The sequence below is a fragment of the Aotus nancymaae genome, unplaced genomic scaffold (genome assembly GCF_030222135.1).
Source record: "Aotus nancymaae isolate 86718 unplaced genomic scaffold, 86718_ANA_hifiasm-v0.15.2.pri h1tg000131l, whole genome shotgun sequence".
Taxonomy (NCBI): Eukaryota; Metazoa; Chordata; class Mammalia; order Primates; family Aotidae; genus Aotus; species Aotus nancymaae.
Window position 1 is genome coordinate 811,843 of NW_026988546.1, and position 72,089 is coordinate 883,931.

Below are 72,089 nucleotides of genomic sequence, written 5' to 3' on the forward strand. Positions count from 1 at the left end.
GATAACATTCTTTTGTGTGGATATACTGTAATTTATTTACCCATTTGCCTACTGAAGGGAACCTTGGCTATTTCCAAGTTTTGGCAGTTATGCATAAAGCTGCTATAAACATCCCTGTGCACATTTTCATGTGGACATGAGTTTTCAACAACTCTGGGAAAATATTGAGGTCATAATTGCTGTGTGTTTAGTTTTGTAAGAAACTGCTAAACTAACTTTCAAAGTGGCTGTTCCATTTTATATTCTTACCAGCAAGGGATGAGAATTTTTGTGGTTCCTTATCCCTGCCAGCATTAGACATTATCTGTCTTCCAAATTTTGCCCATCCTAATAGATATGAATATCTTATTATTGTTTAAATTTGTATTTCTTAGATGTACATTTTTCACTTTTGATATTGAGTCTTTTATGCACGTTCAGGAACAGAACAACAAATTCCCAGAACCAATTATGAGTGCCAGCGTTTGGGACTTGAGGAAGGTACAAGGAAGTTACAAGGAAGTAATAACAAAAACCACCCTTCAAAAATCTTGTGTTGTCTTTTGTTATCTCGGGGAAAAAAAATGCCTTTTTTTTTTGGCCTTGTTCATGGTTGAGTAGTATAGCACACTTCTCTCTTATATAGGAGCTATTTTGATTTTTAAACTGACAGAATTATAATTAAGATCATTAAGAAAACTTCTATCATACAGAAAAGGTGTTGGCTTTTTAATATTTGATAAAAAGCTTTAGCAGCAGATGACATAATGGAGTCTGAAGACTGAATACATCATGAAAAAGTACAGACTCATATACAACTTTAAGAAAAGCAAGCCTTCTGATCTCCCAAAAGATAAATTCCAGTGAAAGACATTGCACAGTGGAATTTACCCTCTGGTCATAATTCTTTCAGTGATTCAATAATCATTTATGGGACACATGCTGTGAAAAGTACTCTGTTAATTGGTGGGAATAGATAATTAAGCTGTGATTCTTGCCTTCAGAGATCTCATGGTTGAGTAGACCGTGCAAGCTAAGTGCAGTATAGTATAGTGATTGTTATTTTAGTGATCACCTTTACATATAAATTGCATATAAAGCAAATTTTCAGAAGTCATCAAATTAGAGATTCTGAGGCCAGATTCCATCTGAAGTATTTCTTGTAGTAGTACTGAAAAATTTAGATATGCTGAAAATATGGGTAATTATGTCTGTTTTCACTAACATGAAAAACAGACCTAAATCACATATGAAAAAGGTTATAGATTTTGAATCATACATTTAAAACTTTAATTGCAAGCCATGTATGTTGCATAAAAAAATGCTTACTCTGATGTTTTCTCATCTTTACTGAATTTAAAAGATTATCCATTCCAGCTTGTACTTCTAGGGATGAACAGTAGAAAGTTCCATTGTTCTGTAAGGTGTGGTAAACTAAATATGCTTATTTCTACAGGAGGATAAGCTGCTTTGCATTATAAACTTTGCCATAAACAAGCACATCTGCTGACAAATGGCATTTTCTACAAAAATAAAACTGAAGGTAGTGTCTGCCCCAGATATGTGAAGAAAAGAATTATTCTCTGGAAATTAACTGAAATTTATATTGTTAGAAGCATTTTTTCAAGGTATTCTCTTTCCCATGGTTTAAAAAAATACTAAATTTTTTGTTTAATGGAAACATGCAGTCTAATAAAATCAATAGTCACTAGTTTAACAAATAGCAAACAGAGAAAGTTGATAAAATGTTATTAGAAAACAGAAAAGTGTTTATAGAATTTTATTTTTGTATTATAAACATAATACATGTACATTGTACAAAAATATGAAAAGAAATAGCAATCAAATGATTCAATTATTTAAATATAATGAATTTCAAAATTTTTTTAGTAAAATTTTTAATAAAATTAAAAGCTAATGCTTGTTATCAAATATTTAGAAATTTAGCAGCAAATGTGAAATTTTGGAATAAACATAATTATAAACTACTAGTGGCATTGTAGTTCTAAAAAATTTTTTGAGAAACCATATGGAAATATTATAAAGCATGTATTTATGCCTATTAAATCAGTTATGCTTCCCCTAATAATTTACCATAAATAAGTTTCTTATGTTAAATTATTAGGGGATGCATAACTTGGTCAATGGGTATGAATATTTGTACATCATGGTGATTGCTGTTGATAACAATATAATCTCTACTTAAAATCTATTAGCAATTTTTAAGCATTCACATACAAAAAATAGGTATGCAAGGAAATGTTTAGTGTGATTTAGCCATTCCTCAGTGTATTCATATATGAAAACTTTGTTATATACCATAAATATACACAATATTTACTGATCAATTAAATGAATTTTTAAAAACCATTCATAATTTTAAAAAGATATTTAGATATTCTTTAATTTTTTTAGTATACATTCTGGGGTACATGTGCAGATAGTGCAGGTTTGTTACACAAGTATACACATGCCATGGTGGTTTGCTGCATCCATCACCCTGTCATCTACATTAGGTCTTTCTCCTAATGCTCTCTCTCCCCTACCCCCTACTCCCTAACAGGCCCCAGTTTATGATGTTCCCCTCACTGTGTCCATGTGTTCTCATTGTTCAACATTCACTTATGAGAACATGTGGTCTTTGGTTTTCTGTTCTTGTGTCAGTTTGCTGAGAATGCTGGTTTCCAGATTCATCCATGTCCCTGCAAAGGACATGAACTCATCCTTTTTTATGACTGCATAGTATTTCATAGTGCATGTGTGCTGTATTTTCTTTATCCAGTCTATCAGTGATGGGCATTTGGGTTGGTTCCAAGTCTTTGCTATTGTGAACAGTGCTGCAATGAACATATGTGTGCATGTGTCTTTATAACAGAATGATTTCTAATCCTTTGGGTATATACACAGTAATAGATTGCTGGGTCAAATGATATTTCTAGGTCCTTGAGGAATCATCACACTGTCTTCCACAATGGTTGAACTAATTTACACTCCCACCAACAATGTAAAAGCATTCCTATTTCTCCACATCCTCTTCAGCATCTGTTGTGTCCTGATTTGTTAATGATCGCCATTCTGACTGGCATGAGATGGTATTTCAATGTGGTTTTGATTTGCATTTCTCTAATGACCAGTGATGATGGATGAGCTTTTATTCATGTTTGTTGGCTGCATAATGTCTCTTTTGAGAAGCCTCTTTTTCAAATTAAATGTAAGAACCACAATGTGAAAATTCTAATGTTAATATATATGCTATGGGTACTGAGAATAAAGTTATTAGGTTGTATCAAAACAGTAACTTTGAAAAACAAAATACATGGGCTTTGCACAGTGGCTCACACCTTTAATCCTTGGGAGGAGGAGATGGGAAGATTACTTGAGCCCAAGAGTCTGAGACCAGCCTGGGCAAAAATAATGAGAGACCTTGGTTCTACAAAAAGTAAACAATTTATCTGGACGTGGTAGCAGGCACTCTAATCCTAGCTACTTGGGAGGCTGAAGCTGCAGGATGGTTTGAGTCTGGGAACTTGAGACTGCACTCAGCTATCATTGCTCTATTGCACTCCAGTCTGTGTGAGAGTGAGACCCTGTCTCTAAAAATGAGACATGTCTTCAAGATATTTGCCCATTTCATAATGTGGTAATTTGCTATTGTTTGATATCCTTAAACATTTTTGGATATTAACCCCTTATCATATATCTGATTTGCAAATATTTTTTGCAGTTCTAACTTTCAGCATCACTAATCACTGGGAAAATTTAAATTAAAACCTCAATAAAATCACCTCACTCCTGTTAGAATGACTACTACCAAAAAGACAAATCATAAGTGGTGAAAAGGATGTGGAGAAAAAGGGATATAAGACCTTTGTAAAATTCCTAGTTTGCAAAATTTTTCTCCTATTCTGTAGATTGTCCCTTTACTCTGTTGATAGTTTCTTTTGCTGTGTAGAACTTTAATTAGATCTCATTTGTCAATTCTTTTTGTTGCAGTTGCTTCTCGCATCTTCATTGTTAAATATTTGTCCATGCCTATGTCCAGAATGGTATTGTCTATGTTGTCTTCCATGATTTTACAGTTTTCGCTTTTATATTTAAGTCTTTAATTCATCCTGAGTTAATTTTTGTGTATGTGTAAGAAATGAATCCTGTTTTCGTGAAATGTGTACAATGAAGAGCCTCCCCCACTGCCCCAAACAGGCTTTGTGTGAGCAACATGGCTGTTTATTCACCTGTGTGTGGGTGGGCTGAGTCTAAAAAGAGAGTCAGCACAGGGCAGTGGGATTGGAGTTGTTTTTATATGTTTGGGATAGGCAGTGGAAAGTTACAATTCTGGCTGGTTTTTGCAAGCTTGGAGGGGGTTGTAGGGTCTGGAGTCAGGAGGTTGACTAAGGTCAGTTACAAAGTCCAGTTGCAGAGGGAATAAGGAACAAGAGAAGAATGTCTCAAAGTTAATTAGGCACCATAGGGGTTGGTAATTCTTCCCCTTTTTGTGGTTTTCCAGTTACTTCAGATTTTATAGTTTCAGGAACTCATCTGGAATGTATGTGCAGGTCACAGAGGTTACCATACCATCCATGGCGCAGTCAGTCAGCCTAAAAGACCCGACAGTTTTAGTCTTCATCATATGGCTAGCCAACTATCCCAACACTATTAATGAATAGGAAATTCTTTTTCCACTGCTTGTTTTTGTCAGGTTTGTCAAAGATCAAATAATTAGATAGATGTAGATGTGTTGTCTTATTTCTGGGTTATCAACTCTGTTTCATTGTGTGTGTCGTTTTTTTTGAACCAGTACCATGCTACTTTGGTTAATGTATTCCTGTACTATAGTTTTAAGTCAGGTAACATGGCAATTCAGGCTGTCACTGAACTAGGTATTTAAAGAACATACCTCAAAATAATATGAGTTATCTATGACAAACCCACAGACAACATTATACTAAATGGGCAAAAGATGGAAGCATTCACCTTGATAACTGGCACAAGACAAGAATGCTCTCTCTCACCCCTTCTATTCAACATAGCATTAGAAGTCTGGTCAGAGCAATTAAGAAAGAGAAAGAAATAAAGGACATTTAAAGGAATAGAGAGAAAGTCAAATTGTACCTATTCACAGATGCCATGATCCTGTATCGGGAAAACCCCATCGTCTCAGCCAAAAATCTACTTAAGCAACTTTAGCAAAGTCTTGGCATACAAAATCAAAGTGCAAAAGTTGCTAGCATTCCTGTACACCAATGACAGTCAAGCTGAGAGCCAAATCACAAATGAACTCCCATTCACAATTGTCACAAAAAGAAGAAAATACCTAAGAATACAGCTAACAAAGGAAGGACCACTACAAAGAGAACTATAAACTACTGCTCAAAAAAATTGGGGATGAGGTAAACAAATGGAAAAACTTTCCATGCACATGGTTAGGAAGAATCAATATTATTAAAATGGCCATACTGTCCAAAGCAATTTATAGATTCAATGCTGTTCCCATTAAACAACCATTGACATTTTTCACGAACTAGAAAAAACTATTTTAAAATTTATATAAAACTGAAAAAGAGCTCAAATAACCAAGACGATTCTAAGCAAAAAGAATAGAGCAGGAGGCATCATGCTACCCAACTTCAAAGTATGCTACAGGACTACAGTTATCAAGAACAGGCAAAGACAAATGGAACAGCATAGAGAAATAAGACTGCACACCAATGACTGTCTGATCTTTGACAACCCTGACAAAAACAAGCACGTGGTAAATGTTTCTCTATTTAATAAATGGTGCTGAGGTAACTGGCAAGCCATATGCAGAAAATTGCAACTGGAACCCTTCCTTACACCATATGCAAAAATCAACTCAAGATGGATTGCAGACTTAAATATGAAACATTAAATTATAAAAACCCTAGAAGAAAACCTAGGCAATATTATTCAGGACATAAGTACTGGCAAAGATTTCAGGAAAAAGATGCCAAAAACAGTTGAAACAAAAGCAGAACATGACAGATAGAATCTAACTGAACTAAAGAGCTTCAACACAGCAAAAGAAACTATCAACATTTTTAAGATGGCAGATAGGAGCCAGGACTACATTGCAGCTCCTGCTTGAACAGACACAGCAGTGTGTGGAGATGCAGATCATGAAATTTTGCCTCAAGAACTACCACAGGAACATACTAGGAAAGCTGAGAGAATCCACAGCCTCTTTGAAGGAACTTGATCACGCCAGCAGGCTTCCTGAGGCACCAAAAATCTGTGAGTCTGCTTGCTTTCTCAACAAGGAGGCTTGTGGTCTGCAGCAAGTTCTCAGTCTTGGTCACTGCTGACTGGAAATACACTTGGTGCTGTTGGGATGGGGAAAGGTAAGGTTGAGACCAGACTTTAGAACTGCTGGTGGGGTGGGAGTGGGGTGAGGCATGTGACTGCCACCTTTCCCCTACTTTGCTGGCAACTTGTATGACTCAGTAGAGGCAAGCTTAATCCCCAGGGGAATAAAACTCCATTGGACTGGAAACCACATCCCCATTTTCACAGCAGCCACAGCAAGCCCCACCCAAGGAGAAGCTGAGCTCAGACATACCTATCCCTGCTCCCACAAGGTGGTCTGCATTAGTCCTGGAAGCCAAGACAAAGGTGATAATCTCTTGGGAGCTCTATTGCCCTTCCCACTGCCTGAGAAACTTGAAAACTTAACCAAGTGTCCATAAGGCAAGTGTGCATCCTCCATATAAGACCACAGCTGATGCATTTTTGAAAGTGCCACCTCTTGGATAGAGGCCAACCAACACAAAACCAGCTCATTAAACAAAAATGCAACCAAGGACCCTCACAGAGTCCACTTGACTCCCTTGCTACCTCAACTGAATTAGGGGCTGGTATCCATGTCTGCAAGACTTGTAGATGGATCACATCACAGGACTCTGCGGAGACACTCCCCAGTACCACCCTGAAGCCTGGTAGCTCTGCTGGATGGCTACACCCAGTAGAGAAAAACCAATCGCTACAGTTTGGCTCTCAGAAAGCCCAAATCATAGGGGAAGGGGGGAACACCACGTATCAAGGGAGCATGCTGTGAGACAAAAGGTGAAAAGCATCTCTTGAATCCCAGATCTTCCCTCTGTCATTGTCTACCTCAATGAGAAGGAACCAGAAAAACAATTCGGGTAATATGACTAAATAAGGTTTTTAACAACCCCAAAAGATTATACCAGCTAACCAGCAGAGGAGGCAAACCCATATGAAATTTCTGAATTGCCAGAAAAATAATTCAGATGGTCTATTATTAAGCTAATCAGGTAGGCACCAGAGAAGGATAAAGTCCAACTTAAAGAAATCAAAAACATCATACAGAATATGAAAGGAAAATACCTCAGTGAAATAGCCTAAATAAGAAACAATCACAACTTCCAGATATCAAGGACACACTTAGAGAAATGCAAAACTCACTGGAAAGTCTCAGCAATGGAATCAAACAAGAAGAACTTCAGAGCTCAAAGACAAGACTTTTTAATTAACCCAATATATCAAAGACAAAATATATATATTTTTTAAATGAACAAAGCTTCTAAGAAGTTTGGGACTATGTTAAATATCCAAACCTAAGAATAATGGTAGTTCCCAAAAAAGAAAAGAAATATAAACATTTGAAAACCATATCTGAGGGATAATCAAGGAAAACTTCCCTGGCCTTGCTAGAAATCTAGACATACACATACATAAAGTTCAAACAACACCTGGGAAATTCTTTGAAAAAAGATCATCACCTGGGCACACAGTCATTAGATTATCTAAAGTCAAGACAAAGGAGAGAATCTTTTTTTGGTTCCATATGAAGTTTAAGGTGTTTTTTTCAAATTCTATGAAGAACGTCATTGGTAGCTTGAAGGAGATAGCACTGAATCTATAAATTACTTTGGGCAGTATGGCCATTTTCTCGATATTGATTCTTCCTAACCATGAACATTGAATGATTTTCCATCTGTTTGTGTCCTCTCTTATTTCCTTGAGCAATGGTTTGTAGTTCTCCTTGAAAAGGTCCCTCACATCCCTTGTTAGTTGTATTCCTAGGTATTTTCTTTGTAGCAATTGTGAATAGAAGTTCACTCAAGATTTGTCTATTATTGATGTGTAGGAATGCTTGAAATTTCTGCACATTGATTCTGTATCCTAAGATTTGCTGAAGTTGCTTATCATCTTTAGGAGCTTTTGGGCTGAGACAATGAAGTTTTCTAAATATACAATCATATCATCTGCAAACAGGGACAATTTGACATCCTCTCTTCCTATTTGGATACGCTTTATTCCTTTCTCTTGAGAGAGGGCATACTTGTCTTGTGCCAGTTTTCAAAGGGAATGCTTCCACTTTTTGTCCATTCAATATGATATTGGCTGTGGGTTTGTCATAAATAGCTCTTATTATTTTGAAATACAATCCATCGATACCCAGTTTATTGAGAGATTTAGCATAAAAGGCTGTCGGATTTTGTCAAAGGCCTTCTCTGCATCTATTGAGATAATCACGTGGTTATTGTCTGTGGTTCTGTTTCTGTTATGGATTACACTTACAGATTTGCAGATGTTGAACCAGCTTTGCATCCCAGGGATGAAGGCAACTTGATCATAATGGATAAGCTTTTTAATGTGCTGTTAGATTTGGTTTACCAATATTTTATTGAAAATTTTTCATCAATGTTCATCATGAATATTGCATAGCCAAGACAATCCTAAGCAAAAAAACAAAGTTGGAGGCATCACACTACCTGACCTCAAACTATATTATAAGGCTACTGTATGCAAAACAACATGGTACTGGTTCCAAAACAGAAACTGGACCACTTCTTGACACCTTACACTAAAATTAACTCCAGATGGATTAAGACTTAAACATAAGACCTAACACCATAAAAACCCTAGAAGAAAACCTAGGCAAAACCATTCAGGACATAGGTATAGGCAAGGACTTCATGACTAAAACACAAAAAGCATTAGCAACAAAAGCCAAAATAGACAAATGGGACCTAATCAAACTGCACAGCTTCAGCACAGCAAAAGAAACAATCATTAGAGTGAATCAGCAGCCAAGAGAATGGGAAAAAATTTTTGCAATCTACCCATCTGACAAAGGGCTAATATCCAGAATCTACAAAGAACTAAAACAGATCTCAAGAAAAAAACAAGCCCATTCAAAAGTGGGCAAAGGATATGGACAGACAGACACTTTACAAAAGAAGAAATATATGAGGCCAACAAACATATGAAAAAGTGCCCATCATCACTTGTCATTAGAGAAATGCAAATCAAAACTACACTGAGATACTATCTCACACCAGTTAGAATGGTGATCATTAAAACATCTGGAGACAGATGCTGGAGAGGATGTGGAGAAATAGGAACACTTTTACACTGTTGGTGGGAGTGTAAATTAGTTCAACTGTTGTGGAAAACAGTGTGGTGGTTCCTCGAGGATCCAGAAAAAGAAATTCCATTTGACCCAGCAATCCCATTACTGGGTTTATACCCAAAGGATTATAAATCGTTCTATTATAAGGACATATGCACACAAATGTTCATTGCAGCACTGTTTACAATACCAAAGACTTGGAACCAACCCAAATGCCCATTGATGATAGACTGGACAGGGAAAATGTGGCACATATACACCATGGAATACTATTCAGCCATAAAAAATGATGAGTTCATGTCCTTTGAAGGGACATGGATGAACCTGGAAACCATGATTCTCAGCAAACTGACACAAGAACAGAAAATCAAACACTGCATGTTCTCACTCATAGGCAGGTGTTGAACAATGAGAACACATGGACACAGGGAGGAGAGCATCACACACTGGGGTCTGTAGCGGGGATCTAGTGGAGGGATAACATGGAGAGAAATGCCAGATATAGGTGATGGGGATGGAGGCAGCAAGCCACATTGTCATGTATGTACCTATGCAACAATCTTGCATGTTCTTCACATGTACCCCAAAATCTAAAATGCAATAAAATACATATAAAAAATAAATAATGGCCTTGACATTCTGCAAAGCCAATAAAAAAAAAAGAAAGAAATGCTAGGAGAGTGGATGTTAAGTTTTCTCACCACAAAGAAATAGAGCTGTGTGAGATAATGCATAATGAATTAGCAAGATTTAGTCACTCCACAATGTATATGTACCTCAAAACAATATGTAGTATACAATCTAGTAAAGTAATACAATTTTATCTTTCAATTTAACAGAACAAAAGAGATAAAAATTTAATGCTCTCAGAGGAAAATAGAGTAAATCTTTGTGATTCTCAGTTAAGCAAAGCTTTCCCAGCTATGACAACAAATTTTGAAATGACATCCAAGAAATATGGGACTATGTGAAAAGACCTAATCTATGTTTGATAGGTGTACCTGAATGTTATGAAGAAAATGAATCCAAACTGGAAAATATTCTTCATGATACTATTCAGAAAAACTTTCCTAACTTAGCAACGCAGGACAATACTCAACTCCAGGTAATACAGAGAACACCAAAAATATATTCCTCAAGTAGAGCAACCCCAAGACACATAATATTTAGATTCACCAGGGTTGAAATAAAGGAGAAAATTCTAAGGGCAGCTAGAGAGAAAGGTCAGGTTACCCATAAAGGGAAGCCTATCAGACTCACAGCAGATCTCTCAGCAGAAACCCTACGAACTGGAAGAGAGTGGGGTCAATATTCAATATCCTCAAAGAAAAGAATTTTCAACCCAGAATCTCATATCCAGCCAAACTAAGCTTCATAAATGAAGGAAAAATAAAATTTTTCATGAACAAGCAAGCACTCAGAGATTTCTTCACCACGAGGCCTGCTTTACAAGAGCTTCTGAAAGAAGCATTACACACAGAAAGGAACAACCAGTATCATTCATACCAAAAACTTACCAAAAGGTAAAGAGTATCTCCATAATGAAGAATCTATATTAACTAATGGGCAAAATAGCCAGATAGCATCAAATGACAATATTAAACTCACAAATATCAATATTAATCCTAAATTTAAATGGATTAAATGCCCCAATCAAAGACACAGACAGTCAAATTGAATAAAAAGTCAAAACCTATCGGTACGCTGTATCCAGATCCATCTCATAAGCAAGGACACACAAAGGCTCAAAACAAAGGATTGGAGGAAGACTCACCAATCAAATGGAGAGAAAAAACCAAAACAAAACAGGAGTTGTAACTTTTGTCTCTGACAAAATAGACTTTAATAGTAACAAAGACTAAAAGAAACAAAGAAGGACATTACATAATGGTGAAAGGATCAATGCAACAGCAGGAGTCAATGATCATAAATATATATGCACCCAATACAGGAACACCCAGATACATAAGACAAGTTCTTAATGACTTATAAAGAGACTTGGACTCCCACACAATAATAGCAGGAGACTTTGACACCACATTGTTAACATTCGATGGATCAACGAGGTAGAAAATTAACAGGGACATCTATGATTAGAACTCAGACCTGGAACAAGTAAACTCAGTGAATATTTATAGAATTCTTCACCCCAGGTCAACAGAACATACATTTTTCTCAGTATCACATTACACCTATTTTGAAGGTGACCACATAATTGGAAGTAAATCACTCTTCAGCATTTGCATAGCATTTCACAGACTTAAATGAAATATTGGTTGGCTGTTTGTTATTTTCTTCCCTTATTCCTTCCTGTCTCCACTGTTAAGCACAAGTATCGGCATAAAAGAGGTTTTTAATACCTATTTTTAGATTGCATTCCAGCTTGGGCAATAGAGCAAGACTCCTATTCTCTCTCCCCCTTTCTCTTTCTCTTTTTTTCTTTCTTTCAAAAAAAAAAAAAAAAAGGAAATGACAAAAGAAAAAGAGGTAGATTGAAAGTAATAAAAAATTAAACATATTTATGTTTTAAAGGATACCATCAAGATATATAAAACCATTTCACAGCTTGAGATAAAATATTTATAAATTATCTGCCTGATAAGAACTCATATCTAGAATACATGCAGAATTTTTACAACTCAATAATAAAAAGACAAATCTACAACTAAAGCATAGGCAAAGGATATTAATAGATCCTTTTCCTAGGAAGGATTACAAGTGATCAATAAGAACATCAAAATATGCTCAACATCATTATCTAGCAAATAAAAATAAGAATGAGACATCACTGTATACCCACTATGATGACTATAATAAAAGAGAAAGATGATTTCAAGAGTTTGTAAAGATGTGGAGAAACTGAACACTTCCTACATATACTGCTGGCATGGGTGTGAAATAGTGAAGATATTTTGAAAAATAGTCTGGACTTCCTCAAAAGCCTAAAAATAGAGCAATTCAACTTCTAGATGAATACCCAAGAGAAATAAATAAAAACCCATATCCACATTGTATATGTGAATATCAGAACATCACACTGTTCCCCATAAATGTATACAGCTATAAATTGTCAATTTAAAATAATATTAATAAAAAATAAAATGAATAAAATTTAACTCCCCAACCCCAAGGAGATTATCAATGACAAAAAACCACATATCCACACAAAAACTTGTATATCAATGTTCATATTAGAATTATTCATAATAGTTTATAGTAAAAATAACCAATTGTCACTATATTAGTCCTTTGTTTTATCTCTGTAAGAAAACACTTGAGGCTGGGTAATTTATAAATAAAAGACTTTTGAATGGCTCATGGTTCTGCAGGCAGTACAAGCATAACACTGTTATCTGCTAGGCTTCTAGTGAGGCCTCAGGGAGCTTTGACTCATGGCAGAAGGGGAAGCGGGACTAGGCATATTACATTGAGAAGCTGGTTACCACCTGCGGAAATCTGACCTGTAGACCCTGACTTAAGGATGGGTGAATGAATGCACTATTACACCACTGCAGTGTTTTAAGTGGGATATGGATGGGGGGATGGCCTTGGCTGCTTTTAGAGAGTGAAATGCAACCAATTGACCAAGACCCTTTGTCCATTACACATTTATTCCCTTAAGATTTTACAAGATAGGTTTTAAGTTAACACAATTCTGGATAATTAACATAGTTAAGAGAATGGTTTTACAACTGGTAAAAGCTTTAGGTTAGGGGCCCAGAGTAAATGCTATTAACAGGTAATTCCCCTTTGCTCTTTCAGGGAGAGGGTCAGCCAGCACAAAATTAACATGAGTAAACAAAGTGAAGACAAATAGGTATGGGGTAAGGCCTTTGATCAGTGTCTATCTTTTTCCTATGCTAATGTTAATGAGGTGGCTGCCTTCAACCTGCCTCAATAAAACCTTTGGGCCTTCCAAAAGGTTTGAGACTATAATCTAAAACCTTCCCTAAGTATTTTCTGTAATATTTTGCCAACCACCCCAAGTGAATAGCAACATTATATAGAGAAGGAGTAAGAGAGATACGCACAGTAGCCAGGCTCCTTTAAAAAAATCAGCTCTCTGGTGAACTCAGAGCAAGAACTCACTCAGTACTATGAGGAGGGCACCACCTCCATGACTCAAACATTTCCCACTGGACCTCACCCTCAACATTAATGATTACATTTTTTTTTTCTTTTTTTGAGACAGAGTCTCACTCTGTTGCCTGGGCTGGAGTATAGTGGCATGATCTCAGCTCACTGCAGCCTACACCTCCTGGGTTCAACAGTTCTCCTGCCTCAGCCTCCCAAGTAGCTGGGATTAGAGGTGTCTGCTACCATGCCTGGCTAATTTTTTTATTTTCAGTAGAGACAGTGTCTTATCATGTTGGCCAGGCTGGCCTTTAACTCCTTACCTCAAGTGATCCCCCCACCTCGGCCTCTCAAAGTGCTTGGATTAGAGGCATGAGGCATCAGGCATGAGCCACTGTGTCCAGCTGGGAATTACATTTCAACATGCGATTTGGAGGGAGAAAGCATTAAAACCATATTAAGTCTCCAAACTGATGCAGTGGGTAAATAAAATATGTTATATACAATGGGACATTAGTCACTCATAAAATGAAATGTAGTATAGGTACATGCTATTATGCAGATAAACCTTGAAAACACTGTGCTGAAGAATATGGAAGTGGGCTTTATAGTTATTTCTGTTGTCGAAAAACCCAATGCTTTGACAGTCTCATCAGCTTGCCCAAAGTACACAATTAGCAAGCAGCCAAGCTGCCTTCGGATTCACATCCCTTGTACTTTCCTACATATCTCATTGTGAAATCACACCTACATTTTAAAATTTTTTTAAAAAAAAATTCACTGAGTGTCCTGATTGCAGAATGTCTTACCTAAAGTTGGTGAATATAGTAGACAGTATATTAAACGAGTAAGCTGTAGATCACTGGTAAAAGTTTGCTCTAGGTGTAATCGTTCAGAAAGAAATAGAATACATACATATTCCTTTGATGCTACAAGATACAGACTTTAGAGCATTGATTAGACTTGATGACTGATACAGGATCTCTCATAGCCTAAGGCTGCAAAAGGCAGCAAACTTACATTTCTAAGTCTCTTTAATATGTATAGATACTAACTTTGCAAGGGCTAAAACAATCATCAGATTTGTGGTCTACCTCCATGAGAAAAAGAGTCAGTCAGTAGCTATGTCCACTCTCCTATGTCTTTTATATATCTGATATTTATCTTTCTGATAATAAGCCAAGATAAAAACAGCTTTGAAAGTAGGCCAAGTTCTCCTATTTACAAATCTGAAAATGGTTGATCACTTGGAGTTTAGTCAGTTTTATTTCAAGTCAGAAATCAGATGTGTTTACAATTCTGACCACAGAACATCTTTCAGACTAAATAACTATTCAGGTGAGATTGATTATGAATTAGAACCCTAGTATTTGTATGTCTGCTGTAGTGAATGACAGGAGCAAAGGATAAGTGAAACATATCTTTTTCCACTGTGTTCAAAAGCAGGAAAACTGTCAAAAATAAATGGAAACAAGTACTTCTTCCAATTTTGCTTGGAGGAAATTGGACAATGAATATTTATTGACAATAAAAATTGAGCTGTTTGCCCAGATCCAAGATAAATATTGGTTCTCCACTCTGAAGTAAAAAGTATTAATACTGTTTTAACCCTTCTGAATGAAAACATCAGGAAAAAAAAAAAAAAGCCTGTCTGGATTCTGGAAACAGCAGTATAATCAGTGCTTGATGTGGTCTCCTTTATGTCTAGTGGCATAAACTAAACATTTTCCATTTATGTCTCTTACAGAAGTTTAGAATGTTGCTGTCTAGAATACCAATTTCTAACAAGTTAGAAATGTAGACCTGACAATGCTACCAAATGCTCACAGTCTGAATGTGTGCTCAGGCATCTATTCTGTTAATAATCTTAATGAAATTCATACAAAGCAAAGAAGAATAGGTAAAATTCAACACTCTTACTTTCCTGGCTCAAAAATAATTTAAAATTTCTCAAATTGGATCCCACTATTGGAAAATACAAGTATAAGAAAAAATTGAGATTTTTGTGTTAAGCAGTAATTCATCTGCTTACTATTGCTAAAAAGTCACAGCTGTGTAAAGTCTTAACATTTTCACTACTTTTTTCCTCCAAAGGAGGCTAGTGATGTTGAGTGCTTGCCCTGAAAATTCAAGAATATGAACATTTTACTGCACTTGGATCAAAGTGGCAGATCTGAATTAAGGTAAGTAATCAAAGGGGCAAGGGAGATGTTTTTATTTCCACCTTGCTGTTACTGCATTTTCACCACCTTCCTATCCTCCATGCTAGTCTCAATTCATGAAACTTAATCCCATCCTTTTGATAGATGGTTTGCCTTTTTTGTTACTGTTATTATTTATAATAATCATTTGAAACTATTAAAAGGGAATTCATTGTATATGTCAGATATAAACAGGCACTAATTGATTCAATAGTTCATTAGCCTTACTCTTATCATGTATCAGGCAGAGTGCTTGGTAAATGAACACTTTATTGAGGAAAATAGACCCTTTCTTGACTGCCTTTGTTCATGAATTATATCAATAACGTTTTGGTTTCATTTTTTGAAATATTTTTATTTTTAAGAGCTATGGAAAAAAAGGAAAAGAGATTCATTCATTCCATGCATCCATCTGCAGAAGCAATAAATAACAATATTCTAAATCTTGCTCTGCCAATTAATGGGTAATATAAACCTTTGGCAAATTACAAACTCTCTTGGTCTCACTTTTCTCACTGTAAAACTGGTATAAAATTAGGAGTAATTTCAGCCTCCTTGAATTGTAGTGACACACACACACACATACAGACTTGGAAAAAAATAATAGTGACATCTAGGCTTTTCTATAAGGATTGAATAAGTCAGTGCATGTAAAGTGCCTAGATTTGTATCTAGCATGTAGTAAGTACTACTATTTTAGCTAATATTAGTCACCTATTAACATGTTCTTAATAGATCTGCTCTAATAGTAATTATCCTATCCTATTAATTAATTACATGACTTAATTAGCTAATTAGACAGTTTTCTTAGTGGTTTACAAACATTAGTTTACTTCATCCATAATAGAGTGGGAGGCAGTGTTATCTTCATTAAGAAGTGAACTGAGACAAGGGAAAGTTAATCAGAGAACAAATATTCCAATAAGCATTTTGTGATTGTTAAATCCAGATTAAGATAAGGCTGTGCCCCCACTGAATCTTAGTCAAAGGTTAGAAAACTAAATCCTAGAAGAGTCAGTCTTCTGCAGGGTAAAATAGAAAAGTAAGTAATTGTACAGTATGGTAACTATAGTAAGAGTACATTCACAAGGTGTTTCGGGAGCACAGAACACAGAGAGATTAAACTGTTTTTCACTGGGGCTTGGATGATCCTTAGGTTCAGAGATTATATTTCAACAGAGTACACAAAATTATGTTGAATAAAATATTAGACTTCCTATTTTTTCATCCTATTGATGAAAGAATAAATAACCCAGTGTCTTTATATCATTAAGCAGTCAGAGATGATATTTTTGATAACACAAGTAGCAAAATACAATATTCTAATTAGCAGAGTAACTGAATAAATACTACCTGAATGGTCATTTTTCTAAGCAGTACAGTTTCATTTTATATTATTTCACCCAGCTCACTCCAACATTTCAATCACACACACATCTCTTTTGGCCAGCACCAGTCACACATTATTGTTATCTCCTATTTGTATCATTTCATACATTTTCAAATTATTCTGTTTGCAACTATTGACCCCTTTGATTCAGCCAAGCCAGAGTGACATTTCTAAATGTAAATATGTTCACATTAGCTTATAACTTAAAGATCCCCTGACCCTTGTCTACAGAATAGGTCTTTTCACTCTGGTGGGATTTTCAAAATTCATTATCACCTTTCCTTTTCCTATCTGTTCAAATTCATCTCCTTTTATGACACACATACACCTTATACTCCACCCATAGAAAATTGAGTTCCTAAAATGTTTGACTTGTCATCATCCAGGGCAGTACAGGGCATACAGCAACTGATAAATATTGTTGAACAAAGGTATATATAAAAGGCTACATAGGCCCCTGTGGTGTGTCTTAATTAATTAATTTCATAACCATTGAAGAACTTTCCCTCCTCTACCTCAACAGAGCATTTTAATTAATATTATGGCACATGACAGGGCAGCTTACAACCCAGCTAACTGGTTTAGATTCCATGCTTAACCACCATGCTATACCACATCTTAGAACGGAATACAAACCAAACAAACAGAGAGTAACAGTGTTACTGTTTCCTGAGGGACATTTTAATGAATACTATGCCCTGAAACAAACTGCTAGAAAGAGCAAATATTTATTTTTTAAGGCAGAACATAATTTTTCCTTACCATCAATTACTTCTGTCCAAGTTGAAATACTGTCTATGCAAATTAGGTTACTTTAGGGCTTACTCACTTGTTGCCTTTTGTTGCCAGTGATCACAGAAAAAGTTGGTTGCAGTGGATCAAGCACATCCTTGACATTGAAAGATCTGTCATAGCACACACTCATGAATGAACTCTTGAGTTTTTATGATAGGAAAGTGTTTTGGAAGCCGCCACATCAGACAGCACAACTTCCTATAGATATTAGGTAGCTTGGCTTTACTCCAACACTGTTACTCTCTGTATTTTCGCTTTGTATTCCGTTCTAAGATGTGGTATATAGCATGGTGGTTAAGCATGATATCTAAACCAGTTAGCTGGGTTGCAATGCTGCCCTATTACGTGCCAACAACATGAACTTGGGAAGTCTCAATTTATTCATTTATAAATTTGAGACAACAATAGCATTCATTCTTTACCACTGCCTGAAATAATAGTTATTTATCATGAAATGCAAGCTAACTTTATCTACCCCTTGCAATCCTACAAAAGCAGATACCCAGCACATCAGAATCATTCCTGCTCATAAGGTCATGTCTGGGGCTTACACTCCAGAAGCACACTTTGCACTGGGAATAAGAATAAGGTATAAACATTTACTTTTATAACATGACCAAGCTTTGTGTCATGAAATATATATAAAAGTAAAGATATTGTTGGGCCAGGAAGAGATTGATTGTCTTTGTCTTGGGAAATTCTGGTGGATAAATTTAAAATAAATGGTAGAATTTTTAAATATTTAGATATAAAGAAGAACAGCATTCCATGCAAAAAATATGTATATGTACAATATATGTGAAAAATATGCACACACACAAAGACTGGAACTGTCAGGAGTGGTCTAGAAAACAGTGATCAAATTTGGCTGAAACAAAAGGAAGGAGCAGGGATGCTGCAGGGACTAGAGGTTTAACATGAAAGTTTTAAATGCAAGTCCTTCAGAATTAAGTAAAGATTGGAATTGAGTTTATACCCTAACTAGCTTTATAGCCCCAAGCAAGATATGTATTTTCTCTGCCTTATTTCCATATCTGAAGTGTAAATTATGTTTACTGATTTTATTTGTAAAGTGCTTAACACAGTGCTTGACCCGTAATTCATAAGTAAAAACCATAACACTTTCCTCTTCTCCTTTTCCATAGGTGTAGAATATTTAGTCTTTTTGGTTAAAAAGTTGGAAGATTCCAGATAGAAATACATAAAATGACACAAAGAGATCTATATATGCTGACTTTCTCCTGTTTGCCTCTATAGATCCACTTTTCATGTTACTACTCCCTGCTCTGTGCCCTGAGAGGCTGAAATTTACATACTGCATCGGGGTTTACTTGTCCATTGGTTTCATGATGCTTTGGGCCAAAAGAAGTCTTGGCATGAGATAGGGGGGAGGAAGAGGAGCTAATTCAAGTCACTGATTATCTCAGTCTCCACTCCGCCCCTCCGTATAGGTCTGCTTCAGTCTGGCAGCATCCCTTCAAAGACAGATTTCAGCATTCAGATGACCCTCTCCTTACAGCCATTTTTGTTTTTTAACAATGTAATAATGTGTCTTGACTTGCCAAATCAATAATATCCTTAGTCTCATCTCTTGAAGACCCAGTGTCTTAATGAAATCCTACCATCACTACCTTTTGGGTACAATACTATACAATATGGTTTTTGGTTGATTACATCTTTGTGGATAGACTTTATTAAACCCTCCTGAAATTGTTTTTGAGTATGTCTCTGGATCTTTGAGAATCCTAAATAATACATGTGAATGTATTAGAAAAATGTGATTGCATATATATTCAAAACAAAATGGAAATAAGAGCCATATAAAAAGAAGATGATTTTTTAAACTGAGAGATTTTCATAGAGAACTGGAATTCCTTATATATTTTCAAATATTTTTAGTGTATAATTGTATGTAAATATTAGTATTAGTGATTGAAGATAAATTTTATATGTACCATGAATAAATTTGTTTTTTTAAACTAAATAGTTCTTCCATTTTTAATGATTGTATTTCTGAAATATATATGTCTAGTTTTCTTTTCTTAAAGCATTTAGAAAATTTACTTTTATAAGATTTTAATTCTCTTGAGTTTAGCATTATAGAAAAAATTAATGTGATTTTCAAATATAACCAGACTGTCAACTGGGCAGCATTCCTGAAGACAACACTTTCTGTTAAAACATGAAATTACAGCATATGGGTTCCTAGAACATTTAAAACAAAAAACAAAAAACTTTACTAAGAATAAGATCTGTGCATTATAGTTAATGTTTTATTCTATGGATTGTATGTAAGTTTTCACTTTAAATATTTCTTATAAGAAAATATCACATTTAAAAATAGGTCAGGTGTGGTGGATCATGCCTACAATCCCAGCACTTTGGGAGGCTGTGGTGGGCTGATCACTTGAGGTCCAGAGTTTGAGACCAGCCTGGCCAACATGGTGAAACCCTGTCTCTACTAAAAATACAAAAATTAGCTGGATGTGATGGCACGCACCTGTAGTTCCAGCTACTTGGAGGCTGAGGCAGGAGAATTGCTTGAACCTGGGAAATGGAGGTTGCATTAAGTTTAGTTCGTGCTATTGCACTCCAGCCTAAGTGACAGAGTGAGATTCCATCTCCAAAACAGTAACAACAACAAATTTAAAAATAGAATAATTGGTAATATTTATGAATGATAACCCAGAAAAATCAAGTTAGTCATTGAAATAAAATTGTTTTTTACCCTACTTTCCAGGGGTTCTAGTTAGCCATCATCCATACATACTCAAGAGATGCAGCATCAGGAGTACACTCTATATCTGAACCTGCTTCTGCCTTTAAATACTATGTCCTCTCCAGTCTGCCTTGATAGGCAAGGATCAGCAACACTTTGAAAGCACACAGAAAGTCCAAAGGCTGCTAATTCACCAAAGTCCAAAATTCTGCTGGATAAAAAGAGAGAGTCCCTGCCAATTTCATTTATCATGTTTAAAATGCTTTCTTTCTTTTCATCAAAGCAAACATTCTTTGGTCCATTCTTGTGCATGAAGAGAGAAATACTGCTCTCTAGTAATAGTTACATGACAGACAACACACCTATTGTGAAACCTGTCTTTCTACACTGTTAGTGGTACTGTAGATTTTTCTCATGACTTTTTAACAGTCTTCATTTTCTGTTCTGGTCAACTACTGATCTCATCTTGGAAGTAGATGAGATGCTTATTTAATGCTTAAGAGAGGGAGTTTCATACCAATGTGGTAAAGGAATGCTTTTTAGTCTGAGTAAAGGTAATTGTTTCTAACTTTCCATATACTTCAAATATACTGACTCTATACCTATACAACTCTTTCTAACTCTTTAAAATTTGTCAAATAATAGATCCTATTTCTTCTTTTAAAAGGAGTAACATAGACATAAGACGAAGACCTTAAATGATAAAAGAAAATTAAAACTTGATAAAGAAATTTTGAACATATTTTTGAATGATCATGAACCATTACTTTATAAACAGTAACTTTTCTGTCAAGAGAATAATTCATTATCCTGGGTTATTTAATGAGCCAAGAGAAAATCATGAACAAGCTGTAAATGTAGTGGTAAAAATTGTAAAGCTTTACTAACAAACCTAAAGAAATGTAAGTGATAAAACTGTATCACCAGGGAAAAGTGTACATTTCTAATTTTTTTTAGAATTAACTATTTAATAAAATGGCAAATTTATGGTCAAAATATTGAATCCATTATGGTAGACAGTCGATTTATTTGGGGATTGATAAATTCATGTTTTCTTTGTTACCCATTTAATGAATAAAAAGCCATTTAATATTGGATTTGTATTAGGAAAATGAGAATTATAAAATACTTACCTATAAATAATACTGATGTGTAGTTAAAAATCTTTATTTTATTTCAAATGGTAAGAATAAATAATGACAAAGCTTAGGCCTGATGCCCCAGATTCCAGGTCTACATAACTGCCAAGCTGTCCAGAGGCCTCAGGTTAGAGACAGGCTCCAGTCAACACAGACTTTCAGCCTACTTCGCCACCATGCTGACATCTACAGCCCCAGACTCCAGGTTAGAACCTACGGACCCAACTTCCAGCTCTGCACTAGCACTAACTAGGCTGACACTTGCACTAGACCAGTACCAGTGACTCTGGCTTTCTTCTAGTTCTCATAGACCCAGGTTCCAAGCCCATCCCATTGCCAGACAGCCCCGGGCTCCAGGCTGCTTCCCATGTTCCCAGGCTTCAGCAGATTCAGGGTACAAATCCATCCTTGTGTACTCAGGCACCAGTCCAGATTTGCTCAAAAATTCAGCAGCAAGTCTGCCTACAGATGTTTCCAGACAGTCTGTCCAGAATCTCTGGGCAGGCACCTGAATGTGTGAAGCAAATACTAAGGGAACTGAAGGAAGAAATAGACAGCACTATAGTAGGGGTCTGCAATAAACCATTTTCAATAAGGGAGATTTCATCCGATCAAAAAAAATCAGTAAAGAAACAGTTAATTTGAATAACACTATACACTACAAGAACCAAACAGACATATATAAAACATTCCAGGAGAAGATCCAAGATGGCTGATTAGGAGCAGCTCAGGATTCCAGCTCTGAGTAAAAGCTTAGAGGGTGAGTGGACGCCGCATTTCCAGATGGATTTTTATTGTCCACAGACCAGGAGATTCCCAGGCAGAGGAGCACCACGGGTCGCCAGGGTGGCTGTTTTGGCCAGTGTGGCTGTTTTGGCCGGCATGGCGTTTTGCCTGCATCCTGATGCAGTGGTTCCAAGTGCAGAGTAAACGGGACTGTGTCCCCACTTAGCCAGCAAGGGGAGCTGAAACAGGGAACCAGGCAAGGAGATTTCTGGGCAAAAAAGTGCCACAAATCTCAGAGACATGGTTTCAGCCAGCGCAGTGCGTCACCGCATGGGAAAAGACACATATCCCAGTGACTATTCAACAGGCAACCAGGACACCTGGTAGAGAGCAGACTGTTCAACTAAAAAACAAAAGGCTCTGAGGCAGGGAGCCAGGTGATCAGGCCCTGCTGATCCCACTCCCACACACACACAAAAAAACGAAAACAAAGAAACAGCAATTGGAAATGCTCTGGGTTGAGAGTTTCACAGCAAGCACAGCTGAACCCGGGATGGTCCAGCTCCATGGGGGAGGGGCGTCTGCCATTACCGAGGCACTCCACCACTATGGAGGCAGTCCACCATTCATGAGGCAGCCTGCCATTGCCAAGGCAGCCCGCCATTACAGAGAGAGTCGCTCATTACAGAGGCAGGCCACCATTGCCAAGGCAGTTCTAATCACACCCATATAAACAGGACTGCAGGGAAGTTCACATGGCAGATGAGGGGAGCCCATGCAGCTCAGCGAAGCCTCTGCAGGCTGTGACTAGGCTGCCTCCTTGTGGGCAGGACAGCCCTGAAGAAAAAAAAAAAAGGCAGCATCACAGTGGAAACTCATAAAGCCCTAACTCCCTGGGACAGAACACCTGGGGGAAAAAAAGGGGTTTATGAGTTCTGCTGCTGCAGACTTAAACTTACCTGCCGAGCAACTCTGAATGAACAATGGAGCTCACAGTTCAGCACTTGAGCTACTATAAAGGACTGTTTTTATATTTTTTAAATTTGCCAATTGGCTCAATTTCATTTATTGGTAAGAAAATACAAGTCAAACCACAATTAATATAATTGACACCCACTTAAATGGCTATAGCAAAGATACAATGACAAATGTTAGAAAAGAAGTGAGGAATATGGAACTCACATATGCTGCAAATGCGAATGTAAAATATCGTAGCCACCTTGAAAACAAAACAAAACAGAACAAAACAAAAATGGGGCTATCCCTCAACATGCTGCACATAAAATCACTAGAGGACACAGACACTTTCACCCAAAGTCAGTATGCAAAAAAACAAAATTCCTATAATCATACTCTTACATGAATGCTCATAACATGTGGTCTTGTCCATGCAATAGAACACTGCTTGCCATCCAAGAGGAACGATGTAATGATACACGCTACCACAGAAATGAAACCCAAAATCATTAGGCTGACTGAAAGAACCAGACCCAAAAGGCCACATAATTCATGATCCTGGGTATTAGACATTTTGATAATAGACTCATGTATAGAGACATAAAATTGATCGTTGTCTAGATCTGACATGGCAAAGGAGAGTGAATGCAAAGTATACCCCAGTAAAGCATTTTAAAAAATAAACATATCGGCCGGGCACGGTGGCTCACACCTATAATCCCAGCACTTTGGGAGGCTGAGGCAGGTGGATCACGAGGTCAAGAGATCGAGACTATCCTGGTCAACAAGGTGAAACCCCGTCTCTACTAAAAAAATACAAAAATTAGCTGGGCATGGTGGTGCATGCCTGTACTCCCAGCTACTTGGGAGGCTGAGGCAGGAGAATTGCCTGAACCCAGGAGGCGGAGGTTGCGGTGAGCCGAGATCACGCCATTGCACTCCAGTCTGGGTAACAACAGCGAAACTCCGCCTCAAAAATAAATAAATAAATAAACATATCAACATACACTAAGGTACTTTTGACTTTCAGAAACCCAAGTCACAGATTGTAAAAATGAAATATATTTCTTGTCCAGTTCAAAGCATAATAAAGAAAAGGGAGGCAGCAAGCTATCAGGCACATGTTTGGTTACTGACGTAGGGGTATTAATGGGCAGGAACCATGTGATTCGTTTAACCAGGTCAGAAAAGCAAAGGAAATGATTTTAATTTATTGAAGACCACTGTGACTCACAGAGTGTTAGGAATGTGAAGCTGTACTCGTAGGGTTGGGCATATTCCTTATCAAACACAGCTCAAAAGAGCCATCTCACAGGAAGGTCAGCAAGACCCTCCTGGTCCCAGATGCCTGGAGCTTTACAGTTGTCTATCCCAGTCCTAAAACTACCATCAGTCACTCATTCTAAACCCAAAGTAACAATGAAATCCAATACAAAACCCCATATTTCATATATCTCAGGCCTTTCTGAAGTTGTAAGACTTAAATAATCCATCTGCGTCCCAAGCCCTATTTTATAAGGATATTCATAAAAGAATTCCATGGTAAATCCCTGTCTGAAATAGGTCCTGCCTTCCCAGTTTCTGGGTAAATCTTTGCATTTAAGACATCCAATCAATATTGAAGGAAATTTTTTTCTGAATGTAGGTTCAAGTGAGGGGCATCTCTGCTTTCCCTTAGAAACTCTCATATATCTCCTGCACTGTTATGCTGTGATGGCAACAGGATAGAAAAAAATGGAGAAAGACAGGAACCCTAAAAGGGAGTTATTACTGGCCACAGGCCCTATATTCTCAACAGGGATGCAAATTGCTTCTTCAGTAGGGATTAAAAAAAATAAAAGTAGTTTGTGGTCCTCCTAAGGCCCACAGGACATACAGTGTGGCTGTGGTATTCCATTTTCATGGCAGTGAGTGATCAGGAAGAAGGCTCCTTAGGGGAGTGGTGACAAAAACTAGTTGAGAAACACCGCCTTCAACAGTCAGTGTTCAGGATCGCTAAGGTTGTGTCAAGTCACTTCTAAATAGGTTCTAATGTGACAATGGTCTCCAAAACTACAGCCTTCACATAAGTTTAAGCTGTGACCTTAGGTTTTAGAAAGACAGTGGGGTGGTACCTAGAGTAGTGGTTCTCAAAGAATGTGGTCTGTAGATCCTGGGGGTCCCAAGACCCTTTCAGGGAGGATCTGTGAGGTCAACTGTTGGCACTGCAGCATGAATCAAGTTGGTGGCAGCAAACTTCTAGTAGTTTTGACACATCCTTGATAAAACAAATAACAGTGGCTAACTATATTAAATGTTGACCTAGCTGGGCGCAGTGGCTCATGCCTGTAATCTCAGCACTTTGGGAGGCCAAGATGGGCAGATCTCCTGAGGTCGGGAGTTCAAGATCAGCCTGACCAACATGGAGAAACCCTGTCTTTACTAAAAATTAGCCAGGTGTAGTGCCACACACCTGTAATCCCAGCTACTTGGGAGGCTGAGGCAGGAGAATCGCTTGAACCTGCGAGGCGGAGATTGCAGTGAACTGAGATCGCGCCATTGCACTCCAGCCTGGGAAACAAATGAAACTGCGTCTCAAAAAAAAAAGTGTTGATCTTGAGAACATTTATAATATTCTGAGAAAATGGGAAGCATGCATAAAGCCCCTCTGCTATGCACTGAAGTATGGGTGCCTTGAGGAAAAGCAACTGTACAATTGAGTTGCAAGCTGAATTGGCTGTGTTCAAGGCATACCCTTTAGAATTGAAAGAACTGGCAGATTATGGTATTTAGACTTGAATATTTGCCTGACATTTTCTGCAAAATGAATGGAATGAGCCTCTCACTTCAAGGGAAACAACTGATAGTGTTGCCAATGATAAAAGAAAGCTTTCAAACAAAAATTAGAATTTCTGAAAATCTGTACTCCATCATGAACTTTATTGGGAATATTAACAAATGTGATTTGTATAATGAAATGCATTTCATTTGGAAGAATTCAATGAACCAGTTTTCCAAGTGACCAGTATATGAGGTTACAAAATCATTCATGGCTCAAAGATTAATTCAAAAGTATAAGACAGGCCAGGGGATTTGAAAGTATTAATAACAACATGAGAGTGCATTTTTTCAGAGTCCACATTGCCTTTAAGAAACTATCACTTATGGTCTTGGTGTGGTATCAAAGAATAGCTACAATTAACTGAAAAGGCTATTTAAAAAACTTTTCCAACTGCATATCTGTGTGAAGTCAGCTTACTTCAAAACAGTTTGGATGTAGAAGCAGCTCTAAGAATCCAATTGTTTCTTCTTACATCAGATACGAAAGAGATTGTAAAATGCCACTTTTCTCCCTGGACTTACTGTTTTGGAAGTTATTCTTCATAAAAAATGTTAATGTGGGCTGGGCATGGTGGCTCATGCCTGTAACCCAGCATTTTGGGAGGCTGAGGTGGGTGGATCACTTGAGTTCAGGAATTCAAGACCAGCCTGGGCAACATGAAACCCTGTCTCTATTTAAAAAAAAGAAAAAGTTAACATTATGATTCAAAACTGCATTAACCTAGATAAAAGCTTTTTGGGCCAACCTCCAGAACTGTGAAAAATAAATTTGTTGTTAAAAAAAAAAAAGCTCCTTGAGGTTCTTAGTTTTCAGGAAAGAGGTTCTAAGACTAAATCAATCATTTGAAAACTGCTGCCCTGAGGAAACTGCCCTTCAGAATTGTATTTCAATTTTGTACACATTTAAAGAACAGAAGGTAAGAATTTGAAGAAAATCGAAGATCTGGATTAGAAAATTCTATTTACTAAGACTGGGTCACATCCAGCTGGTACATTTCAGTCCTCCTTCTGGTGCTGTCGCCCAGGAGCAGACACTGCAGAATTTTAGAACACCCATTTAGAGAAACCTCTAACTTGTGATCTAGCTTCCAAATCTCAGGGTTGGTTCCTGTGGTAGTGCTGATGTATGGGTACCACTGAAGCCAGGTCACAGTCGTATGTTTCCTCCTCCAGGCTGACTCAAGACCTCAGGGGACAGCACACCTAATGAGCAGGTCTGTCCTCCAGATGCGCTCATTACAAGCTCATTCCTGGCTAATTTTGGCCATGCCCTTAGGTTGAAGAAAACTTATAATCTGGAATCACTGCAAAGACAAATGGTTTCTACAAACTATTTTATTAAAACATCAAACTCAAAAAGAACTACCAGGAACATGCTGAAAATGCTATATATGATTTACGCTTGACATGACACCTGCTGTCATTGCATCCAGAATGTGAACAAGAGAAAAGGAAGTGGAGGTGGGTGGGGACAGCACCAGCCCTGGCTAGCCAGACCTCAGGCCCACAAACCTGGTCCCCACAAACAGGATCCCTACAATGTACACATTCCTAATTCAGGTTCAACTCTCCTTTTAGACAAGAGTAGATGCCTCAGGACTCAATCTGAATCACTGTCCGTCTCAGCTTCTTTCACATCCACACTGAATTTGTATTCCTGGTCACATCCCATGTAAGCGTCACTCATGAAATACAGAGTGTAGTTGTGGGCACCCGTGGCTGGGGCCACAAAGTCCAACTTCACCTAGAAAGAGCAGGCAGAAATCAAGATGAGCATGGACACAGGAAGCATTCTCACCCTTCCCCCACATCAGAACAAATGCTGGAGCTGGTGGACACGCTCACCTTGGCCTTCTGCTGCAGGGTCAGCCTCTTGATGGAGATGAGGCTATTGGACTTGGCATCTCCAATCACCACCCACCAGCCTTCTTCACGTTTCTGCATGAAATAACAACATGAGAGTGCCTTAAGTTTCTGCAGTAATTCAAAACCAAGAAATTCAGGATGTAAAACTTGATGGCCATAGGCAACTGTGAAAATGGTTATGGTTACAAAAGAAGGATAACAATCAGCTTTCCAAAGTTTCTTCCTGAAAAACAATTAGATATAACGTTTAAAACTGTCAAAAATTGTCTCAAACAGGCTTAATTTTTTAAGTAGGTAGATGAACTCATTTATTGGTTCTGGCTCATTTCCTTGTGCCAAGGTACCTTCTCCCACTTAGTGCCTGCCACTAAGTCCAAGGTACTACTATTAGAGGTCTAGTCTTTGGGGTCTGGTAGCTTGAGTTCCTTAGAGACACTTTTAAGTACAAGGCAAATCTGCCAGATGAGAAAAAATTTAACACAGAGCTGAATGTGCACAGAGAAGAAAACACAGCAGGCCTTGCAGCCCTGTCTACTGGCCACCCTACTGTCACAAAAACCAAGGTCCCAGTGAAAAGCGCTCTTTCCTCAGAACCTGTGAAACAATTAGTTTACACAATTAAACATGACAGTATCTGGTTTCTGCTGTCAACCTTCAATTATTCTCCCATATAAAAAGAACCAGAATTTCTTTCTGGTGGTAAAGAACCAAGCAACCAGAAGCAGTGTAAGTGGCAGTGAGAAAAAAGAAGAAACAACCAGGAAAGCCCAAGTGTCCTGGAGCCACTGGAGTTAAAGACAAATGCATCTCTCCTCTAAAGATGGTAAGATAATAAAAAATTAAAAAAAAAAAAGACAAATGCATCTTAAACAGTCAGAGAGATGGACAATACTACACGACTGACGGGTTTAACAATGACCAGTCATCTCAACTGTTTCAAACTAAGCAGAAACCAACAGAAAAAAACCCATAGCCTCAAGATTAATTCTCAGCCTTGTGAACTCATTATCACTCTAAAGTTTCCCTCCCTCAGTGACAATGTGTACCAAGCACCTAGCCAATGGATAGGGTGAGTTGACACCTGGCCCAGCCAGCTACCGGGACGCACCTGTGGGAAGAGAGGCGCAATGACAGGGCCTGTGACTTCCTCCTCTCGCTCCAACTGCACCAGCACCACCACCGGCCCACCACTGCAGGGGTAGACAAGGGTCTCACATAAGTGATGTGGCAGTGGGCTCACAGCATACTTCCGTGCTGTGGCCAACAGGTACCCCCTCTGGCTCACCTGCGGATGCTGTCCTTATCCACCACCTCATAAGACAGTTCGATATTAGGGTAGCGGTTACAAAAGCGGGCCACATCTGCAATCTGGCTGTCAGTCAGCTGAAGCAATGCATTTCGTTCTTCATCCTCCATCTCCATGATGTCGAAAACACTCTCTACTCCCTGCAGTGAGTATTCAGACATCAGGAAAGAGAGAACACAGGCCAACAGCAAATGACACAGGTGCCAAAGAACCATTAATTTTACCTCCAACATTATCAAGTCACCTAGAGAAAACAGCTGCAGAAAGAACATGGCCCACAGTTGGCAGCCTCTCTAGCATCTCAACAGGGAGCATCTTTGGAGGAACCAGAACTAAAAGTTTCACTTACTGAGACCCACCTCCTGCAACCCACCCTCAGTCCATGACACGAGGCTCTCAGGCTCATCCACCTGACCCTCTAGGCCAACCCGGCTCACCTTGTCTGTACAACGTTTGATATGCTCAGAGGTGAAGTGTGGCAGCTGCTTCAGGTATGAGTCCTTGGACCACATGGCTTGGGTGACCATCTGCGCCAGTTCCATAGCTGCCAGAGCAGGGCTGAGCCACCCATTGCTGGAGAGGACATCCACGCAAGCCTGGATGAGCCGGATTGCCTGAACAGAAGTCATAAAAGAGCAGGCAAGGTTGAAGCCTAGATATCTAGAACAGCACTGGTCCCTCACCCCACACCCACACCCACACTCTACCTTACTAAGGATTTCCTCCGTATCTGACTGCAGCTCAGCACTCAGCTGCATGCGGGATAGGTGAGCCTGCAGGAGCAGGTTGGTCTTGACATGGGGATCATTGAACTTAGGGTTATTCAGCTTGTGGGGGACCTTCTGAGCCAACTAGAAAGTGGAAGAAAAATAGCTGGTGATGAACAGGTGACCCTGCCCGAGACGAGCTCAGACCAAAGCACCATGGGCCCAGGCTCACAGCCCTTCAATACCCTGAGGCACGTGGGTGGTGGTGGGATGGAGATGGGTGTGAGGGAAGTATGGAGGGGGAGGACATGTAGTGGGGGTAGGGGATGCGCATGGGGGTACTGGTGGCAGGAGTGCCATATGCTCTGGGCACACAGGCCGAGTTTGTGGTTCCCAGGATGGTCTCTTCTGCTGTCCTCACCTGCCTCAGGAGGTTGTCTTCATGGTGCCGGATGGGAATGTTCTCATACTCTGCCGCATTGGAGATGATCTCAATAAGCCCTCGCACCTTGGTCTTGGCATTGAGGGACATGCTGAAGAGCTCTGACAGAAAAAGGAAATTTGAGAGGAGCCAAAAGCAGGTGGAGAAGGAGCAGAACTGCCTGGGCTCCCCTGCTCTCCCCTGCAATGCCATCCCACTGATAGACACAGGCACACCTCTTGTCCCAGTGAGCTCCCGACCCCTGCGTGAGAAGGCTCCCACAGACAGGACATGGGCCGTGCCGGGCCTCACCAATGGTGGTATAGTTGATGTAATAGTAGGCAGCAATCATGCCCAGGTTCAGAGGCGCCACGTCCATCTCGTCCTCGATGCTGATGCATTTGGACTGCTCCAGGTCACTCAGGGTCTGCTCCACCAGCTCTGACAAGTGGTCAGACAAGTGACGATGGGAGATGCCTATGGAGGTGAGAGGTCAGTGGGATGCCTAGGGGAGAGGCCCAGCAATGGCTGAGAGAACCACCAAAGGATCATGTGTGTTCCCAAGCCCACTGACCCTGCAGGTTGTAGTAATTGGGGTTCTGTGTCATGCGGCGGTACAGAAAGGTCCAGGTGAGGTAGTCCACAGCATCCTGCTTGTTCTCAATGGTCTTGGTGACGATCTCAGCATTGAAGTGGTCATGCATACAGTGGTCCAGGTGAGACTCTACTGGCAATGGCTCATATAAGAACTTCTTGAAGAAATCCTGTGGGTTGGAAGTGGAGAAGTAGTAATAATCGGTGACAACATGGTCACAAAGGGCCAAGAGCAAATCAACAGGGCATGGACCCTATGTTGAGATACAACTAATATCAAAATGGAAGAAGGCACATATTTAGAAAGCACATGACTGGTGACAATATGCAGTGGGGACAGGGGTACAGCAAGTCATGAGGGCAGAGCAGGGAGCAGTCCACAAGGAAGGAGGGAACCAACTAGAGGGCAAAGATTTTAACATGCGGAGCCAATGACAGTGGCAAAAGGCAGCAAAATTCCATGTGGCTGGCAGGCTCGTTACAAAAGAAATGTGTAAATAAGAGAGGCAGAAGGTGACAGACTAAACAAGTTACTGAAAATATCTTTCTTTTTCTTTTTTTTTTTTTTTTTTGTCATACACTTTAGAAAGATTCAAAAGAGAGATTAAAAAATCCATTCTGAGGCTCTGGATTCAAAAGGCTGCATGAGTCCAGGACTGACCTTCTTGGAGCCCTGACACATGATGACACAGCGCCCCTCATCATCCTGCAAAGGGCGGTTGGCGTGGCCCACCATCTGAAGCACGTCGTAGATGGGGTAATCCACGTAGCTGGTGACAGAAGCGGGGAAAGAAGGAAAAGGTGCCTCAACATGGAGACCATGCTCAGGAGTCCCAACTCTCTTCGCCAAATAAGAGTAAAATGCAAACACAGGGAGGCATGGTCAAATCACAGCATGACTCTGTTTATGAATCTCTGCGCTTAGATCTAGCTAGCTTCACTGGTTGCCTGTACATCATTTTAGTATTCAGTGTAAGAGCAATGAATTTGCTGCTCAGGCACCACAAACCAAGCTATAAAACCACCCAATGCCAAAAGCAAAATAACTCCCTATTCAAGGATCAAACATATAAGTCACACTTCTCAAACTTTTTTCCTTTAATAAAAAATTTTTTTTATTTGTTTTTTGATACACGGTCTTGCTCTGTTGTCCAGGCTGGAGTGCAGTGGCACAGTCATGGCTCACTGAAGCCCTGACCTCCTAGGCTCAAGTGATCCTCTCGCTTCAGCCTCGGGAGCAGGTGGAACTAGAGGTGAGCACCACCACTTTCCAAACTTCATAGCTGTATATTTTGTGAGTCAAGTCATCTGACTTTAACCCAACCTAGAAGCAGGTTCACCCATTAGAAATGAATCCATAAATAAAATTCATTTCAAAATAATCTGCATTTTGGGAAAAAGTTATTAAGAGTTGGGCCAGGTACCATGGCTCATGCCTGTAATCCCAGCACTTTGGGAGGCTGAGGTGGGTGGATCACTTGAGCTCAGGTGTTCAAGACAAGCCTGGGCAACATGGTAAAAATCTCTCTATACAAAAAAAGAAAGCAAAAATTAGCTGGGAATAGTGGCACATGCTGGTAGTCCCAGCTACTTGGGAGACTGAGGCAGGATGATTGCTTAAGCCTGGGAGGTAGAGGTTGCAGTGAGATCACACCATTGCACTCTGTTGCTCAGGGTGGAGTGCAGTGGCATGATCTCGGTTCACTGCAACCTCTGCCTCCTAGGTTCAGGCGATTCTCCTGCCTCAGCATCCCCAACAGATGGGACTACAGGGCGCCTGAGATTCACCCATGTTGTTGCATTTGTCAGTAGTTCATTCCTTTTTGTTGCAGAGTAATAGTCCAGCGTATGGATATACCAAAGTTTGACTACCCATTCACTTGTTAATGGACATTTAAATTGTATCCAGTTTGGGGCTGCTATGAGGCTGTGTAAACATTTGTGTACAAATCTGAGTGTGGACATAAGCTTTAATTTCTCTTGGGAAAATACGTATAAGCAGAATGACTAAATTGTGTATGTTTAACATTTTTTTGAGACAAGTCTCACTCTGTCACTCAGGCTAGAGTACAATGGCACAATTTTGGCTCACTGCAACCTCCGCCTCCCGGATTCAAGCTATTTTCCAACCTCAGCCTCCTAAGTAGCTGGGATTACAGGCAACCACCATCACGCCCAGCTAATTTTTGTATTTTTGTAGAGATGGGGTTTCACCATTTTGGCTAGGCTGGTCTTGAACTCCTGACATCAGGTGATCTGTCCACCTCAGCCTCCCAAAGTGTTGGGATTACAGGTGTGAGCCACCACACCAACCTTTTTTTTTTTTTTTTTTGAGATGGAGTCCCACTCTGTCACCCAGGTTGGAAGTGCAACGGTGGGATCTTGGCTCACTGCAGCCTCTGCCTCCCAGGTTAAATGATTCTCCTGCCTCAGCCTCCCAAGTAGCTGGAATTACAGGCACTTGTCACCACACCCAGCTAATTTTTGTATTTTTAGCAGAAATGGGGGTTTTACCATGTTGACCAGGCTGGTCTTGAACTCCTGACCTCAAGTGATCCACAGCACCTAGCACTCTTCTAGTTTCTTACCTGTCACTATATAGGTTTATGACCTCAACCAAGTCACTTTTCTTATCTACAGGATGTTTGAGGTTAATGACATAATGTCAAACATTACTCCTGACTCTAACTTCCTACCTCTCCAAACTGCTGAATATGGAAGCACAATGACTATAAAGCAAACGTGAGCCTAGGTATTGAGATGTAAAACTCTCAAACACTTGGATCTGGTGAAAACTCAGCTGTTAACTTCCCTAACACCTTTTCTTCATCCTAGCTTACTCTCTGTGTATCTGCAGATTCACGTTCATTTTAGGAAGGAGGTCTGTGCTAACACAGAGCACCAGCTGTACTCACGCGTGGATCTTGCCATTGTAGTACTGGGTGTCCATAATGATTACCAGGTGGGCAGCCACATTCATGCCCCAGCAGAGACTCCGAGAAGCCACCACCACCTGGATAGCCCCTGAGCAGCAGAGGGGAGAGGAAGGCTGAAGGCAGGGCTCCCTGGGTGAAGCACACTCACTGCCTCATGGGCAGGCCATAGCTTACCCTGTGCTATGTTTCAGAACTCATAGTAAGGCTGGCTAGGAACAAAGTCTAACATGATTGAGAGCTAACATATTGCTATGAAGTAGCCCACACTGCTGGTGCCTTGCTCTGGGACTATCAGGGAAAAAACAAAGGTCATCACGGAACAGAACCCAAAGCCCAGGAACACCAAGGCATAACTACTGCTGATGGAATGCACCTCTGACCAGAGAGTGCTAACATTTATGCAGCCACAGGCTGGCTCAGCTATGCCAAAAAAACGGAGATCACTCTAAGCACACCCCAAACAGGGAGATTCAAGGGCCAAAGAGTGACAGGAAGTGATCCTGGCAGGAGGATCTCCAATGAGGCTCCACCAAGCAGTGTTAAAAGGTAAATCTTTGCATAAAATGCTACAGGTCAACAATGGACAGTGGTCAGCAAGAGTGCACCCAAGGGGGAATCAGAGCTCTCCTGTGTGCTAATCTCTGAAGTCTAATGACCCTGGTGAGACGGTTTTTGGATCTCTGTCCCCGCCAAATCTTGTCAAACTGTAGTCCCCAGTGTTGAAGGAGGGGCCTGGTGGGAGATGACTGGCTCATGCGGGCAGAGTTCTCATGAATGGTTCAGCACCACCTGCCCTTGGTACTGTCTAATGAGTGAGTTCTCACAAGAGCTGGTTGTTCAAAAGTGTGTAGCACCTCCCCAACTCTCTCTTGGTCCTGCTCCTGCCATTAAGACACCTGCTTCCCCTTTGCCTTCCCTGAAGCAGATGCCACCATGCTTCATGTACAACCTGCAGAACTGCAAGCCAATTAAACCTCTTTATAAATGACCCAGTCTCAGGTATTTCTTTATAGCAATGCAAAAATGGACTAATACACTTGGGGAGTCTGGAATCCATGGAGAATCAGGTCTAGTGGCCAAAGGTCCTGGACTCTAGAAAACCAGCAACCTGATGTGTCTGCCTGTTTTCTCACCTGGCAAGTAGGGACAGTGTTTGTCCCACCTGCCTCATGAGATTCTTGGGAGAATCAAATGAGTCAATACCTAAGAGTCCTAAATAATATTCTGAAAATGACTAGTATGCTGTAAAGAAATACTGCCACCGCACCCCTCAAGTTTAACCCTTGCCATGCTCTCCCGTGGCCTGACTTACCTGAGCTGAAGAGCTGCTCCACCAAGCGTCGCTCCATGGGGCTGAGCCCCTCATGCAGGTAGCCCACCCCATTTAGCAGTGTTTCCTTGAGCGTGGTGTCACTCAGCTTCTCCAGGTATGGAATCAGATCCTTCTCAGTGCAGTGCAAGAACCTGTGTGGCACAAGCACTGGCTCAGCTCACAGTGGCCCAATTCCTGGTAGACACTTTGCCAGCTGTGCAGACCCTGGCCCCAAGCCACGTGGGCTAACCCCACCCTCATAAAAAGGACACTCTTGGAGTGGGCCAGCCTCGCTTAACCTAACCCCAAACCCCAGAAGCTAGGCCCTGCCCACCTCTGCCGTTGGATGTCTGCCGCACATGTGGTAAGGATGTCAATGGCAGTGAGACGGGTCTGCTTGCGAGACGGTACAAAGACAATGACAGGCTTCTTGGGCGAGTGCTTGGTGATAGCATGGTACACGGGTTTGGCCATGGAGAGCAGGCGGGTTTGTGTATGGCTGATGTTGAAGCCCTGGAGACCAGGGAGAAGAAAAGATACCAAGGTTATCAGACCTGGGTTACTCATGATCTTTGTGAGCCCCCACAGAGGGATGAGAGCGGGTCCTACCTGGATGTGCAGCTCCAAGGGGACGGGACGCACATTGGGGTGGAAGTTGAAGGTGGAGGTGGCACTGCAGCCCAGCCAGTGGGCCACATCCTTGGCATTGGAGAGCGAAGAGCTGAGTGCCACAATGCGAATAGGCCGCTCAATCTGGGAGGAGATGTAGCGCATTCGGGAGCAGATCACTTCTAAGACAGGCTGGAAAGAGGGAGGGAAGGTCACTGCAGGCCGAGGCTCCCATTCTCTGCCTGGAGGTCCCCTCTGTGAACAGCCTAACCGCCTCAAAATGACCTCATTCTTCCTTCTAACTAGGAGCTCTCCTATCATTGGTTCTAGCTCCTCCACAGCAGCCAACCTCCACTAAACAGTACTGTTTTCCTAAAGTACTACCAAAAAAGTTCACATTGTCTTTTTGGAACGGGGCAGCAGGCAGAATCCTCTGGGGAGAAGTCCTGAACCTCTGTCCTCGGACCCAAACCTTAAGGCCCAATGCCAAGATCACTTAGTCAGTCCCAGCCCGTCATCTGTGCTACGAGGTCACACCATACCCCATTCTCGCCCCCGATAAGGTGGACCTCATCCACCACGAAGAGGTTGATGTTCTGCACGTTCTTCCGCTGCTTCCACCGCCGGGAAAGTATGTCCCACTTCTCAGGGGTGCTGATGATGATGTTGCCTTTGCCCAGCAGCTTCAGGTCTGTGCTGGTCTCTCCTGTCAGGAGCACCACCTTCTTGTTGAGCCTGTCCTGGAACTTCTCATACCAGTCCATGTATACCTGGCAGGAAGAGGAGTGAGGAAGAACAACATCAGGTCATGCCAGGCCTCTTTCACTTATGTGAGGAAAACCTGAGATGCCAAACAGAGAGACCTGTTGACCTGCAAATCTCAAGCTACATTCTAATCCCACAGAAGCCTTTATGTGATGGGGCAGCTTTTTTATCTTCTTGAGATGAAGTCTCGCTCTTGTCACCCAGACTGGAGTGCAGTGGTGTGATCTTGGCTCACTGTAACCTCCACCTCCTGGGTTCAAGTGATTCTCCTGCCCCAGCCTTCTGAGTAGGTGGGATTACAGGCACCCACCACCATGCCTGGCTAATTTTTGTATTTTTAGTAGGGATGAGGTTTTACCATTTTGGCCAGGCTGGTCTCAAACTCCTGACCTCAGGCAATCCACCTGCCTTGGCCTCCCAAAGTGCTGGGATAACAGGCATGAGCCGCCACGCCCAGCTGGGGTGGCTTTAATACACAAACTGGGAAATGACCCTGCAAATTTCAGGGCTTAGAAAGCCTTTACATAGAATCACAGATAAAATGCTTCTCGGTAAATTCACATGACACAGCTCCACATCGCACCTGCTCTGCCAGGGCCTCCATGGGGGTGATGTACACACAGCGCCCCTCCGAGCTCTGCAGCAGCATCCGCAGGATAGCAAACTCAGCACAAATGGTCTTCCCACTGCCTGTGGGGGCCCCCACAAACACGTTGTCATCACTGTTGTACACAGTGTTAAACACTGGAAACCAACAGAAAGAAGCAGTGTTGAGTGTCAAGAGGGAAGAAGAGACGGATTGGAACATGAACCACTTGTCAAAACAAAGGACAGCATAAGAAATGAAGTCAGTGAGCTGTGGAGTGTAGACAAAGGAGCAATTGCATCTGAGCCTCTAACTCCAGGCCGGCCTGCTGTATCCCCCTCACCTGCTCCCACTTAGGTAAAGGAGAAGAGGCCAAGATCAAGAGCCCAGGACCCCTGGAGACGCATGGGATGACAACAAAAGCAAAGCAAAAGAAGCCACATATCCTTCTTTGCTTCTCAGGGACTAGGATGTGGGACAGAAAGGAACTGGATCCCTTTCTCTGCCCCTTCGATACTCTCCTGCATTTCCTGGAAATAGCCTAATATAGAAAGTAAGAGCCTTAGCCCTGTCATCAAGACTGGATTAAAATCCAAGTTCTACTATTTATCAGTTGATTCAACTGGGGCACCCTCTATGCCTCAGTTCCTTACCTACAAAATGGAACACTAGCCAGGTGCAGTGGCTCACGCCTGTAATCCCAGCACTTTGGGAGGCTGAGGCGGGTGGATCACTTGAGGTCAGGAATTCGAGACCAGCCTGGCCAACATGGTGAAACCCCGTCTCTACTAAAAATACACAAATTAGCTGGGCGTGGCAGTAGGCATCTACAATCCCAGCTACTTGGGAGGCTGAGGCAAGAGAATCTCTTGAATCCAGGAGGCGGAGGCTGCAGTGAGCCAAGACCATGCCACTGCACTCTAGCCTGGGCAAGAGGGAGACTCCGTCTCACAAAAAAAAAAAAAAAGGAACACTAATGGCAGTCTCTCAAATAATGACTCCCCTTAGGCTTGGTGGGGGGAATAAAAGAGAAAACCCTGGTGATGTATTCAGCTAAAAACTGAGAACACGGTGCCTGCTCTGTGAATGTTCCCTTTATTTATCATGATGCTAGGGAGGAGGCCTCAGTGCCACCCCATGGTTCTGGTTCAATACTTGAGCGCCAGGGGCAGGCCTCTAAGCCTCCTGGGCCCAAGAAATGACCATGCCATGTAAGGTCTTGCTCTACTGCCCCTCCACAGTGACATATGCAGAGCAGCAAGGCAACCAAGGGCTTCTGACAAAGGAAAAAGTCCTGGTGGGCCCCAGTGGTCACACTGAGTTGCTCCCAGGCCTACCAAGTGCCTGAGGATCCCCACTACCCTGCGTGCCACAGAACCCATCTATCTCCCAATGACTTCAAAAACCTCCAGAGGAGGGATGGAAACACTCACCCTGGGTCTGGATTGGATTGAAGAAAGGAAATTTATCTTGGTAAAGACTCTCAAAGGCACTGTTTCTCAGAGCAGACACAGGCAAGGGCTGCAAGTCCAAAAGTTCAGTCGGAGGTGGGTACTTCTCTGGCAGGATCAGGTGCCGGAAAGAGACAGGCAGCTGCGTCTCACAAGCTGCCAGAAAAGAAACAGGAAGGATGTAAGCACTGTTCTCTTTACCTAACTGGTCTCTAGATCCCCTCCATGAATACTGGCAACCTAGGCAGCTTATGTATCACTCTGTCCCTGGTAAAGGCAAGCCCAAGATCGGGACAAAGTGCAAGACATTCTTCCACTGTTCTTGGAGGGACTTTTCTGGGGACTCTGGAGAGGAGACACTCACAGAGCCAGCGGTCAGACACCACTCGGATGAAGTACTGAGGGGGCAGCGGTTCAAACACAGGCACGAAGAACGTGATGAGGTGCTCGTCCTGGGCATACTTGGCCTTGAGGAGAAAATATTCATGGTGCAGAATCACCTCGCTGTCCACATCCTCCACCAGAATCCAGAAAGCCTCTGATGATCCATGCACCTGCCAATAGGAGCACAGGTAAAAGGTATGTGAGCCAACATAGACCGAGCACCTCCGATCCAGCTCCACTGCCTTGCAAAGCCTCACCTTTTCATCCCACTGGAAGTCTGGCGTGATGGTCAGCTCTACCTTCAGGGTGGAGCGTGTGATTGGCTGCAGGTGCACCGACAACTCCAACTTGGGAAATAGATGGACATATTTGTGGATGGTCTTCCCCATCTTCGGCATGCGGATAAGCTCCCCTACGGAGAAATAAGAGTACTGAGGCTGCAGCCCAGCCTGCCTACTATACTGCACACTGGGCCTGAGGGACACTGTGGGAAACGGATAGAGTCTTCCCTTTACTGTCAGTGGAGTCCAGGATTCCAAGTCCCCAGACCAAGGGCCAGCCTGTACTTTAGTGAAACTTGAGAACTGAACACAGGATACTAATGCAGAAGGCCTAGGAACTGGAAGACTACGTAGGCCAACTGGGAAAGACCCCAGGCAGTGAGGACAAGGGTGAGAGCTTCCCACACACCTATCTCATTATGATTCAGGTCATAGAGACGCTCAAAGGGGAAATTCTTCTTCTCAATCTTCTTCACTACTTCCTCAGGGAGTTTCCGGAACTGGCGCAGAGGACACATGGACTGCCACCTATCCAGGAAAGAGGCAAAGCTGTTGGTCCCTTCTGCAGGGATGCAACAAACTGCTCACATCATGGCTTCCAATAGTTCAGCAGTGAACACACAAGACACAGTCATTAAAGGTGGACGTTGACATGGTGCCAGCCCTGGCCTCCACCTTTCTCATACTCCCCAGCCCTACCACAGAGGGCCTTACTTCTTCTCAACATGCACCCAGGTTCAGGTCATATTTCAGATGCCAGGTCTGGAAATCAGATGCACCCTGAGGCTTTCCCATCACACCCTTGGGTTGGGGACCCACTCATGGTGACCAACATCCAGCTCACTGGGCCCTTACATGCGTTTGTCGATCATCTTGCAGAGGTTCAGGGTCTTGTCTGTAAGCTGTGCCCAACCTCGGTTCAGGACAATTTCAAAGATTGCTCGCATTAACCGGCCAGCCGACTAGGGAAAGAAAAAGCATTCCCACTGTTAAGTCTCGACTATCCCCAAGCTTCATGAGCCACTCTACACATGGTTTCATTACCTCCAGCTCTGATGCAATGACCCACCCCAACTCGAAGGCAAATCCCCTCTGTCTTTACACCTTTCTCCCTTCTATATAGTAGATGCTTGCCAAATGGGGAACAATTAGAAAAGTGCTGCTCAAGGTCACTGCACAACATTTTAACCTAACATTCACTGCATGATTTTAGAGCTTTTGACTCATTTAGCATTTAGAGTTCTAGGAAGAGTTAAGGGTACCAGTGACCTGTTATTAGAGGTAAAGATGAAGAGCAGCTAATAAAACCCTGTGCCATTTCTGGATTTATTTATGAGTTCTGTAGCCACAATGGGACATCACTTCTCTGTTGGGAAGCAGACAATGTGTCCTGTGGCTCTTCCTGTCTCTCTGAGGGCCTGTGGAGCCTCAAAGCATTCCCTCTTAAGGCCTTACCTTTCTCATGTGCTCAAGATGGGTACTACAGAGTGGCTGTACCATACATGCACCAACCAACCAACTACCAAGAGCAGAACTAAGCACTCCTCCCATCTCACTAGGGTCAGGCCTCCTTTCCCCAGGATGCATACAGCACACAGGGATTGAACTGTTCAGGCCCCTTCTCACAGCTCCCATACAGCTCTGCCCTCACCTGCGTGACATACACCATGTCGGCCATCAGCGCAAAGCCCTCCAATTTCAGCTGCGAGATGAAGGCCTGCAGAAGAACATTGATCTGGAAAGAAGCAAAATCAGCCAGCAGGAGACCAATCACTGAATAGTCCAAGAAAGGGAATTACATTTCTGCTCTGAGCATTCATGCCAGGTGAGATCGTATACAGCTCTTGACTTACAAATACTAAATAACTGTTATTTCATATAAAAAGAACATGTAAGAAAGCTGCAAAAACTAGGAGAACTGAGGAGGGTACCACACATGAACTCAAATTCGAGGTTCATCTTTTAGAAGATTATGAAAACTACATAATCTTCATCCTGATCAAAGCAAAGAGAAGAGGAGCTCACCTTTGCGCTGGGTTCCTCAATGCTCTCCTTTACAGGGATAGGCACCCTCTCTAGCAACTTCTGTAGCTCTAGCTTCTCCTCCTGCCACAAGGAGGAAAACGTCAAGGGAAAGCCCAGTGGCCGAGGAGGGAAACCATTCAGTGACTTGGTGAGCACCAACTCCCCACCCCCCGCACACTGCATAGGCTCACCTCTCTCACAGTGATGTTTTTGAACTCAGAGGACAATGAGAAGACTCTGAAAAGCTCAATCTCACTGAGGGTGGGCTTTAGCAGCTGGTTGTAGGTCTGCACTGTATCATTGGTGATGTAGTAGTGGCTGGCTATACGGCCCAGTTCTGTCACCTGGAGAGAAGGTAGACTCAATCCAGTGCTGACTATTAATGAGCTCGAACCTCTAACTGTGGACCATTAAGTTATTGTCCTATAGGCTTTTTGTGCATTTTTTTGGTAAAGTATGTAACTCAATGTCCTATAGGTTATTGACCTTACAGGACAATTGGATGAATTCACAGCAGTACAAATGCCAGGCCCAGGCACATGAAAAAAAATGGCACAATAAGCTGACCCATAGTGTCTGCACAGACAAGACAGCTAAATTATCCACCCCAAGTTATGAGGAAAGCTACCCATTTTTCCGCTGTTCTAGGCAACTGGCGATTAGATAGGCAGTACTCACACCAAGAGAGCAATCTGAAAAATTTTCTCCTGGGTTGACTTTTGCCGAGATTTTGCCTTGATCAAAACCCTCACCCACCACACACCTGGAAGTTGCCTGTCTTCTTGTCGTACTTGACCAGATTGTTCTTGTCCAGCATCAGAGCAGCCGTGTGAACCAAATCTAGTCGGCGCTGGTCCAGCAGGGGATCTCCCTTGAGGTCATCATGAGAGATGCCATAGAGGGTTGGGGATCGCAGCATTCGGATATACAGGTAGGCATAGCCCAGCCAGTTCACTGCATCCTACAAGACACAGCTCCTGGTTCTTAGCATGGAGAAACTCTTGATGTCCAAATGAAAGGCTTCCATTAATTGCTTAGAAATTAATTCCCAACTACAAGGATGCATATCATATCATATTCTGAATGGTTTTAACATTTCATTACTAAAAAGATCTAAGCGCCTTCTAAGATGTTAGTAATAAGGGAAACTATCTGCCAGACCCAAGATGCAGGTGCAAGGATGGAGGGCCTTGGACGCTGCTGGCCCATAGCACAATAGGGACCGACCCACTCCTGGTGCCTTGGTGTCTGCAGGGAAGGAACAAAGTGCCTTGGGCAGAGCCCTCCCCTACCTTGGCATTCTGGACATTCCCCAGCACAATTTCTGCATTGAGCATGTCAGGAAGCTTTGAAACCATCTGGCTTTCAATAGGAAGTTGTTGATTGAGGAGGGACAGGTAGTACTGTAGCTCCCCATGAGATGTGATGAGTATGCCTTCGCCCTTGGTGTCATACTGGGGTCGTCCAGCACGTCCCAGCATCTAGATCAGAGACAGCGAACCAAGAATGCTATGGCAAGAGAATATCTGATTTTGATCCAGGGATCTATATTACAGAACTAGGCCTCTGATCTGCCAGCTTTCCAGCATCCCTGCATTTCAGGCGAGGATACTGATCCCCACTGAGAATCAACTCAAAGGCTCTATACCTGCAGAATGTCCAGTGCTCCCAGTTCTGTCCAACGCCCCTTCTCTGGACTGTACACCTGGGTGCCTTTGATGATGACTGTATGTGCAGGAAGATTCACACCCCAAGCTAGAGTTGCTGTGGAAACTAAAACCTACAGAGGCAAAATAAGGTAATGAGGAAAACAGATGTCACCACTAGGGGGTTAATATCCCTGACTTCTCTAGGCAGTTGGCCTCAGAGCTTCTATCAGGACTAGCTCGGGGAGAGCAGGGGCCCCAGTACTTGTTAATGTGCCACCAGAATAAACAGGTAAGGTATCCTTGGGTTCCTCATCTATTCAGGAATGAACATTTCAAGGTTCCAGAGGCACAAGGGCAGACCTGTATTAAACAACCTTAAAGTTACTAGAAAAGGTAAAACAGGCTATCTGGAAAGAGGGAACAACAAGGCCATGCATGCCCCCATGAGGCATTGTTTAAAGCTAACTGAAGTCACTAAAGTGCTTGCTTTACTGTGCTCCTCAGACTATCCTAAACTCACTCATCTTCTCTCACGCAGCCGTGAAGAGTTGGGAGAGCAGCATAAGGTTCTATTTATTGTATCCACAACACTCTGACCTGGGCTAGCTGGGCCAGACGCAATAAAGTACCAGGAACAAACATGGCACAACCTTTTACATTGCCGGTCTTCTGAAGTATGTCTCACCTGCTCCTCCAAAAGCTTTGCCCCCCACTCACCTGAATATGTTTATCAGCAAAAAGATCCTCCACAAGTGTTCGGTCAACCCTGGTCATGCCTGCGTGATGAATAGCAAAGCCATAAGGCAGAAGATCCTTCAGCTCTAGGTTCTGTGGAAGAAAGAATACGGGATGAGGCGAGCCTTCCTGTAGGACTTACCAAGGACTAAGGAAATCTCCTGTGAGACCCTGCCCCTTAACTAATCCACATAACCACATCCAGACAATCAACCTTAACCCATGGCAAACAACAGCATCACAGTGCAGTCCTAGAGGAGCTATCTGGAGCCTCTGATGGACACAGCTGCTGGTAGGAATGAATAAACCCAGCCGGCCCCTCCTCACCTTGCACTGCTCAGCTTCTGTTCGCAGGACTTCGGTGGAGGCTGAGCCCTCCCTCAGAAACAGACCCAGAGTGTCTTTCTCTAGGCACATGTCCCGGATGGCCCTGGCCGTCTTTCCAGTCTCCTTCCGGGAGTGGACAAACACCAGCACCTGAGGAGAAGCCACAGTTGACCACGGTCATGAGATACTCACAGCCCCAGGGCATCTGTGGCAGTAAGCAGAGGTTGCATCACCACCACCAGAAGCCAAGGTCCTAGAGAGGAGCAAGGGTAGGAATGTTTGCAGGCCGAGGGGAAGCCTAAACAGGGCTGGAAAGACTCTAAGGGAATGCACCCACCAAGTTCACAGTCCTGGAGCTGGGAAATTAAACTAACTCCAACACCTTATCTTGAACAGCAAGTTTAAACAGACTATGCAAATTCAGGCCTCTCAACTCAGAATTTATGTTTAAGCACCTAAGCTCTGAACTTATAAGTGAAAGATGAATGCAAATGTGTCTGCAAAATAACAGCTAAAATATATTATTTATAAAAGGACTTAGGAAATAAGTCTTACAACGGTGAAGGAAATGAAGTCTCCCTTCATTTCCTACACCATTAGTGCCAAGAAAAGATCTGTCTTTCCATATAAATTCACGTGCTTCTTTTCATCAGACAAAAAGAAATACAAAACCAGTCACTTTTCCTTATTTTTTGTCTTAGTTAACATTGCTCAACTCAACTTTCAATTTGAAAACTCTATCACATTGTCTAGTAAAATGCCCTCTTCACTAGTTTTTTGTTTTCCTCTTACTTTGTCTTGTATTTTTAGTGTAAGCTATCCCAAGTCTTTTATGTAAGGACACTGGATAACGTGAACAGACAGAATGATTATCTGGGACTGGGAGTTGCTTGTGGAGGTTGTAGGAGTGTTAATTCTCAATCCAACCTCTCTAATGGCTGTGGGACTCTTCAGGTTATCTATTTCATCTGCATTGAGTTTTGGTAGTTAACTGGTAGTTGTTGGAGATCTGGTCCATTTCTTCTGAATTTTTTTAAGTAATGAGCATAAAATTACTTATAGTATTCCCCTATTATCCTTTCAATGGCTATAGGTTCTATAGTAATATCTCATTTCAAAACTGATATTGGTGATTTATGTTGTGTCTTCTCTCTTTTAATTTCTTCAATCTTGCCAAATTATTGGTAAATCAAACATTCAAAAGAATAGAATTCAAGAGTAACAACAAACCACGAGCAAACCTGATTTTTTCCAGCATGTTCCATGATTTTCTCATAGACTATTTCATTCATGATCTGGAAACGCTTGATAGCTTTTTTCTCTGTGATGCCCACATAAGTCTGTTCCAGAGGCACTGGACGGAAGCTAGAAGTTCAACAGTTAGACAAATGAGGCTTCTGGCAGAAAATACTGGGGAATAAACAGTTCTTTTCATTGCCCCAAAAGCAACATTTCTCCTTTTTGATTCCCCTTGGAAAAGGGGAAGGACAGCAGGATGGTCACCTTGGCAGAACTTCTCCCAGTCTTTTCTTATACCTGTTGTCAAAGTAGAAGAGACCCTTGGCAGGGTCAACACGTAGAAAGGTGGCCACATCTTCGTAGTTGGGTAGGGTGGCGCTGAGACCAATGAGTCGGACATCTTCTTGGGTCATCTCAATGTTTCGGATGGCCCTGGCCACCAAAGCTTCTAAGACAGGACCTCTGTCATCGTGGAGAAGATGGATCTCATCCTACGGAATTGGAGGACACCAATTACCTCTAGCACTAGAGATACATCACCCATTTTCCTGAAATTGCCCCATACTGTAGGCATATAACCTAATATGCCTAAAAAAAAAAGACAAGAGATTCCAAGCCAGAAACACCCAACGAATGGAGACAATATTTACCATGAAATACTCCAGAAAGTATCAGACTCTGACCATGAGTTGCTTTGGTAGAGTTCAGTGAAATACTTTATAACAAGAAATTCTTTTTTTTTGAGATGGAGTTTTGCTCTTGTTACCCAGGCTGGAGTGCAATGACGTGATCTCGGCTCACCGCAACCTCCGCCTCCTAGGTGCAACCAATTCTCCTGCCTCAGCCTCCCAAGTAGCTGGGACTACAGGCGTGTGCCACCATGCCCAGCTACTTTTTTTTTGTATTTTTAGTAGAGACGGGGTTTCACCATGTTGACCAGTATGGTCTCGATCTCTTGACCTCGTGATCCACCTGGCCCGGCCTCCCAAAGTGCTGGGATTATAGATAGGCGTGAGCCACCGCGCCCGGCCGCATATAACAAGAAATTCTAAAACTCAGGTAAATGAGTTTATTCTTTTACTTTAAGATAAACTTCTTCATGAAAAAGGATATAAATATGATTTGATCAAATCAGAAGCTTCACCTCTGGCAGTTATAGTTCCCAAGAACAAAAGCTATCATGCATCAAATGATGAGGTCACATAGTCTAAAGCAGTGCTTCTCAAATATTATTAAGTATACCAAAGCCAGGGGATGTTGTTAAAATGCAGATTGTATTCAGCAGGTGTGGGGTAAGGCCACAAATCCTGCATTTCTAACAAGCTCCTATTCCATGCCACCGCTGCTACAACCCCCACCATGAATCAGGCTTCAAGTAGCAAAGCCCTAAAGTAGGGGCCAGTAAACGTTTTTTTTAAAGCCAGATAGTTCGTCTCAAAAGAAAAAAAAGCTGGGGACAGTGGCTCACACCTGTAATCTCAGCACTTAGGGAGGCTGAGATGGGTGGATCAATTGAGGCCAGGAGTTTGAGACCAGCCTCACCAACATGGTGAAACCCCGTCTCTACTAAAGATACAAAAAATGAGCTGGGCATAGTGGCGGGCGCCTGTAATCCCAGCTACTCGGGAGGCCAAGGCAGGAGAATCACTTGAACCCAAGAGGCAGAGGCTGCAATAAGCCGAGATCACACCATTGCACTCCAGCCAGGGCAACAAGAGCAAAACTCCATCTGAAAAAAAAAAGTCAGATATTCAGTATTTCAGGCTTTGGGCCATGCAGCCCCTATTGCAAATATTCAGTTCTGCTAATGCAATACAAAAACAGCTGTAAACAATACATAAACAAATGGGTATAACTACGTTCCAACGGAACAAAACCAGTACCCACAGACTGTCGACCCCTGTTCCAGAACACTAAAAACCAACATGTGAAGCTCCTTTCTTGCTTTCTCAGACAACTTAAACTACACTCAGACTTAGTCACTAATCTCTGGAAGCTTCTGTGCATATGAAATACAATATCCTGATTCTTCACTCATTCCTTCAGAGAATGGATTCCTTTATTTATAAAGCCCTTTGTGATGTTGGATATGATGTTTTTTTGTCTATCTGTTTATGTTTATTTCAAAATATTTCAGACACTGCTTCTCAGCCTTTTGGCTAAGATCAAGTGTAGTAAAATATTTCAGACATAAAAAAATATATAAAGAATAACATGGCAAACACAAGCTGACAACAGCTATCATTAGAAAGCCTAGTGCCTATAGAAAAGGCACCAAAGAGGCCGGGCACGGTGGCTCACGCCTATAATCCCAGCACTTTGGGAGGCAGAGACGGGTGGATCACGAGGTCAAGAGATCGAGACCATCCTGGTCAACATGGTGAAACCTCGTCTCTACTAAAAATACAAAAATTAGCTGGGCATGGTGGCGCACGCCTGTAGTCCCAGCTACTCAGGAGGCTGAGGCAGGAGAATTGCTTGAACCCAGGAGACGGAGGTTACGGTGAGCCAAGATTGCGCCACTACACTCCAGCCTGGGTAACGAGCGAAACTCCGTCTCAAAAAAAAAAAAAAAAAGAAAGAAAAGGCACCACAGAAACATTTCACATGAAAACCCAGCAAACCCTCCTTGACTACAACTGGCTTCTATGTTCTATGAGTGCTCCTGACTCACCAGAATGATGAGGCGCACCAGCTGGGTGTAGGTGCGCTCACCACCCTTGCGGGTGATGATGTCCCACTTCTCGGGGGTGCAGACGATGATCTGAGTGGCACTGATCTCTTCCTTGCACAGCTGGTGGTCTCCTGTCAGTTCAGCAACAGTGATGCCGTAAGTAGCCAGGCGCTATGGAAGGAAAACTACATCAGGAGGAGTGTTTGAAGGCGCCTGGACACCACACTTTCTGTTTGGGCAGTTGGAGTGTAGGACATTGGGAGCAGGTATCAACCCATTAGGTGAATGAACATGAGGCAAATCAGATCTTATAAGCATATCTTCCTCAAACAAATCCAAATTTAACTCAGGCAAATAAAGCGAACAAAAGATCTCTGAGGGCCAGTCACAGTTGCTCACACCTGTAATATTAGCACTTTCAGAGGTCAATGCAGGCAGATTGCCTGAGCCCAGGAGTTCTAGACCATCCTGGGCAACATGGCGAAATCCTGTCTCTACATAAAAATATAAAAATTAGCCAATGTATTAGTACATGTTTATAATCCCAGCTACTAGGGAGGCTGAAGTGAGAGGACCACTTGAACCTGGGAGATAAAGGCTGCAGTGAGTCACAATTGCGCCACTGCACTCCAGCCTGGGCAACAGTGAGACCCTGTCTTAAAAAGAAAAAAAAAAAGATCTCTGGGAACTCTGTACACAAGAGAAAGAAATGGAAACGTGTAGATAACAAAACCTGGAATAACACCACTAGGTCTATTATCATCCACATCCATGAAATGTTTCATAAATACTTCAATAACACAAATGATACCAACTATAGAAAATTGCCATGGAGAGGATGAAAGACACTAATCCTCGTAAGAGATGGCTCAGAACATTCTTACTTCAGAATCTCTGTACCTGGGTTAAGTTCCACCTTGGAAATGGGGAGAGAAAAATAAAAAATAAAAACAATCCCTGGAGGCATTCCAGAGATTCCCTAAGAGAAGCAGCAGTGAGGTCCAGGCCTGTTCACAATACTTTGATAGTTGCGCCCAGTATCCTCTAGAGGAAAGTTCTACTCTCTTACCTTTCCAAAGCTGCCCACCATCTCCTGCACCAAGGAGCGCATGGGGGCAATGTAGATAATCTTGAAGTCATCCACATTGATGGTGCCGTCCATGTTTATGTGTTTCCCGATTTCTCGAAGCATGCACATCAGGGCCACATTGGTCTTCCCGGCACCCTACGGAAGAGGTCAGGGATGAGAACGCCTATTCACCTGGTTATTCTCACTGCCGTAATGTCCATGGGCTTATTTCCCAAGCAGAGAATAGAGCTTGTCCTGAGCACTTTATCCTACCATTTAACCTCTCTTCCATCAAAGGATACAGAATTAGGGGGTGGGGGTGGAGATTAAAAAAACAATCTTGCTACAGAAACTCCAAACCATATTCTACAAGAAAAAAAGCAGGTGGGGTGGTGCTTACAGTAGGAGCACACAGCAGCAGATTCTCATCTGTCTCAAGGGCAGCACGGTAGAGCTTACTCTGGATCCGATTCAGTGTTTTGAAGCCCTCAAACCCAGCCTGGGCATACTTTGGCAGCTTTTCCACGGGAAGCAGTTGCTAGAAGGAAAGAAGTGCTATTGATATCATGTTGGCAGCATCCTTGAGCAGATGTTTTCGTGGGATTGCCAGGATTTTGTTCCCTGGCAATCTCTTTGCATAACTCCCCATTAAAGGTCAGTCTAGATATCAATATTGTCCCCCAGGCTCAAAATCAGAATGGGAAAATTCTGTTGCAGCTTTCAGTCTTGAAATAAACTATATAAGAGACAAGGCTACATTCTGGTCAATGGTTGAAATCCAAACCAGGAGGTGAACTGAGGAAAGCAATTCACTTACTTCTTCTGAGCCAAAGGGCTTGGGCTTCAGAGCAGGCACATGCACCTCTTCATAGCCCTTACGCTGGCGACGGAAGGATCCATCAGGAAGCTGACAGCGTTTATTGGCCATAAAGTGGCTCCCTTGGGTAAAAACCAGGTCCTCCAAGTCCAGAACCTGTCGTGGAGCCAGTGCCTGGGAACGTGAAAGACAAAAATGCAAAAGAGGTGAGCAAGCTGAGCAAGTGAGTTTTCCATCCATCAAGGTCGGGGAAATAAATCGCCCTGCATCCTACCTCTCCGCCCTGGTCAAGATCCATGGTTTCCAGATCTGTGTCCATTCGAGATTGTCGCACTCGCTCTCTCCGCGACCTTTCCTCCTGTAGTGGAGAAAGATAAAAATCACAGAAACGATTCATCAGTATCATAGATTCTTGTCCTTTTCTGTCCCTGCTTAGCCACACTTGAGTCACAGGTGCTGACTAGTAAGTCTCCAAATAGAAAGACAACGCTTTACCTGGGGACCACCAGAATGATCAAAGCAAACAAACACATTTAAAGGGACAACGCGCAGTACAGGGATGCCAGAAATAGACATTCTATAATTAAGTACTGAGGGCTACCCCTGAGGGGTAGAAATGTGGGTTCTGTTAAGCAAGCACATGTATTCTATTACTCTATTTTAGTAAACACCACATATTTACTGTGTAAATAAACAATAAAGGTTCCCATGGTGCTGGTGAAAGACAGCAGCAGGTCACTGGTCTCACAACCAAACCAGTGTGGATGTGCTGATTCTAACCTGTATGTACTGATAAACCCCAAATAATTTAGAAAAATTACTTTTTCAACTTCCACTTTTAATATGAATTTAGCTTCATGCTGCAATCTTCTAGCCACTGTTAGCTCAGAAATCAGACAGATAAACCAACCCAATCCTTACTCGAATCAGATCCTCCTTCTCTGTTTCATGAAGTTGGTAGAGGAACTTAGATAGCTCTGGGTCAGCTTCCATCTTTCCCATGATCCTTTCCTTTTCAGCTTCACTTTGTGCACTGGCCAGCAAGGTACAGTATAAAACTATCCACAACAAAAGGAAGAAAGGAATAGTGAGGAGGAAGAAATGCAAAAATCAACCTTCATCCTTAGGGTAGAAAGAAGAAAAATAAAAGAAACAAGCACAAAAGCTGTGAAAACAACAGAATCTCTATCTCACATATGCACACATATGTACCTACTCTGCAGGAAGAGCCCACCATATACTCACTCATCATCCTGTGCTGCCGCAACACTTTAATGAAATCAAAGGTGTTGAAACCAAGCAGCAGTACCAGCTGGTTCTCACACTCCCGATCGTCACTGGCCGTCTGCAGAGAGAAGGTAACACCACCATTAAGGACAAAGCCATCTGCCACTTCATACACTGTCCCCATGTGCTAAGACATACTAAACATATAACTATTGTTATCTTGGCCATACCTTCAAAATCTCCAGTACTTCATCTGCCTTCTTCTGCGACACGATGGCATCATCATAGAAACGACTGAGCTGCCGCTGTAGCCAAAACGCATCAATATCCCGAGGGTGCAAATCCTTCTTCTTGGAACTCATCAGTTCACCTGAGGCTACAAGCTATATAAGTAAGCAGGCATTTAGCTCAGTAGGTCTCTGCCAGCCTCGATCACTTTCCCACCATCCTGCATCCAAGTTCTACTTGCCACCCTACAAGCCCACCTTCTTGTGAGGACTTTCCAGAGGGAAACACTCTGAAATATTGAGTTCAGAAGCACACCAGACCAAGATTTTATCAACATACATCTTTGGGAAGGAAGAAAACCAACCGAAATCTTAAGAAACTCTAGACATTAAGTGTTTATTACACGTCACTAGCAAATGGTGGCTCAATAAATGTAATAGGATCTAAGCATGAAGCAGAAGTACTAACACTCAGAAGTAACCTGGCCTTGCAGCAATGAGAAAGAGCAAACTGAACTTACATTAGCCGAGAGGGTGCAGCGTACAACAGCCTCGTCCCCTTCCATGTCATCATCAGATGCCTCCTCTCGAACCTCCCCATAGACATCTTCATCACCTTCCTGTGGAAATGGCCCCAAATCAACCATGATCTGGAGCTGATTATGCATCACCACAGAACCTCTCCTTCAAGTCACCCTAAATTAGCTCAATAGTTAGAGAAATGGCTTTGGGAGGAAACCAAGAGCCTACTGGAACCAAGGTCAGCCTTATTCCAGTGGACACGCAATAGAATGGCTGCTTGGCACAGACTTATTAGATGCATCTACTTTCTATTTCTTACCTTAGGCTGCTACAATAGCAATCAACTGGATCATAGCCTCTCTCTCTGATACACACACAATCAACACTCAAAACCAGCAAATAGCTAACAAGAGAGAAGAGCTATACAGAGGCATGCCTGGGAAAGCAGATGGTGACTAGGAATGAAGAGACCACACTTAGCCCACTCACCACTCTATTCACTCACACACTGCACAGTAGGTATATTTGGCACAGTGTCACAGTCAAAGCAGGTACTTCAATAATGAGCACTGTTACATGAAAGAACTGCTAAATGCAAAGCAGTTCAGTGCTACTTAAAATCATCAAATCCTATCAACTATACTGTAGGAAGAGGCCTAGCAATCACCTAGTGAAATTGCCTCATTTTATAGAAGGAGAAACTGAGGCAAGATGACCTGCCGAGATACAGGACTAAAATTCAGAAGTCTTGGCTCCCAGTCCAGTGCTTTCCTCTGACTCTCCCCGTGCGACCCCTTCTTCCAGCCCCGGTATATAGTCCAGGCTTCGTTTTCTCTTTCAGGAGCCAAATCTACTGAGAACTCTAAGGCACTCTGTAATTTTTTCAAAGCACCCCACTTATTCCTATTTAGTTATATTCAAGAAATTCTATTAGATGGTAAGTATTAACCCCAGTGACTTAAACAACTATGTATGGGCTGGGCGTGGTGGCTCACGCCTGTAATCCCAGCACTTTGGGAGGCTGAGGCAGGTAGATCATGAGGTCAGGAGTTCGAGACCAGCCTGGCCAAAACAGTGAAACCACATCTCTACTAAAAATACAAAAATTAGCCAGGCGTGGTGGTGGGCACCTGTAATCCCAGCTACTCGGGAGGCTGAGTTAGGAGAATCGCTTGAATCCAGGAGGTGGAGATTGCAGTAAGCAGAGTCGTGCCATTGCACTCCAGCCCAGGCAACAGTGCAAGACTCCATCTCAAAAAAAATAATTAAAAAAAAAAAACACCATGTATCAACTATGTCCATGCTTGCTCTAGGGCAAATGTGCAATCTTTTGAAACAGTGGGACACAGTACTGAAAAATAGGAAATTATGGCAATAAGGTTAAAATGTAGTACAATAAGAGCAGATACATTCTCAATGAAAGTATTCACTGTACTTTATCTTTTGTCTTTCTTTTTGCTGATCCACTTGGTATATTTTAAATAATTACATTACTTTATATTTGTTAGTTTCAATTTGATATAGAAAAGTTAAATGATAACGGCATTTTTTTTTTAAGCAAAAGAACATATAATGCCTAAGTCTGAAACCCATACATCATGATGAAATTTATCTGGTTTAGACTAGGGAGCTTCTTTACACTAAAAGGGGTCCCTTTACCTCAAACAACTTCAAAAACAAGAACGGACTGGGTCCATTTGCTTTATCACTCACCTCCTCATCTGACTCAAATTGCACATTCACACCATATGTCTCATCAATGTTGTCATCTGAAACAATGAAGGATTAGAAAAAGAGGGCAGTGAATGGCTAGTAAAACAAGGGACTCTGGAGCCAATGTCCTCTCCAACTACCTCTCCTCAAGAAAGATCTAAGGGCTAAGGATACACACAGACACTCAGATGATCAACATTAGAGAGCCACCTATGCTGCCACTGCCAAGACCTTCTCCAACCTGCCAGCCTTGGAGTCAGCCCAGCCCTACTTGCTCAACCACTTGAGCCCCCAAGGCTCTGCCCACGTTTTCTCCCTTATTCTACACAACAAAGGGTCTCAGAGTAAGGAACAGCTGCTTGAATCTAGGGATTCTGGTGTCCATCAATTGTAACTCCTCAAAAAACACAAAACTGATTATGAGAACTCACTGACACTACAGTTTTTAAATGAATAATGCTAGAAGATGCATGTTTAGGGGTCAACAACCAGTTAACATGATCAGGACATAAAGAGCTTACTTACCCATATTTTGGATTTCCTTGTCTCCACCATAGTCTGTGATCTTTTTGCCCAAGTTCACTAGCACATGGTATCTGGTATCGTCTGTTTGACCCAGCAGCAGGTCAATCTCCTTTCGTCTTTCCTTGTCCCGAAGCTTTTCATTCTTTAGAACAGCTAGAACTTCATCAGCTGCCCCACAAAGGATATCACGTGGCTGGTGGCAAGAAACAACTAACAAATATTGAGCACAATGACAGGCAGAACGTTTATGTGGCAGCAGGATGTGAAGAGCCACACCTCTTCAAAACCTGCCTCATAATAGGCTCCGACCTTTTTCATTAATGCTGATTTAAAATGCCACAACTAAAGGAAGACTTGTCTGTTTTTAAAAAGATTAGCTAGATGGCCTCAAGAAACAGGACACAGCTTCCAGAATAGCTTGCCATGTCTCCAGGTGGCAGTCACTTGGCAGACCTGCTCTAGCCTGCCACGCTTTTGTAAATCTTTGTCCTCACTTCCTCTAGCACCCGCCTCACCAGAGCTTCTCAGACTCATAATGGTCCCCAATCTAATCACACACACATGTGTAATGGTTAGGAACACAGATTCTAGAGATAAACTACCTGGATCATATCTTGGCTCTGCCAAATACTACTTCTGTGACTTGGGAAAATTACTTAACTATTCTTGCCTCACATCTCTCTTCTGTAAAATAGAAAATGGATGTTAATAGCACCTATTCATGGAGTTATGTGAGGGGGAATAAAGAAGACATGTGCTGTTCCATACAAATCGAGTGCTCGGTAAATATAAGCCACTTCTGTAAACCTGCATGGCCCACATGGGGATCCAGAGACAAGGTTCATCTGGTGTCTCCCAGCTGTGACCCTCTCCCTTTCTAACACATGGTCCCACCCTCTGGCCGCTTCACTCTGAGAATACAGAAATAAAGCAAACTCAGTTTTTTCTATACTCTCACAACAATTAACACAGAAAGCTTCTGTGACGATTCCTCCCCACCAGCAACCAATCCAAAAATAGTGCAGTGGACACAAGCTGGGTGTCCTCAAATTCAATTCAGTTCCGACACTAATTACCTAGAAAGCTTTAGATCCCACAGATTAGGACTCAGTCCCACAAGCCTGCCTCCCACTTTATGATACCAATCACAAGCACAGGTTGTTTGACATGTGCTTCTCACTGAACAGCTATAAATTGAGATTTCCATGGTCCCCTTTTTGGGTTCAACTAATTTGCTAGAACAGATCAGGAAAACACTTATTTTTACTATAAGGCATATTACAAAGAATGCCTACCAACGGACAACAGGTGGAAGAGGTGCATGGGGAAGGCATATGGGAAGGGGTGTGGTCTGCCAGGCCCTCTCAGGCGCACCACCCTCCAGAAACCTCCACGTGTGCAGCTGTCCACAAATTCTCTAAACCTAGTCCTTTTGGGGTTTTTACCAAGGCTTCATTATGTAGGCATGATTGATTCAATGACCAGCCTCCATTCTGAAGCTACTTAAGGGCTATCAGCCATCAGTCAACTCATCAGCATACAAAAGACATTACCACTTCAAAGATTCCAAGGATTTTAGAAGCTGTATGCCAGGAAATGAAATAAAGAATGAATATGTATTTCACAGTATCACACTCACCTGGTCCCCCAGAGCAGCCTGGATGAAGCTGAGTAGCACCTCATAGGTCTCCCGAGTCTCCTTAGTTTTGGGCTTATAGATGATGCCCACCATCTCATCAATGCCCTCTGACAGCAGAGTATAACCCTTCATCTTGTTGATGTCATGCCGGTCCTCATCACGCTTTCTTCGCCTAATGGACATGTAATATGATGTTGAATGGCAGAACCTTTCCTCCCCAAGGCAAGACTGGATCAAATCCACCCTCCTCAGCTTCATGGCAAGAAGCTAATAACTGAAAACAGATACCCCAGCCTCAGCAAATGATTCCTGTTTGGCCTTAATCACTTGTAGGAATATTTCTCTTCTTTTTCTTTTTCTTTTTTTTTTTAAGACGGAGTCTCACTCTTCTTGCCCAGGCTAGAGCACAGTAGCAAAGTCTCAGCTCACTGCAACTTCCACCTCCCAGGTTCAAGCGATTCTCCTGCCTCAGCCTCCCAAGTAGGTAGCTGGAATTACGGGTGCTCACCACCACGCTCAGCTAATTTTTGTACTTTTAGTAGATACAGGGTTTCACCATGTTGGCTAGGCTGGTCTCAAACTCCTGACCTCAGGTGATCCAGCCCGCCTCAGTCTCCCAAAGTGCTGGGATTAAACGTGTGAGCCACCATGCCCAGTCAGGAGTATTTCTTTATGGGACACAGTAACAGAAAGAAAAATTCCCTATCATCTTCTCACTAGATGCACTAAACATTATAATGAGATATGCTTCTCATTTTAAAACTACAACCCTTCGGCCAGGTGCAGTAGCTCACGCCTGTAATCCTAGCAATTTGGGAGGCCAAGGTGGGCGGATCACCTGAGGTCAGGAGTTCAAGACCAGCCTGGCCAACATGGCAAAACCTCATCTCTACTAAAAATACGAAAATTAGCCAGGCACAGTGGCAAGCACCTGTAATCCCAGCTACTCAGGAGGCTGAGGCAGGAGAATCACTTGAACCCAGGAGGCAGAGGTTGTGGTGAAAGGAGATCATGCCAATACACTCCAGCCTGGGTGACAGAGTGAGATTCCCTCTCAAAAGAAAAAACAAACAAACAAAAACAACCTTCATACTGTGTATGAGAATATTATATAATAGGATTTTGACTAGTTTTTCACCTCTCAGACACATTTTCCTTTACTAGCTAGAGAAACAAGTTCCAACAGAATCTACTGTCATTGACTGTCAACAAATTATAACAAAACTGGAAAAGAAGATATAGCGCAAAGTGGAGATAATGTATTAACTCATTTCAGACATAACTACTTTAATCAAACTAGGCCTAGGAATTTTGGAAACTTCATCAGAGGAAAGGGAGGAAGACACCAAGATATTAAGGGTCAAAAGATAATGGTGAGGTAAAGGTAAGTTTTGAAATATATCCCCAAGAAATCTTTTTTTTTTTTTTTTTGAGACGGAGTTTCGCTCTTGTTACCCAGGCTGGAGTGTAGCGGCTGGATCTTAGCTCGCTGCAACCTCTGCCTCCTGGATTCAAGTGATTCTCCTGCCTCAGCTTCCCGAGTAGCTGGGATTACAGGGGCGCACCACCACACCCGGCTTTGTATTTTTAGTAGAGATGGGGTTTCTCCATGTTGCTCAGGCTGGTCTCGAACTCCTGACCTCAGGTGATCCTCCCACCTCGGCCTCCCAAAGTGCTAGGATTACAGTCGTGAGCCACCATGGCTGGCCCAGAAATCTTTTTTTTTTTTTAAGAGAAAGAAAAAAGGGGAAAAAAAAAAAGCAAAATAAGAAAAAACCTGTCTTTCATACTATGGATGTTTAAATTAGTTTATAACAAAATAAGGAAGTAGACAGGAGTAAAGGGAAAAAGCAGGGGCAGGAAGTTAGTAATGGAAAAAAAAGAAGAATTACTGAGACATAGGAATAGCAAGGGTCTTGAAAATACGCTGAAGAAAACTAAGATCTGTCTATGGACCAGAAACACACATGTAAGAAAAAGGTACCAGTAAGTTACTTCCCACTTTAAGTGCATTAGTTAAGACCAAATAATCTTTAAACTCTCCTGTTCTGCTTTTACCTTTACTAAATTGTTTTAATGCCACTGATCTTACACCAAGCATTTCAGCAAAAATGCTGCTTGAATGCTAAACGGAAGAGACTTTGGATCTAAAGGAAAAAATAGTATATACCCTTGGCACTCACTTGGCTCTTCTTTCCTCCTGCATCTGCGGTTTGGTCCGTTGAGCCTTGTCTCCCATACGGGTGCCCTCCAGCTTCCCAACCAGGGACAGCACCTCTCCTGTGGGTTCATCCCGGCGGGTACGGTCAATGAGAGAGCGATCAGCTTGGAGCACAAGATTCGAGTTCTGAAAAGATCAAAACATTACTGAAGCTTTGACATGGGCAGGGCCAATTTCTATTATCACAGTTATCCCAGCTGATGGAAGACTAGTAACTAGCCGCTTTAAATCACTAATCGTAATAAAAAGATATTTTCCTTAAGAATTGCATGGTATAACGCTGTGCAGAGGCATAGCGCAGAGTAAGTCTTATGGTCCGTCGAATCAGTTGAACAATTCTTGTTCCTAACAGTGCCCATCATAATCCACACCTGGGAAAAGGGGTGAGTGGGTTGGGAGTGACGTGTGGAAGGCTTAGCGTTGAAGGGACTCGAGAAACCCCTCCTAGAGAGATCTTAGTACTCCCCAGACTCCGGTAGATTATTCACGACATCGTGTAAGCCCACCTTCGCCCCGATTCCACATCTCCTCCGTTTTCGTGGCTCTCCTGTAGGCCTTCAGACTGAAACTCCCTTTTTCAGCCTCCCCCTCCCTTTTGGACACCCAAGCCCAGAACCCTCCCCTGAGCCCAAACTCACAGCCTTGTACTCGTACTGCAGACTACGGGCGGTTACATCTGCCATGGCCGCGGCTACTCAGAGGCTTCAGAGCAGCACGACTCCCACCGCAAGCGGCAGACGGCCGCAAATCTCCGCTCCCGTCGCGCCGGAAGGACGCAGGACAAACGCACTGGGGAAGGAAAGAAACGGGCCCCCTTCCGCTTCCGGGTTACGCCCCGGAAGTGCGAGGCGTGTTCCTGGGGTGTGCGCGCGGCTTCCTCGCAGCCCTCTGAGCGGAATGTGTGGGGCTGGCGCACCTGGGTCCCCGGATCCTTAGACTCCCGCTCTCTGGTTCCGGCCGCCCGCTGGCATAAGGACCCAGGGCCCGTGCTCTCCTCGACATCAGGCTCCAGCCCCCGGCACCACTCATATCCATAACGAAATGTACGGCTGCTTAACCCCTGTCCTGTCCCAAGGCCTTTTCTCGGTTCCTTCCTCTGGTAACAGCCCCATGAGGTAGGCAGGAAGAGGGGCTGAAGAGCTCCATTTCCGTTTGAGGTAACTAAAGCACCAAGCGAGCAAGGTGACGCGCGCCTGTGTGTGTCTGTGTTTGTGTGTTTTAATGATTGGCGGCTTGCTTTGGGTTTCTTCTGTGTTGAGCAATTGAAAAAGAAAGCTACTGTCCCCTCCCAATCCCACCTATACCTGTGCCGCCAAGACCCTCGTTCTCACCCAGCTGAACGAACAGGGCCGGGCCCCCCATTCGCTCCCAGCTGTCGGTAACATTCCATGGCAGGGCCCTTTGCCGCCCTCCTGGCAAGGCCAAATCCTTGGTGACAATGACTTAATGTCTTCTCCAGCTACAAAGCCCTCCCTATCCCACACTCCCCACCACTTCTCGCCAGTAGAATGGCACCGTACGGCTGAAAGTGGCCTCCCTCCTCACTTAGAGCATGTTTTCTCTTGAGAAGATGAATGAACAGGAGGATGGGTATTAAGCCAAAGGAATTCATCCCCAATAGCAGTCTCCTAGGCCAGATTTGTTCTGTGGTGGTATTGTGTTTGGCTCACTGTGGGCTCCTTCTTTAAAAAATGGGACCATTCATGCAAAATCTGGCTCCCCCACATCAGTTGCGAAACCACAAAATCAGTCACATGACACCCACACTCCTGCATGGCTTGCCTGGTGCTGATCAGAGGATAGACATGTCCTTCCCACTGCTCCTATTTTCTCATGCCTGCCCATCTCACTCCTTGTTTTTCTCTTGCCCAGCCCCTGTAGGCATGGAGTTTGCTGCTTTGGCTGGTGTTTTTATATATACACATAAGTATATGTGTGTGTGTGTGTGTGTGTGTGTGTGTGTATATGTATATATAACTTATCTTCCCAAGGGACAGTAGAGTCCTCGGTAGCTCTGTTCCTCAGTGGCTGTGTGGCTTTGAAGTAGCCATTTGGCCTCTCGGTGAGCACCATTTTCCTCATCCTTAAAATTGAGGCAATTGACTGGGCACGGTGGCTCACACCTGTAATCCCAGCACTACTCGAGTCTGAGGCAGGCGGATCACTTGAGGTCAGGAGTGCGAGACCAGCCTGGCCACTTAGTGAAACCCGTCTCCACTGAAAATAGCTGGGCATGGTGATGGGCGCCTGTAGTCCCAGCTACTTGGGAGGCTGAGGCAGGAGAATCACTTGAACCCAGGAGGTAGAGGTTGCAGTGAGCTGAGATCAAACCCTGCTCTCCAGCCTGGGTGACAGAGTGAGACTCTGTCTCAAAGAAAAAAAAAAGTAAGACCATTGTGATTAAACATTTAAAAGCACCTAGCAAAGTGCCTGACTCAAGGTGAGGGTTCACGGAAGGTTATTGAAATCTGAATCCTTAAGGCTGACTTTTACTCCATGATCATGTTGTGGCCCACCCACCTGACATAAAAGAATCTGAAAGGTATTTCAGGGATTCCACTCTGTTTCTGTAGAAGGAACATTCATGTTCACAGATGCGGCCAGGCTGTGGACAAACCTGTGAATCAAGAAAAAAGGGAAAATTTCTCCATTTTTCCTTTTCCTCTCTAAGCAGGCTCTACCAAATGTAAATCCTACATTTAGTCATTTAGAGGGACTTGTAAGTTTCCATCGAATGTTACAACTGGAAGGAGCCTTAGAGTTGGAGTAGTCTGGTTCTCTTATTTTCCACATGAGGAGACAGCAGCCCCAGAACAATCATCACACTAAAATGTAAATAAGGAGGCCAGGTGCAGTGGCTCACGCCTATAACTCCAGCACTTTGGAAGGCCGAGGTGGGTGGGTCACCTGTTGTCAGGAGTTCAAGACCAGCCTGGCCAACATGGCGAAACCATGTCTCTATAAAATAAAAAATTTTTTCTAAAATTAAATAAGGAAGAAAATAATTACGATTTAGAAAAGAAAACAGCAGGCTGGATGTGGTAGCTCATGCCTATAATCCCAGCACTTTAGGATTCCGTGGAAAGAAGACTGCTTGAGGCCAGGAGTTTGAGACTAGCTTGGGCAACATAGTGAGACCTTATTTCTACAAAAAATTAAAAAGTAGCCAGGCATGGTAATGTGCGCCTGTAGTCCCAACAACCTGGAAGACTGAGGCAAGAGGACTGTTTGACCCCAGGACTTCAAGGCTGCAGTGAGCTAGGATTCCGCCACTGTACTCCAGCCTGAGCCACAGAGTAAGACTCTTCCTCCAAAAAATAAAAATAATTATTTAATTAGAAAAAAGTGACAGCCGTGCTTCCTCACTCTAGGGAAGGGGCTCAGGGAAACTTCCTGAGCCAACTTGTTGAAAATGGGGCAAAGGGTCATAGTGAAGATAAGTCAAAGAGAGTCAGTGCCCCATATGAGAAAGGAAAGAGAAGCTGGGATTAGACTGGGATGTAGAAAAGGGAAGAGAAAAGTCTCCAGGAAGCAAGAGAGGCCCAGGAAAATGACAGTCAGCCAGGACCTAAAGGAGCCACAAGCAAAGATAAATTTATTTTACTCTTTTTTTTTTTGAGATCAGGGATTTTACTCTATTGCTCAGGCTGGAGTACAGTGGCACGATTGTGGCTTACTGCAGCCTCAGTCTCCTCAGGCTCAGGTGATCCTTCTACCTCAGCCTCCCAAGTAGCTGGGACTACAGGCACATACCACACCCAGCTAATTTTTTGTATTATTAGTAGACACAGGGTTTTGCCATGTTGCCCAAACTGGTCTCGAACTCTTGGGGTCAAGCAATCCACCCACCTCAGCCTCCAAGTGTTGGGATTACAGACCAAGCCACCTTTCCTGGTCTGGGCAAAGGATTTGAACAGACAGTTCTCCAGAGCAAATATACATGTGGCCAATAAGCACATGAAAAAATGCACAACGGCCGGGCGCGACGGCTCATGTCTGTAATCCCAGTACTTTGGGAGGCCAAGGCGGGTGGATCACAAGGTCAGAAGTTCAAGACCAGCCTGGCCAACACGATGAAACCCTGTCTCTACTAAAAATACAAAAATTAGCCAAGCGTGGTGGCATGAGCCTGTAGTCCCAGCTACTGAGGAGGCTGAGGCAGGAAAATCACTTGAACCCAGGAGGCGGAGGTTGCAGTGAGCTGAGATCGTGCCTTTGCACTCCAGCTGGGCAAAAAGAGTGAATCTCTGTCTCAAACTAACTAAATATCTCTCTCTCTCTCTATATATATATATCATATGTTATTTATATATAAATAAAATATTTATAAATTTATTTTAAATATTTTAAATAAATATTTTAAAATAAATATTTCTGAAATAAACATTTATATATAAATAATATATATTACATATAAATTAGCCGGACGTGGTGGTAACATGCCTGCAATCCCAGCCACTTGGGAGGCTGAAGCAGGAGAATCGTTTGAACCTGGGAGGTGGAGGTTGTGGTGAGCCGAGATTGTGCCATTACACTCCAGCCTGGGTGATAGTGTGAGACTCCTTCTAAAAATAAAAAATAAAAAGTTAAACATAGAGTTACCGTATGACCCAGGGATTCTACTCCTAAGAATCTACCCAAGAGAACTGAAAACATCTGTATACAATGTCCAGACATTTGTGTACAATGAAAATGTCTGTACACAAATGTCCATAGCAGCACTACTCACAATAGCCAAAAAATTGCAACAACGCAAATGTTCATCAGCTGATGATGGATAAACAGAATATGCCATTTCGATGTAATACGTTACCCAGCCATAAAAAGCAATGAAGTAATAATGCATGCTACAGTATGAATGAATCTCAAAAATAAATTAAGGCTAGTCACAGTGGCTCATGCCTGTAATCCCAGCACTTTGGGAGGCTGAGGTGGGCGGATCACTTGAGGTCGGGAGTTCAAGACCAACCTGGCCAAAATGGTGAAACCCTGTCTCTATTTTTTCTTTTTTTTTTTTTAGATGGAATCTCGCTCTTTTGCCCAGGCTGGAGTGCAGTGGCATGATCTCAGCTCACTGCAACCTCCACCTCCTGGGTTCAAGCGATTCTCCTGCCTTAGCCTCCTGAGTAGCTGGGATTACAGGCATATGCCACCACACCCGGCTAATTTTGTATTTTTAGTTGAGATGGTGTTTCACCATGTTGACCAGACTGGTCTCAAACTCCTGACGTCAGATGATCCACCTGCCTTGGCCTCCCAAAGTGCTGGGATTACAGGCGTCAGCCACCACGCCTGGCCCCATCTATTAAAATATAAAAATTAGGTGTGGTGGTGCACACCTGTAGTGCCAACTACACAGGAAGTTGAGGCAGGAGAATTGCTTGAACCCAGGAGGTAAAGGTTGCAGTGAGCTGGGATCCTGCCACTGCATTCAAGCCTAGGTGACAGAGCAAGACTGTCTCAAAAAAATGTATATATATATATTAAATTAAGGCCTGGTGCAGTTGCTCACACCTGTAATCCCAGCACTTTGGGAGGCTGAGGCAGGAGGATTGCTTGAGGCCAAGAGTTTGAGACCAACCTGGGCAACATAGACCCGTTTCTACCAAAAAAAAAAAAAAAAAAATTATTTTTTTAATTAGCGAGGCATAGTGGTGCACACCTATGTAGCCCGAGTTACTCAGGAGGCTGAGGTGGGAGGATTGCAAACCCAGGAGTTTGAAGCTGCAGTGAGCTATAATCTTGCCACTGCACTCTGGCCTGGGCCAAAGGCAGAGACCCTGTCTCAACATTAAAAACAAGTTTTTAGAAACCATATTAAATGAAAAAAGCCAGTTACAAAAGGCAACATATTATATGATTCCATATATATGAAATGTCCAAAGTAGACAAGTCTATACAGACAGAAAGTAGTGCTTGCCTAGGGTAGGAGGTTGAAGAGAGAGAAGGAATAACTACAAATGGGAACAAGTTTTCTTATTGGGGTGATGAAAATGTTCTAAAATTACATGATACGGGTTGGTGGACAACTCTGAATATATATTAAAAGCCACTGAACAGTATCTTTATTTATTTAGAGACAGGCTCTCACTCCATTTCCCAGGCTGGAGTGCAGTGGCACAATCCCAGCTCACTTCATCCTCAAACTCCTGGGCTCAAGTGATCCTCCTGCCTCAGCCTCCTGGAGTAGCTGAGACTAAGGCACACATCATGCCTGGCTAATTTTTTTTTTTTTTTTTTTAGAAACAGGATCTTGCTATGTTGCCCTGGCTCGTCTCAAACTCCTGGCCTCAAGTGATCCTCCCACCTTGGCCTCCCAAAGTGCTGGGATTACAGGCATGAGCACTATGCCCAGCCCAAACAGTACATTTTAAATGAAAGAATTTTATAGTTTATAATTTTTATCTCTCTAAAGTTGTTTTTAGACAATTTTTTTGAGACAGGGTCTGGCTGTGCTGCTCAGGCTGGAATGCAGTGACACCATCTCAGCTCACTGCAGTCTCGACCTCCTGGGCTTAAACCACCCTTCTGCCTCGACCTCCCAAGTAGCTGGGACTACAGGCATGCACCACCACACCTGGCTAATTTTTGTATTTTTGGTAGAGATGGCATTTCACCGTGTTGCCCAGTCTGGTATTGCCCAGTAAGGACATTTAGCTTTGTTTCAGTCCATGTACTGTCTTTCTGCAAAGATGACCTTCTGAATTCACTACTTCCCAGCCCCAGACCTGCACAGGTTGCCCATATTTCTGCCTGGGTCCTGCATGTCTGTATCTTTTTTTTTTTTTTTTTTTTTGAGATGGAGGCTTGCTCTGTCACCCAGGCTGGAGTGCAGTGGCATGATCTCGGCTCACTGCAACCTCCGCCTCCCGAGTTCAAGCGATTCCTATCTCAGCCTCCCAAGTAGCTGGGATTACGGGGCGTGCCACCACATCTAGCTAATTTTTGTGTTTTTAGTAGAGATGGGGTTTCACCACGTTGATCAGGCTGGTCTTGAACTCCTGGCCTTGTGATCTGCCCACCTCGGCCTCCCAAAGTGCTGGGATTACAGGTGTGAGCCCCCATGTCCGGCACATTTCTGTATCTTAAGATCTATCACTTAATTTAATTACCTCTCAAATATTTATATGTGCTCCATGAGGACTTTTAGGGACTCAGAAAAAGACAAGGGACAGATAAAACCCTTAAGAAGTTAACATTTCACAGGAGAAGTAAATCACACAAATATGGTGGTGCACACCTGTGAGGCTGAAGCAGGAAGATCACTTGAGCCCAGGCGTTCCAGGCTATAGTGCGGTATGATCATGCCTGTGAGTAGCCACTGCACTCCAGGCTGGGCAACGTAACAAGAACTACATCTAAGAAAAAGAAAAAGTAGGCCAGGCGCAGTGGCTCACGCCTGTAATCCCAGCACTTTGGGAGGCCGAGGTGGGCGGATCACGAGGTGAAGAGATCGAGACCATCCTGGCCAACGTGGTGAAACCCCATCTATACTAAAAATACAAAAATTAGCTGGGCATGGCGGCGCGCTCCTGTAGTCCCAGCTACTCAGGAGGCTGAGGCAGAAGAATTACTTGAACCCAGGAGGCGGAGGTTGCAGTAAGCCGAGATTGCGCCACTGCACTCCAGCCTGGCGCCTGGCGACAAAGCGAGACTCTCTCTCAAAAAAAAAAAAAAGAAAGAAAAAAAAAGCAGAATGCAGTCAATGCCACAAGGGGGCAGTGTCGGAGATCACTTCTGACAGGAGAGCCTGTGAGGCTTTGTAGCTGTAACGCAAAGGCTGGCTGCGGATTTCAGTAGAGGCAGAAGGTGGGAGATTTCAAAGGGACAGAGACAAAGAAAAAGCGTGAAGGTGGGAAGACAGAGGTATGTCTTGTGTACCGTTAAGAGTTCCATTAATCTGAGTGCAGGGCAAATGTAAAGAATGGAACAATGTGATGAGAGAGAGGAGAGTCTGTAATCTCTCTATTAAAAAAAGAATGCCATTGTGAAGAGTTTTTTGTTTGTTTGTTTGTTTTTGAGACAGAGTGTCACTCTGTCACCAGGCTGTAGTGCAGTGGCGCAATCTCAACTCACTGCAGCCTCCGCCTCCCAGGTTCAAGCAATTCTCCTGCCTCAGCCTCCCGCATAGCTGGGATTACAGGCTTATGCCACCATGCCCAGCTAATATTTTTATTTTTAGTGGAGATGGGGTTTCACCATGTTGGCCAGGATGGTCTCAATCTCTTGACCTCGTGATCCGCCTGCCTCGGCCTCCCAAAGTGCTGGGACTACAGGCGTGAGCTACAGTGCCCGGCCAGAGTTTTTACTTTATTTAGGAGATAACAGGAAGCCACAGCATGTTTCTTGTCTGGGGAGTTATTTGTTTTTCCCATCTTTATAGCATGTATTTGATTAGAGAGAAGAACATTTAGATTAAGCAAAAGTTTAGAGTATATGTGATAAGCATTTGTAAAGTTCCACTTTAGTATACATTATCTCATTGAATCTTCATCAAGCCCTGTGAAATATATTGATGTCCCCCATTTTACCACTGAAGAAATCAAGGGCCCAAGAAGATATTTGACTTGTCTGGCCTCATCTGCCACAAAGCCAGGCCTTCTCTTTTCACCCCCTATGCACAGAGGCATCCTCACAGAGCTGAGCGTCAGGAAGGTGATTCTCGCAGTGCTGGGTGTGGAGTCCTAATTAGAAAAGGAATCAGGCTGGCAGCACCAAAGGAAAGCAAAAAGAGAAAGCAGATAAGCCATGAGTCTGCCTTTCTTTATGGTCCAGGCCACATAGCCCTCCTGCACAAATAACGCAATCTTCCTGCAACCCAGCTATCACCAGACACCTGCAAGTTAGCTCACTGCAACCTTGGTGTTATCAGTACTGCATGTAGCAGTCTTCAGCACAAGTGCCATCCTGTCAAATCCACAGCAAGCCTTTGTCTCCTTACAGTCAGCCTCCATCTTGCTGATTTTGCTTGTTGCTCCCTTACAACATATTTTCATACCTTCTCTAATAAATCGGCCTTCCTATATCTACAGCTGTTGGTAAATTCTTCTTACCCCTGAGCCACTGGCCTTGCATAGTTGCTGCTCACCTGCAACACTGAGTGAGACCTGTGCACCAGAGGCAGGGGTACTGCTGGGAGGGAGCAAGAGGTTAGGTGTGCCTGAGGAAGGTAGCATGGCCGTGGATTGTGGAATGCAAGAAATGGGAGTGAAACTTAAAGGGACTTGGTGATTGTCTTTGGTGTGTCCAGGAAGCCCTGAGGTTGCCTGAACTCTTTTTTCTTTCTTTCTTTTCTTTTTTTTTTTTTTTATAAAGACGGGGTTTCACCATGTTGGTCAGGCTGGTCTTGAACTCCTGACCTCAGGTGATCCACCCACCTTGGCCTCGAAAGTGCTTGGATTACAGGCGTGAACCACCATGCCCGGCCATGAGCCACCACGCCCAACTGCCTAAACTCTTAAGGCTGGGAAAGGGGAGAGCTGGGTCTCCCAAAAGCCTGGCATGAGCTTATAATTTGCATATTGGATGGTGAAATGCTGCCTAACCTAGGATAGAATATACACGTTATAGAGTTATACTTAGGCTAAAGCATATGATTCTAATAACCATAATCTTGTATCCTAAATGGAGAAGGGATTCAATAAATGAATAGCCTATTTGCCTGGGCTGTCAGTTCACCCAGTAATGTACACTTTGAACTACTATTCATTCATTCATTTGGCAAATTTTATTGATTGCCTCCTTTGTGCCAGAACCTACTATAGTAGGTTCTCAGGCTGCACCAGTAGACAAGCCAAATATATGCAAGTATATGTAAGATTTAACTGTGTAGTGACAAAATTGATTTTCTAATTAATTTATCTGGTGTGTTTGTTTCTTTTTTGAGACAAGGTCTCACCCTGTCACCCAGGATGGAGTACAGTGGCACAATCTCAGCTCACTGCATCCTCGATCTCCCGGCTCAAGTGATCCTCCCACTTCAGCCTCCCAAGTAGCTGGGACCAGAGGCATGCACCACCACACCCAGCTAATTTTTATATTTTTTTTTAGAGACAGGGTTTTGCCATGTTGCCCAGTCTGGTCTTGAACTCCTGCACTCAAGCAATCCACCTGCCTCGGCCTCCCAAAGTGCTGGGATTACAGGCATGAGCCACCATGCCTGGCCTATCTGGTGTGTTTCTAAACAGGTTTGTTCCCTTCCAGGTCTTCACTTTAGGAGGCAGTGGTCTATTTTAACCAAGAGGCAGTTTGATGAGGTGCTTAAAAATATAGACTTTTCTGCTAGACTATCTGGGTTCAAATCCCAGCTTCACACCTTACTAGCTGTGTAATCTTAGGCCAGTTTTTAGCTACTCTGGGCCTAACAGGGATAATTTTACCTATGCCATAGCGTTGCCTGGCACCTAGAACTATGTCAGGAAATAGTAAGTGTAAGGTTTTCTCCAATATGCTGTATTTCCTAAAAACATTTCTAAATACTCTGTGTTTGGAGGCAGTTTTATGACTCACAAAACAAAACCTGCTCCATTCTTGGTTGTATCTATCCCTTCTTATCACAAGTGATCTTACCCAACCTGATGGCCCTTCCACCCAGTAAACTTGGTTATGAATGACTGCTGACTGTTTTCTAAACCAGGCCTCATGCAGAGATAACAGGTTGCCAGCCCTGGGTATATTCAGTAATATGACTAGGTTGAGTGGCTGTTCCCAGAATGCTGTCAGTTGTGGCTACATTATTAGACTAAGTATGTTGCCTTACTAGGTGACTGATTTACAGAAACTGAGAACTCATTTTGGTGTACAAGTTTGTTATACTTGTTGAAGAAATATATATAGGCAGTCATGTGTCAAGGTGTGACTCACATTGGTTCCAGGATGGATCTATTTGTAGTCGGGCAGCAGGTAGCTTGTAGAGTTGTGAGAATTGGCTTCTGCCATAGATGGAAGACAACCCTTTTGTGACAAGCTGAGTCTCCTACTTTATTGGGCAGCTCCTCTTAGGCTTCCCCTTCCCCACTATCTCATTCCCTCCAATTTATCCTGCAGTGTGGAGCCTTTAAAAAAAACAGATCAGGCTGATGCAGTGGATCGCACCTATAATCCCAGCACTTTAGGAGGCCAAGGCAAGCGGATGGCTTGAGTCCAAGAGATCGAGACCAGCCTGGGCAACATGGTGAAATCCTGTCTCCACTGAAAATACAAAACATTGGTCAGGCGTGGTAATGCAAGCCTGTAGTCCCAGCTACCCAGGAGGCTAAGGTGGCAGAATGACCTGATCCCGAGAGATCAAGGCTGCAGTGAGCCATGATTTCACCACTGCACTCTACCCTGGATGACAGAGTATACCCTGTCTTTTTTTAAAAACGAAAATAAAAAGACCAGATCATATCTGTACCTCATCTAATTGTATTTCCTGTCTACCTTCCTCTTTGGGCTCTAATTTTCATTCATCTTGGCAGCTCCAATTTCCTGTCTATTAATCTCCCCCAGCCTCAGACAGCTGGTTGGGATGAAATCCAAGTCCCATGCTCTAATTATTTTTTCCTGAGGCAACATAGCCTTCCCAACTGCATATCTAAGAACTACCAACTTTTTTTTTTTTTTTTTTTTTGAGACAGAGACTTGCTCTGGCACCCAGGCTAGAGTACAATAGTGCAATCTCGGCTCACTGCAACTTCTGCCTCCCAAGTTCACATGATTCTCCTGCCATAGCCTCCCAAGTAGCTGGGATTACAGGAGCCTACCACCACCACACCTGGCTGTTTTGCCTTTTTAGTAGCGACAGGGTTTCGCTATGTTGGCCAGACTGGTCTCGAACTCTGGCCTCAAGTGATCCACCTGCCTTGGCTCCCAAAATGCTGGGATTATAGGCGTGAGCCACCACGCCTGGCCACCACCAACTTTTTAATAAGCCAATAAGGCTGGGCATAGTGGCCCATTCCTGTAATCTCAGAACTTTGGGAGGCCAAGGCAGGAGGATTGCTTGAGCCCAGGAATTTGAGACCAGCCTGGGCAACATAGTGAGACCCTACCTCTAAAAAAACAGTTTTTAAAAAATGAGCCTACAGATGTGGACACAGTGCCCTCCATGCACTGGTGACTGTGTCCATTGTGAGGAAGGTCACCAAGCATAAGCTGTCCTTGGAGGGAGACACAGGCAACTGAGGGCAGACTTAATGAAGGCCTCAAGTGCTAATTCCTGCCAGAGCCCAGCACAGGATGGGAAATCTTTGAGCTGCTGGTGTTATCCTCAGTTCTCCATGTATTGTTCCTGGCACCCCATAGCTGCCTCTCTTAATGGACCTCTGCACTCTCCAGACAGGTGATAAGTGACCCACCCTTCTGCCAGCAGCACAGTCTAGTGGCATTGCTGCTGACCTTAGCCAGTGCTGCAGCATTGGAGCAATTAATATTTTGTTGCATTTAACCCTAATTATTAAATGAGCGGGATTCTTTTTGAGATGGGATCTGGCTCTGTTGTCCAGGCTGGAATGTAGTAGTGCAATCATAACTCACTGCAACCTCAAACTCCTGGGCTCCAGTGATCTTCCCACCTCAGCCTCCTAAGTATATGAGACTACAGGCACATGCCACCATGCCAGGCTAATTTGTTGGTTTTTGTTTGTTTGTAGAGAGAGGGTCTTGCTTTGCTACCCAGGCTGGTCTTGAACTCCTGGCTTAAAGCTATCATCCCACCTTGGCCTCCCAAAGCACTGGGATTATAGGCCTAAGCCACCATACCCAGCTGGAATGGGAATTTTTAAAAATGAAAATTGATGATATTAGTGAAAAGCAAAGGTTTTATAATTCACTACAGTTAGAAGTCAATAAGCAGGCCAAAAGTAGCAAACCTTTGCCACACTAGTTGGGGCTCACTGGACTTAAACCAATCCCTAATATGTTCAGTTGGAGAGTAAAATGAAAGAATATGGACAAATGATTTGGAAATGTCATTGAAGAAAATATCTAAAAGGCAACATGTAATTAGATAATTCTGTATATTTTTTGTCTCAGGACAAAAGAAACTTAAAGGATCCCCTCTTCCCTACAGTGCTTAAGTTTTTGTTTTGTCTTTTGAGATGGAGTTTCATTCTTGTCGTCCAGGCTGGAGTACAGTGGCGCAGTCTTGGCTTACTGCAATCTCTGCCTCCTGAGTTAAAGCAATTTTTCTGCTTCAGCCTCCCGAGTAGCTGGGATTACAGGCATGGGCCACCATGCCCAACTAATTTTTGTATTTTTAGTAGAAATGAGGTTTCACCATGTTGGCCAGGCTGGTCTCAAACTCTTGACTTCAAGTGATCCACCCACCTCAGCCTCCCAAAGGGCCTGGATGATAGGCATGAGCCACCGTGCCCAGCTGTGTTTAAGTTCTTATTCAAGGCTGGGTGTGGTGGCTCACGCCTGTAATCCAAGCAAGCACTTTGGAGACCAAGGCGGGCGGATCACCTGAGGTCAGGAGTTCAAGACCAGCCTGACCAACATGATGAAACCCCGTCTTTATATAAAAAAAGAAAGAAAAACAACAGTTCTTATTCAACTAATACATGTCACCTTTTGTACATGTTCAGGAGTGTACTTAGTACATGTACACTTAGTACTTGTAGTCAGAACTGCCTTAATTTCTTTGACCAACTCGAATGACGATATAATTATTGGCACTTGTTGAGTTTATTATGTGCCAGGTATTTATCCTATTTTATTCTCCAGCACTGTCTGAGGTCAGTGTTGGGAGAGACAGTCTGCATGTTCTTGCTGGGTATGCCAGGAATGCAAGGCCCTGGCCACACTTTCCCAGACCCTTTCCCAAAGCTGTGTGTGTAGTGGGCAACCTTGAGGGATAAGATAATGTCTTCTACCAGGACAAAGAGAAGAATGTCCATGAAAGAGGTAGTTTTTCTGAAATCAGAATTCCTTGTCTGCAATGCAAACCATTCCATGCATAGCATCCACCTGGGCCCCTCCATGTTGCCCCTTGTGGGACTTGGGAGAGCAAGGACAATTGACACAAACACGATTCTAGTGCTGATTGTTGTGCCACGAGTCATAAATTATTCTGTCTCTGACCCAG

At 42.8% G+C, this 72,089-nt stretch overlaps 1 protein-coding gene across 2 annotated transcripts; it reads right to left on the bottom strand.

The window, feature by feature from the left end:
* Positions 1 to 26,274: 26,274 nt before the first annotated feature.
* Positions 26,275 to 58,837, bottom strand: SNRNP200 (small nuclear ribonucleoprotein U5 subunit 200). Of its 2 annotated transcripts, none has more exons than XM_064371356.1 (45): positions 58,660 to 58,837; positions 57,984 to 58,147; positions 55,801 to 55,972; positions 54,162 to 54,354; positions 53,637 to 53,692; positions 51,923 to 52,021; positions 51,405 to 51,557; positions 51,193 to 51,292; positions 50,869 to 51,005; positions 50,222 to 50,305; positions 49,948 to 50,121; positions 49,531 to 49,668; positions 49,131 to 49,286; positions 48,062 to 48,232; positions 45,685 to 45,878; positions 45,390 to 45,513; positions 44,149 to 44,298; positions 43,804 to 43,914; positions 43,086 to 43,217; positions 42,730 to 42,918; positions 42,201 to 42,398; positions 41,629 to 41,781; positions 41,438 to 41,518; positions 41,064 to 41,147; positions 40,268 to 40,374; positions 39,822 to 39,940; positions 39,389 to 39,543; positions 39,112 to 39,301; positions 38,730 to 38,903; positions 37,294 to 37,454; positions 36,488 to 36,715; positions 35,946 to 36,137; positions 35,671 to 35,849; positions 35,337 to 35,488; positions 34,004 to 34,112; positions 31,750 to 31,858; positions 31,069 to 31,258; positions 30,807 to 30,971; positions 30,495 to 30,616; positions 30,074 to 30,217; positions 29,804 to 29,980; positions 29,346 to 29,506; positions 29,169 to 29,250; positions 28,040 to 28,132; positions 26,275 to 27,938 (listed from the first exon to the last, which is right to left on the bottom strand). In XM_064371356.1, exons 1-45 carry the CDS (start codon positions 58,702 to 58,704, stop codon positions 27,795 to 27,797), a joined length of 6,411 nt encoding a protein of 2,136 aa, XP_064227426.1. In that variant the 5' UTR covers positions 58,705 to 58,837; the 3' UTR covers positions 26,275 to 27,794. The 2 variants fall into 2 exon arrangements, with proteins under 2 accessions (XP_064227426.1, XP_064227427.1); XM_064371357.1 differs by having other exon boundaries at positions 57,971 to 58,147.
* Between the last annotated feature and the right edge of the window lie 13,252 nt (positions 58,838 to 72,089).

Excerpts from the sequence above, each read along its gene's own strand:
- SNRNP200 (XM_064371356.1), bottom strand. The coding sequence starts at position 58,704 with ATGGCAGATGTAACCGCCCGTAGTCTGCAGTACGAGTACAAGGCT. Across the intron at positions 42,399-42,729 it reads GGAATGTCCAGAATGCCAAG|GATGCAGTGAACTGGCTGGG; the intron begins GTAGGGGAGGGC and ends TGTGTCTTGTAG. Across the intron at positions 29,251-29,345 it reads GATAAGGACAGCATCCGCAG|TGGTGGGCCGGTGGTGGTGC; the intron begins GTGAGCCAGAGG and ends CTACCCCTGCAG.